This window comes from Triturus cristatus, chromosome 2_2, assembly GCF_964204655.1.
Source record: "Triturus cristatus chromosome 2_2, aTriCri1.1, whole genome shotgun sequence".
Lineage (NCBI taxonomy): Eukaryota > Metazoa > Chordata > Amphibia > Caudata > Salamandridae > Triturus > Triturus cristatus.
The window spans coordinates 1,099,383,671-1,099,455,759 of NC_140582.1; the positions used below are offsets into that span (position 1 = coordinate 1,099,383,671).

General features: G+C 43.9%; 1 pseudogene; it reads right to left on the reverse strand.

The window, feature by feature from the left end:
- Positions 1 to 35,345: 35,345 nt before the first annotated feature.
- On the reverse strand, positions 35,346 to 35,900 carry LOC146863215 (immunoglobulin kappa variable 3-11 pseudogene; annotated as a pseudogene).
- Between the last annotated feature and the right edge of the window lie 36,189 nt (positions 35,901 to 72,089).

Consider the following 72,089-nt stretch of genomic DNA (forward strand, 5'->3'; position numbering starts at 1 on the left):
AATTTACAAATTAGCCTATATTTGGCAGTCTCAATGCCACAGGGTGGCATAATTGTGTTCATCAACAGGGCATTGTCAATGTGTCCTTGCAACATGCAGAACACCATGAGACCAGTCATGAGACTTTTCCTTCATCAGGCATAAGAAGTAACTGTCTCTTGTAAGGTTTGCTGGAACACATCATTTAAGATTTGAATGGGTTAAACCAGCGTCCAAGTGTAATACTGTGTTGGAAGACTGCAGATTAGGCAGGCATCCAAGCAACTGACAATGAAGAATAGTTTAGGGGTAAGGGCACAAAACCATCACCAACTTCTGATTTGTAAATTGGATTTTATGTTTATTGAGATCTGGGCCACCATGTAGCATGATATATCATCCAGTCTTGACTAAAGGTCCAATAAAGCACAAAACTTTCCTTTTTATAAATATTTCCCTATATATCCATCTTTTTCTTTCCATACCAACCATATGTAACTTTCCTACCCATGCATCACCTACCATCTTTTCAGTCAACTGATCACCCAGACATCCATGCATGTACTCATACAGCTATCCATCCATTTAAGCATTCACACAAATAGCTATTATTTCACCAACCCATCTATCCTGACTGCATCTCTGCTTCTTAAATGCTCACATCATCTGGATGGTAGCCACATAATTCCACTACACACCACATACACCGACTCTACTCTATAACACATAAATATTTACATTTACAATGCCAATAGCTCTAACTCTTGTTTTCTAACTGATCACTCCACTGCAAACAAAAACAAGCATTTGCAATGCAAAAGGTCTCGCATTTGCGAGAGAATAAGCTATTGGCATTGTAAATTACAATGCCTTTTATTTATATGTTTTGTAATTAACACATAAATAAAAAACATTGTCATTTACAATGCTAATAGCTGAAACTCTTGTAAATACGAGACCTATTTCCTTGTAGATAAGTAGCCACAATTGTCCCGGGCTGCATGGAAAGTGAAAGCACATATGGCGTGCTGAATGTTGCAGGAAAGGCTGTTCTGCCTGCAGTAGGAGAAACTCATTTGAAAACCAGCATTAGATTGTACTGTGCAGCATGAGGCATAAGCGTGCACCAGGTTCTGTGCGTGAAAACCAGCCATGTGGGAAACCACGATTAAAGTGTGCTGTGCAGCGTGAGACAGAAATGTGCACAAGGGTCCATGTATGAAAACTATAATTAATGTGTGCTTTGCAGCGTGAGGCATGAGAGTGCACCAGAATCCGTGTGCGAAAACCAGCTGTGTGGGAAACCAGCATTAGAGCGTGCTGTGCAGCGTGAGGCATGAGCGTGCACTAGTATCCACGCACGAAAACCAGCTGTGTGGGAAACCAGCATTAGAGTTTGAGGTGCAGCATGAGGCATGAGCGTGCACCAGGACCCGTGCTTTAAAACCAGCACTGTGAAAAACCAGCATTAATGTGTGCTGTGCAACGTGAGACACGGCGTGCACCAGGATCTGTGCGCGAAAGCCAGCCATGTGGGAAACCAGCATTAGAATGTGCTTTGATGCCTGAGACACAATCGTGCACCAGGATCTGTGTATGAAAACCAGCATCAAAATGTGTGCAGTGCTACGTGAGACACGAGCCTGCACCAGGATAAGTGCAAGAAAAATACCCCTGTGGAAAACCACCATTACTGTGTACTGTGCAGCATGAGACACGAGCGTGCACCAGAATCCGAGCATAAAAACCAGACGTGGAAAAGTAGCATTAGAGTGTGCTGTGCAGCATGCAACACAAGCGCACACCAGGATTTGTGCAGGAAAACCTGCTATGTGGAAAACCAGCATTAGAGTGTGCTGTGCAGTGAGTGACATGAGCTTGAACCAGAATTCCTGTACAAAAACCTGCCATGTAGAAAGCTGGCACCAGAATGTTTGCCATGAGCCACCAGCGTGCACCAGGATCCGTGTACGAACAAAGGCAGTAAAGGAACTAGTCCCAGAATGTGTGCTGTGTAGCCTGAGATAAGAGCGTGCACCAGTATCTGCGTATGATAACCAGCAATGTGAGAAACGAACATCAGAATGTGTGCCACCAGTGTGCACCAGGAACCATGTATGACAAGCATTTGCAATGCAATAGGTGTCGCATTTGCCAGAGTTTAAGCTATTGGCATTGTAAATGACAATGACTTTTATTTATCTGTTTTGCTAATTAGCACATAAATAAAAGGCATCGTCATTTACTATGCCAATAGTTCAAACTCTTGTAAATGCGAGACCTATTCAAAGAAGCGGCCGCCATTATCTCTGGCTGCTCGGAAAGTGAAAGCATGCATGGCACACTGAATGTTGCAGGAAAGCATGTTGTGCCTGCAGTAGGAGAAACTCATTAAAGAAAATAGTGCTTACAGACTAAAAAAGGCATACCATGTAACAACTGAAGTAAAAGGGCCAGTCCTCATGGGAGGTTACAAATGAAGACAAGGTGGTACTAAGGAGGGACTTACAAGCCTATTAACGAATCAGAAGCCAGCATTTACGAAGGACAATGACACAAGCCAATGGTAAATATGGGAGGAGAGTGGGCGTTTCTTCTATTCCATGCTCCAATACAAGTCAAGTCAAAGTATGCTTTATTCGAAATTTCATCATAAAAGCAGAATACATATAACAAAAGAAAAAAGCTAAAGTTCATACAACAGTTTAAAATAGAATAACATTTTACGACTATGTGATGTCAGAATACAAGACATACTTTTTGGAATTTCTAACTTGATTAACAGTTCTAATTTAAAACTAACATACTATATCAATTAGACAGTTAAAAATAGTAAAAAGTTTAAAATCGACTTGGTTAAAAATATTTGGTAAAAATAGGAAAATACAGGTTAGAGGTTTGGGCAGAATGTCATAACAGAGAATAGTCAAGAGACTAGCAGTCTCTGTCTGATCGACCATGCCCATCCAAGATATTTTGCAGTAGCTATTGAAATCCATGTCAAAGAGCTAGTGCGTATGATACGCAGGGCAACAATACTACTGGTGGTCCCCAGATTTTTGCACATCGGAGATAACCAAATGCGTCTCGGGACCAAATAGGCTTTACAAGCAAATAGAAAATGACCAATTGTTTCTTTAGTGATGCCACATACAGGGCAGCTATCACAATATCCACCTTCCCATTTAGCTATCAAGTGTCTAAGGGGAAGTGCACCTGCTCTTAGCTGGAAAAAGAGCTTTCTTTCACCTGGTCTAGTTATAATATCCCAGTAGTGTTCCAGGCAAGGGTACAGCTTGGCTTCTAAAAATCCTCGAGCCATAGATCCAACACTAGAACTACTCCAATACCGAGATGCTACAGTCTCCCAGTAAATTTCTTTCAGAGTACTTTTGGATGGGAAAGTTGCTCCCAGAGCTGGCACATACCAAGCTCGGTCAAAGTTGTCTTAAGTGATTTAAGCCACCCAATTTTATGGAACACATCTGTTTTGATAATGTCTAGGAACCCCTCAGCATAATGGAAGAGCACTGGTGTCGTCCATAGCCTTCGCCAATACAAAATCGGACGGAGCTTGACCAAATCTGTGACTGCTCTTCTACCCAAATCATATTTAAGGGGTAACAACGGGGTGCTTTTAACCCCTTCAGTGCCCGCCCCTTTCCCCGCCCAGTGCCGGCCGTTGCATTAGCGGGCGGGGTCTATGACGAGCTGGACTCGTCATGGGCACAGCGCCACCGCGGCCCATGACGAGTCCAGCTCGTCATGGGCACTGAAGGGGTTAAGGACACCAGTTTATTTTCCGAGGATTGGAGTGCAGCCACCTTCTCGAAGCCCCACAGCTTGGCTCCATAAAGTGCTGATCCTAGGGCCTTTGCTTCGTAAACCTGAAGTACAGGTTTTACTGGTTTGGTCAAAGATTTTCTGTGCTCTGAGCTAATGGCACCGGACAATTGCCTATGTCTAAGTGTAGCAATATCTATATGCTGACGCCATCTATTATCACTAGATATGTGTAGTCCTAGATAAGTAAAAGTGTTCACTACCTCTAGCGGACGGCCATTCATGGTAATTTTCGATTTGAAGCTACGATGGGGGTTAAAAGTCATAAGTTTAGTTTTAGCCGTGTTAACCTCTAAGCAATACTCCCCACAAAATTGATCAAAGATGGACAAAGCACGCTGCAGGCCGCTTGGGGTCTTAGATAAAATGAGCGTATCATCTGCAAACATTAAAATAGGCATTTTAGTGCCGGCTAAAGAGGGAGCATCCACCTTTGCAGAAAGCATGCGGGCAACAACATCGTTAATATACAATGTAAAAAGGACGGGAGCCATTGAGCATCCTTGACGAAAACCCCGTTCAACTGGAAAGTTCGCGGTCACCAAACCCTGTCCCCCCCACTGAATCTTGGCGAAATTTGTTTCGTGAAGTCTCATTATCAATGATAATAACTCTCCTGGTAGATCCTGGTTCTTGAGAACCAGCCACAGTTTGGTCCGGGGAACCAGGTCGAAGGCAGCCCGCAGATCGACAAAAGCCGCATACAAGCTGCCCTCGCCCAGCATCACGGTCCGCCATTGCAACAGGGTAGAACGAAAAACCTGATCCACCGTGCTTGTGGACCGACGGAATCCTGCCTGGAAGGGTGACAGGGCATTGGTCTCCTCGGCCCAATCAAGGAGCCTGTTGACAATCACACGCCCCACAACCTTTTGTATAGTGTCAATAAGGCTTATCGGTCTGTAGTTACCCGGCTGCGACCGGTCACCTTTCTTGAACACAGGTATTATTACTGCACCCTGCCAAGATGTCAGTACTACTGCACCCTGGGCAATAGCATTAATAAGGAGATGTATGTACTTACACCAGCGCTCTTTATCATTAATGAATACATCAGCTGGGACACCATCAAGTCCTGGGGCACGTCCACCAGACACTGAGCTGAGGGCCATCATAATTTCTTTGGTACTAAAGAAATTATCTTTAAATTGAATTAAACTTATATCTGACCCAGTAACAACTTTATTTGACTCAGCATACTGATTTTTTAAAAATGTTACCCATTCATCTTCCGGAACATTGTTATTTGGGGGCTCGGGGAAACCCGAACTACCCCACTTAACAATGCACCAGAATAACCGGGGATCTTTCCTATCACTAGCTGACTTTAACTCAGACCAATGGTGCTCGTCCCAGGGATGTATGTCATTACAACGCACACTTTTACAACGCATGCAATTACAACACATTTTTTACAACGCAACATCTACTACAACGCATTCCATTACATAGCATGACACTACAACGCATTTTTAAAAACTACCTTTACAACGCATTCCATTACATCGCATACTACCTTTACAACGCATACCATTACAACGCATAATATTAAATTGCATTTAAGGTAAGTATTAGATAGTATAGGGGTAACAATTACTATTCTAACTCCAGGGGGTGCAACAGTAGGGTAAGTGTTGGATAGTATAGGGGTAAAAATTACTATTCTAACTCCAGGGGGTGCAACAGTAGTGTAAGTGTTGGATAGTATAGGGGTAAAAATTGCTATTCTAACTCCAGGGGGTGCAACAGTAGGGTAAGTGTTGGATAGTATGGGGGTAAAAATTACTATTCTAACTCCAGGGGGTGCAACAGTAGGGAAAGTGTTGGATAGTATAGGGGTAAAAATTACTATTCTAACTCCAGGGGGTGCAACAGTAGGGAAAGTGTTGGATAGTATAGGGGTAAAAATTACTATTCTAACTCCAGGGGGTGCAACAGTAGGGTAAGTGTTGGATAGTATAGGGATAAAAATTACTATTCTAACTCCAGGGGGTGCAACAGTAGGGTAAGTGTTGGATAGTATAGGGGTAAAAATTACTATTCTAACTCCAGGGGGTGCAACAGTAGGGTAAGTGTTGGATAGTATAGGGGTAAAAATTACTATTCTAACTCCAGGGCGTGCAACAGTAGGGTAAGTGTTGGATAGTGTAGTGTAATATTATGCGTTGTAATGGTATGCGTTGTAAAGGTAGTATGCGATGTAATGGAATGCGTTGTAAAGGTAGTTTTTAAAAATGCGTTGTAGTGTCATGCTATGTAATGGAATGCGTTGTAGTGGATGTTGCGTTGTAAAAAATGCATTGTAAGTGTAGTGCGTTGTAAAAGTTGCGTTGTAAAGGTTGTTCCCCCGTCCCAGGCTTTCTTAGCCTTTGATATGCTAACTTTATATTCCTTTCTAGCAGATCGAATGGCAGTAGACTGCCTTCCCTTTATAGCCGTACCCAAAGCTAGTCGTGCATTTCTACATTGGTCATTGTACCACTTTGCGGGCTTTGGGGCTCTAATTCCTTTGTTTTTCACAGGTTTAAGGAAGTGGTTTTTAATTGCACAGAAAAGGGAGTCGTGTATGTCAACTACTCTGCCCAACCCGGAGTTAGATGAATTAATGTGCTCAATAGCTAATATTGCTTTATCTACTTCGTCGCCCAACTTAATCTGTGCATATCGTTGGTGGGGACAATCAAAGGAGGGGCAAGCTCAGTAGGGCCTATGGTCCAGTTGGAGAAAGACCACCATTTATGGACTGCGCACAGTGGGTTGTGGTCACTCTCACTCCTCCAGACAACCTCCATGTCACAGATCCACCGCCATAGTTTAAGACTACATATAACGTAGTCAATTCTGCTTTTATGTCGCCCGTTATCAAAAGTACTGGTCCCATTTTTATCACTTCGTGTCCTCCCATTTAGAGCTCTTAAGCCCTTTTCATAACAAAGGGCGTTCAAACTGATCACATCGTTGGTCCAGCGCACAACTGATTTGAGCTCCAACTTAGGAACTCCCCATTGCCGGTCTTGTGCATCCCCAAAAAAATCATCTTCAATAACTAGGGGTTCAAATGTTCTATTTAAATCACCCGCAATAACAATGTTATTGTTTAGAGAGTGGATATCAAGGAGACAGCCCAAGGCCGCTAAAACCTCGGATCTCCCACCCCTGCTACTCCTAGCATAAACATTGTAAATATCAAGCGTTCCCAATTTATCTAGGTTCAGTCTGATTAGTTGGATATCTCTATGGCTGATGTCAATGACTTTGACAACTAGTTTTAAACTCTGTCGGACCCAGATAGTTAATCCACCCATTGGTCTCCTCTTTTGGCCTTTTGATGCAGGCACAGAGTAATTCAAGTATCCCTGAGCAAAGGATGGTTCACATAACCAGGTCTCTTGAAATATACATAAATCAAAGTCGTTGATAAAACAAAGCCAGTCCTCAGATTCCAGTTTAGAGAGCAACCCAGCAATGTTCCACGAAAGTATCTTCCCTGAGTTACCCCCGGTGTCGTCAGAAAGATTAGTTAATTGCGAACAATCAGGGGAAATAAGAGGATTAATTCATATACCAACACTTGTATCAGGTGGTAGATTACTTGGCTCGTTGGGAGGGGAAGGCAAATCAGAAGATGGCTCTTGGATGTCTGTTATTAAGCCCTTGTAATGATTATGTCTGTCCACATCATCAAGATTTGCTAGGGCCTCGTAACGGTTTCCAAGGGAGATACCAAGATTGGGCTGATTACAAAATAAAACCCCTGGATTGACAGTAGAAACTGTTTGTGGTCTTGAGTAAAAATAAGTCAATTCCCAGGTAGAAATGAGAGACCTCACATTATTCGTATACCAGTTAAGAATGTGACTGACGGCTCTGGGATCTCTGAAGTTAATTATTACAATGTCCCCGTTTATATTCTTAGGTGTATTTCCCAACCAAGAAAGGCACCGTACATGTAAAATTTCACCATTTATGTACAAAGGAAGAGGGCGATTCTGGCCAAGCCAATGTATGACTTTGTTTTTTAACTGCGAATGGCCTTCAGTTGTCCCCTCCTTCAATATTGGGACTCCCGCGAGGACAACTACAAGAGGGACTGCTTCTGGTGGCAATTCTTTTTGAGGGCCCTTGCGTTTCTTTGCAATGGGAGATGGAATTTTGCCTATTTTGTCACGTGTTGGACCTATTTGAACTAAATCAACTTCCCTCAAAGACTCTCTGTCTTTATTTAAAGTTAAGTGTTGCAATGATTTGGGAGAAGTAGTTCTTCCTGAGCTTTTATTATTTAAATTATTGACACTTGACTGGTTTTGGGGGATAGGCTTTAAGGATGATGCAATAGGGGATGGTACAACAGGTGCTATAGTAGTAGGGGACGCCAACGCTGGCTTTGCAAGATTCTTAATTAGTTCCCTGTTATTACCTATTAACAGTTCAACATTTTCAAGTCTTTTATCTATTGATTTTAGCCTCTCAACAATAGGTAAAATAAGAGATCTAAATAGCTGTTCTGCATTACCCAAAACTTCCGCAATAGATGTATCATTTGCAAAGCAAGGGACGGAAGTAACTGGGAGAGATGGTTTGTCAGAACAAGTTGCACAACCCTTGGCAGTTGGAACTGAATCAGAGTGGTGGCTTATTTTTGTATTACTCCTTAACGGCATACTACCTCTCTTTCTCCTTTTTCTGAGTATAGGACCTGACAATTTAGATTGCCTGGTTGAATTGTCCCTTTGGGGTGAGAGCACAACAACCTGGGGTGACGACTCAATTAGGAGCACTGGCTCGGGAACTGGATCAAGAAGCAGAGGTGAAGCAGTAATGGTCTGGACATCGGTTGACTCGGGTAAGAAAGTTGAATTTCGGGATGGAGTTGGAAAATCATCATTACTAGAGTTGTCTAGATCATCATTGTGAGAGTAACAACTCTCAGATGGGGAAGTGGCTAAATGCGAAGAAACCGCGCAGAATGGCGTCTTTTTGATACGCTCAATAGAGCTACGACGCTTTGCCCTTAATTCAGCAAGGGTGACGTCCTTATCTATTCCCGGGTTGACCCTAAATAGGCAACTATCTAGGGTCCCCTTCTTAGCGACTCCAGCCATGTGTGGGATAATACCGCTGTGTTTTAACTTTGAGTCAAGCTAAACAAAAATAAGTAGAATAGCTCGCTATGGGTAATACATGCAAACAATAGAAGCAAAGGGGACAAAAGACGATAATAAATGCCAGCTCACATAATAGTATGTCCAAACAAACCAAAAACAAGTTCAGGGGGGTGAGCCTGGCCCGGTCTCCCTTGGCTCCTGAGGGCTACAGAGGGCCCGCCCTTTGCCCGGGCTTAGCCCGGCGTCGCCCGCGCGCTTCCCGCGACGCGGAGGGAGCCTCTCCTTTTTCTGCGCCTCCGGGCGCGATGGTGGGCGGAAGTCCGGCGTAGCGCTAGGCATGCTGGGAGCTGTAGTCCCCTCCAACTGCGGCCAATGGATTCCGATGGCGGTGGAGGAGAACCACAGCGTAGCTGCCCCAGGTGCTGTCAACGGTGCCCAGGTAAGTGCTCACTGGCTGCGCGCTCTCAAAAGTTTTCAAAATGCCCCCACTCCACCGAGGGAGCCTCTCCTTTTTCTGCGCCTCCGGGCGCGATGGCGGGCGGAAGTCCGGCGTAGCGCTAGGCACGCTGGGAGCTGTAGTCCCCTCCAACTGCGGCCAATGGATTCCGATGGCGGCGGAGGAGAACCACAGCGTAGCCGCCCCAGGTGCTGTCAACGGTGCCCAGGTAAGTGCTCACTGGCTGTGCGCTCTCAAAAGTTTTCAAAATGCTCCAATACATCATGCCACAGAGTAGCGCATGCGCTGACCAAGTAAAAAACAATGTCATTTACAACGCCAATAGCTCTAACTTTCACAAAAGTATGAGATCGATTGCGTTGCCAATGCTTATTTAATTAGCATGGACACAAAAAGATAGGGCAGCTGGTTAAATGCCAAGTATGTTGCATGAGTCAAACTAAACATGCACTGTTATTCAACTCATTGTGCAAGTTATATACCTTGTAACATATTCTTTATATGAAAATCAAAACACTTTCTTTCCCCATTTTAATACTTTGCTTTATTCATTGCCTTTTTTTTTTACCTTTACCCTTTAATAATTCGCTCGTTTTGATATTATTTTTCCCCATATTTGAACCCCTGCTGTTGTTTCTATTCTCTTCCCCTCATGTAATTTCGTTACGATTCGATATGCTTCAGCAATAGTTTCTTTGCTTTCACAATGTTTATTAACTTAATTGCTATTTCCATTACGATTCATTCTCTCTATTTATTTCAGTCTGTCTCTCTTCGTGCAAAAGTTTCAGGTGATTTATTGCCAGAGCCGAGCTTGGCATCCTGTTGAATCGTGTATCCCCTAACTCAGCCCGAGCAGTGATCAGCTGCTTCTGTCTGAACCTGCCCGGGATGAGTTTCGTTTCCGAAAAGTGCCGAAGAGCAGGGGATACACGATACCGTGAGGATACCAGATATTATACAACACCGGCACTGGAGGAAGTGCTGCCCCTGCACTGAGAGATGCCCGCACCAGAATTAGCAGCCTGTCGGTGCCCTAGAAAAGGTGGGACAGTGTAAGAGAGTTGCGGTACTACAATTACCTACCATCTCATGAGGGGGCCCTTGTCCGTTCATGCTGCAAGCCTCTGCGAACTACCAAAGACGGGGACCCCAGTGCCACATGAAGGGAGCACACTGAATAGCACCCCTTTATCTAACTGATTCAAAGGGCCGCCTGGCATTGGGAAGGAACAACAGTGCGGCCACATCTTTGCCCTAAATAGTAGTGGGAAAAGAAAGTGTGCACAACCTGAGCGCCCTACTGCAACAGCACTGGGTACCCCTGCGTCTCCACCTTCAGCCCCCACAATGCCCGAGACAGCAAAGTCAGCTGCTGTGGCATGTGAAGAATGGTGGCTGCAGCACCACCTAGTGGTCGCGTGGATACCCTGAACCTGCACTGCAACGGCATTCCCAGCCCTGCGCTGCATGTCGTCACTCCAGGAAAGAGAGAAGCCTGGAAGTGTGCAGAGAAGACTGTGAGGCACCTGGTGGCCGTCGTCATCATTACAGTAGTGACAAATCAGTGTGCTTTGTGACACACAAGCCATCCTCTGCCCTCAATGAGTGAAGGGCGAGACAACCCTGCAGGACAGCCTCCACCTGAGACTGCCAGATGCCTGAGTGCCAAGTACAGACCGGAACTGAGCCTTGTCCCCCCCACAAACTCAACTAAGCAGCAAATCCCAAAAAGACAACGCCCCAGCAAAAGAAAGAGAGCACAGCAGCAGAGAAGGATGTTAGCCCCCCCCAAAAGGCCCAGCTAATCAGCCACCAAGTACCGTAGCCACCGACTGCAGCACGAGGTGTGCTTCCCCAGAAAAGATTCAAAATCGATGGGCCTGAGAGAAAAGGTCACACGACAAGGAAGAAATGGGTGCTGTATCCCCCCTTGTAATGAATGGCCACCATTGCAAGAGAAAAGAACAGGCACCCAAGGAGCCAACAGAGGGCACCATCTCAAGAGGCACAGAGACAATGCAAGACTGCACCAGAGAGCCTCCCTCAAAGAGTGTAGAAGCAGCACTAGCTGGCCACACCAGCACCAGATGACCACCATTGGCCCATCCAGGAGAACGTCACACAAAGTGACCAAGCCTGCCAAGCATGCTCAAACTTAGGTAGGACCAAGCTCTGCAACGCCAAGGCCTCGAGGTGCAAGCACTGTGCCCTCGAGCAAAGAGGAGGCAGAATGATGGTGACGCTCCCCTCAAAGAGTGGAGTGCAAAGGAGGACCCTGAGGGAGGGGCATGGTCTGTTAGAGGTCCATGAGGAAAGAAGATGCAGACGTACAGGAAATCAGCTGAGGGCATCCCTAAACAGACAGTGCCATTTACTGAAAGAGCCTGGTTGCCTGCCAGGTGCCTACAAGAGAGACACTGCCACTGATGCCATGAGGAGGAAGATTGGCACTGCTCCCCAGATTGAGACAAGTAAGAATGTGCCTGCCAGACCACGTTCATGAGGGAAAGTTGTGAGAGACCAGGCCTAACGCTCAAGAAGACTCGAGTTGCTGAGGAGTGCATCCAGACATACAAGCAGCAAGCTAACTAGGTGACACAACACAAGAACAACCTGGCGAGTATAAGCCACAAGCATACGCAAACAGAATGTCTGCCTCAGCGTGTCTATCCTGACACAGTTATCAACGACTTTGCAACCCAAAAAACATTCAGGCACAAGGATGCAGATGCCTCTCCAAAATGAATGGAAATGACTGGCCACCCTCACTCCTGGTAATCAATGACTCAAGAACGATGGCCTGCAACCATCACGGCAAGTCATTACCAAATGTTGTCCAGGTTCACCACACAGCTGGAAACACCATCTCGCCAGCCCATGTTAACTGCATCAAATACTACCAGTGATGAGAAGAACCAGTGACTACCTGCTAACCTGACGTGCATCCGTATCCCGGTAGTAAGAGCACATCTTGACCAAGACCCATCTAACCCTGAGCTTTGTGCGAGTGACTAGGTAGTGGCTCCTTGGTGGTCTTGCAGCTGCCTCAAGGTAGACATACACAAACCCCCAGTGCAGCCCACAAGCAGTCCCATAGCAAAACAAATAAGGGGCCTCTCCCAGACGTGAGAGTTGGACTTGATGTTGCTCCGCCGACAGACTCCAGGATGCAGCGAGGCCATCTAACAGAAACTACAATACGTCATAGCACATTAAGACTATGTTAAGTTGAACAAGTGTGTTTGTTTTGTTTCTCAATAAAGTTTGGGAGGAATGTAGTGTGCTGCTGGACACATTCTAGTCTCTCAGAAGGCGCCAGTTTTACCAGCCATACACACAGCCCAAACACCCATCTACCACATGCATCACGAGTGACGTTGGCCTGTTAATAACAGGGCCTGAATGCTAGTGCTCGAGGCCAGATCCAGTACCATTTGCTATGTGTATGTGTAGTCATTTATTCTGCATGTGGGGTTAAGGCCCAAGACACTACAATATCAAGCAAGAGAGCATAGCGAAAAAGCTTTATTTCAGTAAAGGGCAGAAGGATATCCCCCCCTCCCCCCCCCCCCCTCAAAGCCAGTTGGAAACATAAGCCAAAGAGGGTTTTGTTCACAACTATTCGTATATAAAGTTGTAAATTCTCAACTTACTGAGCTAATAAATATTGAAGACTGAATTTGTATGCACGACTTTCACTTATAACTTGGGGGTCTCAAAAGGATGTCAACATGACTGTTTAACTTGATGACCTCTCTTTTCAGCATTTCCATGTTAAATTAAACGGTTTACCTGATACATGCCAAGACTGTAATACAGTTTGCTATCAATGGAATTTTCCAGAACATAACCCCTCTAAAGTTTAGTGACAGTAATGGTGTAGTTAAAGTTTCTTCAAAACAAAGAAAGACAAATCATGTTTTTTTTTAAATCAACATCACCAGCATTGTTCCTGTCAGGTGACATGAGAATGGTAATGATCTAAAAAAAATACAGTAATAAAAGCTATATTAAACTGTTGACATGATCCACCAGGAATACGTTTTAAGTAAATGTGGAAATTATGGTAAAATAGAACTAGGCAAAACACCTCTGAGATTTTACTATGGACTGCTGTGGAGAAAAATATTTAGTATTCAGTTTTTCCAAGAAGAATGTTTTAATTCTTGTGTCATGTGTTGCAGCAAACAATATTTAAATCAATTAGGGTGTATAAACAACAGCAACAGAAAAACAATATATCTATGGGATTATGTTAGCCCTTAGAGATATTCACAATTTGCAAAATGAACTGATGTGTTGACACCCATCACACTGCTGATTATTTATGTCTAAATTAGATGGGCGTCATAAACAATACATCATTAAAGATTTATTGTTGAGTCAATAATGAGCTAGTGTGAGTTAAAGGGTTTTAGCTTCAAATTTTGATAGGTTTTCATCTGTTTATTTAATAGACATTAATCTTAAATTAAATAAAGCTTTTGAAAATCAGATTGGAAATGTAATCTCGATCATAATTCAGCCGACATATCAAAATAAGGATAGGTAACCTCTCGTAGAGCAGTCTAGGAGATCAGAGACAAGTCTCTAGTCAGAATGTCGGGAGAAAGGAAAACCCTGAAGGATCTGCCTCATGGGTTCTGGGGTCTAAACTCTGCTCTGCAAGCCAGCAAAACCAAAACTTCTCTAGGAACACGCACTAATATAAAAATTATACATTGCATCATTTTTTTCTTTGGTCTTCTTCATTCACCAAGAAAAAAATATCATCAACTTCCTCTCCTGAGAATAGATTAATTTCTCATGTTCTCACCAGAGCATAATAATCTTTCAGACATTAATTCTGGGACGAAAAAGCGCAAAAAACAAGAAATCAAATATCTAGCAGGTAACAAACTGGGTCTGTTGTACCTCTTAACTCTGGATGCTACAGACTGGGCAGAATGAGGAAGGCAAAGGAAAAACATCTTCTCTGTCCGTGCTGAGCTCATGAGATTTGCACTTAGCAACTCTCCTCACATTTCTCACTTTTCCATCCTGAGTAATAACACTGTTCTTGCAAACCATAACAATTTATTTTTTATTTTTTTATATTAAATGTAGAATACGAAACATTAACTAATACTTCCTGCATAAAGTACACCAATAAATTACAAGAATCAAGATACAAGATATACATAATGAATATAATAAACACAGAAAACTCTTAAAAATTCCACATCTCATCGAGCTAGAAACTTTCCATTATTTCCATTCTTTCCATATTCTATTTACTTTGATCATAGAGCAGACTCTCTGTGCATACATGGTTTCCCGATTAAAATTTGTATTCATTTTATGTATCCATTGGGAGAGAGTTGGGATTTTTGGTGATTTCCAATTTGCCAGAATTAGTGATCTTGCTACCAAATCGATAAAAATAAATTGACGTTGAGATAATGTTAAGAGACTCTGTGCTTCAGCTAGACCTAAGAGAGCTGTGGAAGCCTTAAAGGGGAGCTCTATTGCCCAAAATCTTCTTACTTCTGAAAAACAACATTTTCCCAGAAGCTGGAAATTTGGAACAAGTAAATCACACATGTAGCCAATCTCGTAGAACCTGGCAACCTCTAAAGCAGCAAGGATTAACTGCAGGGTAGATTTTATTAAGTTTGGCCGGAGTAAAATAAATATGTCATTTACTAAAAAAGGCCATCTTCCTTAAATTACCTGCTCTCACTGCTTTACAGCTCATTTTATTAAAAGAACGCCTTTGCTGAAAATTGAGATGATAATTAATTGATTGAGAATTTTTTTCCAAATGGATTATCACTATTTGATCGTTCTGCGTAAAAATTCCCAATACCCAAATTTTCAGTATAAAATGAGCTTTACTTAATAGCAACCCTTTTGAATTAACCAAATTGCTCAGACCCACACAAAACTTATTTATCTGAAAGTGACTAAAAAAAAGAGATGTCTTGATCTTGTTATTGAGGGATCTAATTTCTTGCCAAGTTCTAAATCTATCAATTTAAAAAGGAATCCTGAAGCTTGGAGAAACCAAATTTAGTCCAGAGATCACAAGTCCGAGTGGACACATGTAGACCGAACAGGAGGCATTCCACTAATCGCAACTGTGGATGTAACCAAGGAATATGAAATGTTTCCCAAATCCTCTGGAATTGAACGGCCACTAATTTAGGAAACTTATATCGTAATCACTTTGGAAGATTCGGAAATCGTAAAAAAGGTGCTAAAGCAATCTCCATTTCCCCAGCATTAACTCAAGAAAAAATTTGTGTGAGACATTTCAACCAAGTTGTTATAATTGAGCCAGTTGGTCAATGAAGCTTGGTAGTATAAACATATGTTGGGAAACGCAAGGCCCCCATCTATGACTTCTAATTGCAAAGTTTCTAATTTTAATCTGGGTTTTTTACCCTACCAAATAAACAATCTCAATTATGAATTAATTTGCCCCAAAAAAGACTGAGGTACTCTAACCATCAAATTAGAAAACAAGAATAAGAACAGGGGGAGTATATTCATTTTAATAAGAGCTACTCTGCCCATAATAGTCAGAGGGAAATCCTTCCATTGAGAAAGCAGGTTCCGCATTTTATTAAATATAGGAATATAATTAAGCGACAACAGATCTTCCAAACGTGATTAAACAAATATTCCCAGATACCTTTTAGAGTGGGACCTGAGATGTTGTGCCTGCATTGAAAGGGGTAAGCTAGCTGGTGAACAGTTGAAAAGAAGTGCCTCTGATTTTGCTTAATTGATTTTATAGCCCCCGATAACTGTGAATTCACTTATTTTGGCCAAGGCAAGTCTGATATTATCTTCTTCGGCTGCCAAGTACAAAGCCATATCATCAGCGAACAGCTTCAACTTGGCAGCCCTTGGAATAGGGGGTAGAATAGAGTGATCTTGCCTTATTGCACAGGCTAGCGGCTCCAAAAACAAGGAAAACAATATTGGAGAGAGGGGCAGCCTTGCCGCATCCCCAGGATGATGGTAATCATGCCCACTCTTTTGCCATTTGTCACTAGGGACGCCTAAACATAGGTTACTTATCGCTCGACCGAGCTCAGATGGAAGCGCCAGTTTATTTAAGATTGCAAAAGGAACGTTCCACTGGACTCTGTCAAACACTTTCTCTGTGTCCAGCATCATAATGACTGCCTTTGTCTTATTGGTATTAAAATAATCAATCGCTTGGCACAAATAATGAGAGTTAGTAGCCAAAAGTCTACCTGGGATAAACCCATTCTGGTCATGATGTACAAGAAAAGTAGCGACTAGAGATAGATGTTTTTTGAATCTTTGAAAAAATCTTATAGTCGTTGTTTAGCAGGCTTATTGGACGATAAGAATCAACCTCCTCCTCTACTTTTCCTTTTTTAACGAAGCAAACTATCACGGCTTGCGTAAATGAAGCTGGGATCATTGCGCCTTCCAAAATTACATTGAATAGAAGCTCCAAAATCGGGTTGAGCTGAGGTAAAAAAAAGCTTATAAAACTCTAAAGGGATCCCATCGCATCCACATGCTTTCCCGGAGGGTGAAGACATCACAACGATTTTTATTTCTTCTTCTGTAATTTCTACAATTAAGCTACCTCTATTTGCCTGCGACATTGAGGGGCAATTAATACCATTAAGCCAGGTATCTGCTGCCTCTACTGGGCTATTATAAGGATCAGAGTAGAGCTTCTTATAGTGATCCCAAAAAATAGCCAAAATTTCCTGAGGGTGGTAAGTAGATCTACCAATAACTGGGTCCTTTATTAATTTAATAGTATTCCGATTAACCCAGCGTTTTGCTGACCAGGCTAGAAATTTGCCTATGTGCTCAATCTTTTCTGTAAAATTGCGTCATGTGCCAACATTTCTTTGGAGATGAAAATTTCTTGTAGTTTATACTTGCACTGAGGGAGCTGGATTTTATTTTCCCTAGAGGAAGCTGCTGGATATTGGGCCCTCAATCTGGAAAACTGATTCTCGAGCTGCAGCTTTTCTTCCTTCTCCTTCCTTCTCTTGTATGCAATATAATTAATTACTTCCTCTCCAAAAAAAGCCTTCAAAGCCCCCCAAACTTAAAAAATTAAAGCTGTGTTTCTATTTCGTTTCCAGACATCCTCTAAGAGCGAACGCATATTTGCCACCCATTTCTCGTCCACTAAAAGAGACTTGTCAAATGACCATCTAAACTCGGTTTGGGATTGAGTTTGAATTAAAAATTGATCCAAAATTAATGCATGGTCAGAAATAGGATTTTCAATGATCTCTGATTTGATACCTAAGAGAGCATGAGAGACAAGAAAAAAATTGATTCATGAGGACGAATGATATCTCTTTGAGTGGCAAGTATACTTCTTCTCACTGGGGTTTTCATCGCGCCAGCAGTCAACCAACCTCAAATCACATAGTAGATCTCTGTATAACCTGATAGATTTAGGTTTAGACTAAGATTTCTAGGTCATGACGAGTAAATAGCTGGATTAATTAACAAATTGAAGTCTCCTCCAATGACCAAATATCCTATTTGAGCAGTAGCAAAGTCGTATAATGACTGAGGTGACTCTGTCGAGTCTTCTATTGGACCATTAAAGCTAAAAAAATTAAATATTTGGTTGCAGATCTTCATTTGCAGCCAGAGCTAGTAGCCAGGGTTAGTAAGAGGGTTCCAGTCCTTGATTTGTAATCTTTTTTACTTTTCCTAACAGCTCCTCTTTGCTGCTAACGCGTGTTTGCACACATATTTTGCACATATATTAGTACGGCGGTATCAGGGCACAACACCGCTTGTAAATTACGTTTTTAACCCAATTTTAACTTAGTTTTAATTGGACTAAATGTATGTTACCTGCTTCTTCCTTGCCTGATCGTTTCGCGCCTTTCCTGTTGTTTGCGGCGCTCGACCCTAGCGGAACCCGCAAGTTAGGCGGGTCCGCATTGCACCTTGGGTTGACGCGCTAGCTCTCTGCCAGATGCACATAAAAGGTGCGCTGGGGCATCCGCGCAGCGGGCGCGCAGCTGGCGCGCCAAAGGCAAGCCCGTCTGAGCCCGTGTGCGCCCGTCTGCGTCCGTCTGCACCCGTCTCCGCCCTGAGTGCGTCCAGCGCCAGGACCCCTGCCCCTTTCAAGGTAACTACTTATAGTAGACAACAGTTGGTGGACTTAGATAGGACATCATGTAAAGCTCATGAGCTGGCTTCACCTGGCAGACATACGGAAGGGCTGGTCTGTACTAAGTGCGCCTATCAGATCAGACTGGATAGAAAGGGGGGCTCTGATCTGGGTAGTAATCAGAACACCACAGGGACAGATATTTCTCTAGATAGGGTGGGTGTAACTTGGTCAGAAGACTCCTCTAGATATAACTTCCGGACAGATAGTAAGATGGGCCAGTCTCAAACCTTACGCTGTATTCTTCTGAACGTTCGATCTGTACATAAAAACAAATATCAGATCGCGGATCTGATCGACAATACTTTACCAGATTTAATTTTCCTAACCGAGACTTGGACCGATAGTACTTCCGGTCCAGACTGGAATACAGCTCTACCTAATGGCTATGTGGTTACTGCACAAGAGAGAGTAGGAAAGAGGGGTGGAGGGATAGCGATCATTCATCAAGCCCATCTAAAACTACGGGCTGAAACTCATCTAGTCTTACCGGCAGAAGCACTTTATTTTAGCATCTATCTAGGGAACTTCTTTAAGTTTCAGGGCCTTCTTGTCTATCGCCCACCTGGGCCCAAGACTTCTTTTCCACAAGCGCTAATGAACCATCTAGAGTCCCATATGGATGCCCAGCCTTTTATTCTTCTTGGTGACTTCAACTACTATCTGGAACTCACCAACCATCCAGATTCTACCAAATTGCTCGATAACTTGGCAGCCTTGGGCTTGAGTCAAGTAGTCAGTGGTCAAACCCATCGAGCGGGCCATACCTTAGATGGCATTTTTGCTAACAATATAGAGATGGAGCTGCCCAGTATCACTGCTCTTCCTTGGTCTGATCATAATGCAATTTATTTCAATATTAAATCAGGATTACCAACACCTTTATTCTGTCCAAAGCCGGCAAAGGTAAAGATCAGACAATGGTCTAAGGTTTGTGCATATAGGCTAATTACCGCACTTGGCCATTCCCATCCTCTTCTCAGTATGGACAATTCGGAGGCGGTTCGGGTTTTCAACGAGTGGTTGCCGACAGCAGTCGACGAGGTAGAGCCTGAAAAGCTGCTATCCGTCAGGAGATCTAAGCCGTCCACCCCTTGGTATAGTCGGGAACTCAAGGCCCTAAAGATAGCCTGCAGAAAGGCCGAGCGCCTTTGGAGGGTGGACTACAGCTCGGAGAATAAAACTAGGTATAATTGTGCCCTTTCACAGTACAGAAATGCAATAATTGCCGCAAAGAGCTTATTCTATGCAACGAGGATTAGGGAAGCAGGGAACTCGAATAAAGAGCTTTTAAAAACAATAACTGCACTCTCACAACCACCTCAGGCTAATACATTTCAGCCTGATCATGTGCGAAAAATTAGCCTCCTTTTTTCAGGAAAAGGTTCAGCTAATTTATAAAGAACTCATGAATTCGCACCTTGGCCCAGAGAAGCAAGGGCAACCATTGACAAACAGAGGTATGACTCACCCTGGACTAAGGAGATTTCCACCAATAACGAGAGAAGAAACTTGTAGACTGATCACTCTAACCAAATCAGGCTCCCCTAAAGATCCCTGCCCCCTTCAATCTTGCACCTCGCTGCTGACGCAATTGCAGGCGAATTAGCTCCTCTAATTAACCAAGTACTGGAGTCTGGTAGCTATCCTTCCAGTTGGAAGATAGCTACGATCAGACCACTACTGAAGAAACCCACACTGGATCCCCATGTACCTAAGAACTACCGCCCTATCGCTGCATTACCTATTGCAGCTAAAATTTTAGAGAGAGCAGTTAACAGATCATTGATGGACTACCTAGACTCCCATAATCTGTTAGACTCTACCCAGCATGGTTTTCGTGCACAACACTCGACGTAATCAGCGCTGCTTATGGCAGCAGAGGAGATCCGTAGTATAGTCGATAAAGGAGGCAGGGCGATTCTTGTCTTGTTAGATCTTTCGGCTGCTTTCGACACCGTTAATCATACGGTGCTGATACGAAGACTACAGGAGGTCGGTATTGAGGGTCCAGCGTTGTCCCTTCTCTCATCTTTTTTGGAAGGAAGGGAGCAAAGTCTACACTGGGATGGCCTACAGTCCGACAGCTTTCATTTTCTTTGTGGGGTTCCGCAGGGCTCAGCGCTGTCGCCTACGTTGTTCAACATCTACGTTACTCCTCTGGCCAGTCTCATCAGGAAGCATGGTTTCGCCTTAGTGTCATATGCGGACGATTCCCAGCTCATAATTTCGACTGCCAAGCAATCTAATGACACTGCCCTTAAATTTCACAAGTGCCTATCGGACATTATGACCTGGATGCATGAGAGCTTCCTGAAGATTATTACTGAAAAGACAGAGATCATTGAGTTTGGCCAGGGGAATCCCCTGTGGAACAACTCTTGGTGGCCTTTGAAGGCCGGTGAGTGCCCCCGCCCCGTGCCCAAGGTGAGAAACCTGGGCGTGCTGTTTGACTGTCAGTTAAATTTCCCGGCCCATGTGAACAGCCTTGTATCATCCTGCTTCTTCTTAATAAAGACCTTGCGAAAGATATTCCCCTTCATCACACCAGAGCTACGCAAGACTGTCGTGGTGGCGCTTGTGCTGTCTAAGCTGGACTATTGTAATATCTTATTGTTAGGGATAAACAAGGTACAGCTTAATAGGCTGCAGCCTCCGCAAAATGCCGCGGCGAGACTACTTCTGGATATTCCCAGAGATCAATCTGTCTCTGCGGGAATTAAAACCCAACATTGTCTCCCCGTCCAACAACGGATAGAATTTAAGGCCGTATGCCTGGTCCACAAAGCTGTTTTTGGGGGTGGAGCGAAGGACATCCAGAAAATACTGACCCCCTATACTCCCAGCCGTGTGCTAAGGTCCAGCACTCGGAGCCTCATCCAGGTAAGCAGGACGAGGAAAGCTAGATGGAGAGGTAGAGCCTTTTCCAATCATGCTGCAGGACTCTGGAATAGGCTTCCCTGTTCTTTAAAATCAGTAGATAACCATCAACGCTTTAGGAAAGTTTTAAAAACCTGGCTTTTTCAGGGAGCTTATATTTGAAGACTGTTTTTCCCTCCCCATACTTACCAGCGCCAAGACGCTTCGGCATTCGAGCACTTTAAAAGCTCTATATCCTATCCTATCCTATCCTATCCTAGAGCAATCTTGCAATATTGTCCTTCTGTACCATTATAATATCCCCCTGTATCTTTTTGCTAACTAAAATAGCAAACCCTCTAATTTCCACATTTGCAGATGCAAAGAACTCATATTGAACAAAGGCAGGGGTTTTATCCCTAGGCAAGCCCTCCTTGCAGTGAGTCTCCTGTAAAAAAAATTATATCAGCTTGGAAGGTTTTAAACCAGGCCAACATAGAGTGGCGCTTCAATCTATTATTAAACCCGTTCACATTACAGGAAATAATCTTTAATAGTCTAGAAGTCATTTACGAATAAGAGAGAAAAATATAGTTTCTTGATCCTTTGCATTACCTGTCGAAATTCGCTACATTTTATATTTTTCACCCCCGTGCCCTTTGTGACCCTCACTCCCTTCCCGCCCCCTACCCTTTGTGGACCCCTCCTGCCCACTCCCATGGGTCCCCTCCATCGTGGAGCCTCCCCCACCTGGGGCTCGCTGAGGCGACTCACACCCCCCGTGCGCCTAAAGCCCTCCCATCTCCCCCAAGTGACCCCTCCCACCTCCCAACATTGAGGTGCTGTGACATGGCACCCAGGTGGTAAGCCAACCACTGGTAGTCTGAAAACACAACAAGAAAAAGGGAAGAAGTAAGAACACAAACAAAAATCACTTAGATTAGCTACATTTCACTAGACTATGACAATAAAGTAATTTTGAGGCCGCCTTCCCTGGATGTTGCAGAGAGTAGAGGAGCTCCTGAGTCTCTTGAACTGATTGAAATATAAGGACTTTCCCGTTGTGAAATACTTTCAGCTTTGACTGTTGAACTAGTCCTGCAGGGGCCCCAGCTTGTTGAAAACCATTTATCATGCCATTAAAAACATTTCTCCTCCTTGCCGAATGAGCAGACATGTCTAAACAGATCAGATAAAGAAACTGCAATCTGAGTTAGTAAATCTCCAGTCAAAGGTAGATGATGCCAAAAACCATGCACGAAGATGTAATTTACGCATTACTGGAGTTACGGAAAGTTTCAAAAACGGACAACCAATGGATAAAGTCAGCACGGATTTGATCACCAAATATGTATGCCCAGACCATATTACGCAGAAGACGGACCTCACGATCTTGCGTGCACATCGAGTTCCGGCATTTCAATATCCGAATGCTAAATATCCTAGAACAATCCTTGCAAATTTGGGGGATTTTAGAACAAAGGAGAAAATTCTAACTTGTGCGATCATTGATAAAGGGTATCAGACAAGTGACAATTTTTTGTTTAAAATCTTTTCAGACATGTCTGCTCATTCGGCCAGGAGGAGAAAAGAATTTAAAGGCATGATAAATTGTTTTAAACCTTAACAATTTTGATGAGATGACCAGACTTGGAAATTCCTTTAGCCAAGAAACCAGGTTTTTTAATCCTAACCCACTCACCAACAGTAAAGTCAGGAACTCTTACATTCATATTCGAGTCAAACAACGCTTTCATCTTGTCCTGCTTAACTTCCACACGCTTAGCGACAAGATCCAAATCAACACAGTCGACAGCCTTGTTAACTCTCTTGATCCACCACAGGCAGATATCAGAAATAGGTTCTCTGCCCTTCAAAAGTCTGAAAGGACTTACCCAAGTAACCGAGTGGGGGGTGATGCAGTACATCCACAACCTCTTTCTTACCACATCCCTCCAGGACTCATTGGACTTACAAGCCGAATCAATTTCATCCTTTAGAACCTGGTTGAATCACTCCACTTGGCCAGTCTCTCTTGGTTCATAAAGGGATGTGGTCATATGCTTAATACCACACATGCGGAGGAAACTCTCCATCTCCTGTGATGTGAGTTGTACCCCGTTACCAGTCACAAGGACCTCGGGGACCCCTCACATGCAAAAACCTCTTTGAAGAAGGTAATGATGACTTAAATGGTGGCACTTGCCACAAACTTTACCTCTGGCCATTTAGAATGGTAACCAATCACCACAAGAGCAAAATGTGCATCATAAGGTAAGTGATTGAAAGGGCCTGAAATGTCAAAGGCTGCTTTTTCCCAATGAAACTCAGGCCAAGAGACACGTTTGAGAGGAGCAGAGGAAACCTTGAGCATCTTGTTACTACTGATGCACTCAGGACATTCCCTAACGGTTCTATCGACCATTTTGTTGCGTACAGGCCACCAAAAATTGGCCCTGATAAGGCATTTCATTGAAGACATACCAAGATGTCCCTGGTGGGCAAGTAACAAAATCTTACTCTGCATGGAGACAGGAGGGATGATCTTTCCCCCTTTGAAGAGTAGACCGCCATCCTCTTCAATCTTGTCAGAAACTTGACAAAAAGGGGCAATATCGGCAGTGGCAGACTTTTTTTTAGGCCATCCCTTTTTCAAACATTCAACAACAAGTTGACACACAGCGTCATTATTCATTTCAGTCACCCATTCTGACTCAGACAGACTCAAAAACTCTTCAGAGACAAAATCCTTAACAGTGGCAACTATGTCTACATCTTGTTCATCAGAAAGAACACAATCATCGGAACAAGGCGGTCTGGAGAGGAAATCAGCAGTAACATTGCATTTTCCAGGGACATACACAACCTCAAAATCATACTCTTGTAGTCTGGACGTGAGCCGAGCAATACAAGCAGTAGAGTTTCAACCTCCCCCACCTCCCGAAGATAAGATGCCGATGAGGGGCTTATGATCAGTCCTAAGAAGAAACCTGTTTCCCCACACATAGTTGCGCAAATGTTCTATGGCCCAGATACATGCTAATAACTCCCTCTCGATCACAGCATACCTTCTCTCAGTATCCGAGAGAGTCCTAGATGTGAAAGCTACACACCACTCTTCCTTCGCAGAGCATTGGCTAAGTACCCCCAAGAATGTAAAGGCCAGCATCAACGATGATGATGCATCTTTTATTTAGGCAAAAAGACTTGAGAGTGGGGACATTCACAATCTCACTTTTAATTTGTTTAAAAGCTATTTCCTGTCTATCCGACCACACAAACTCGGTGGACTTCTTGGTCAATTCTCTGAGGGGCTCCATCTTGGTGGCAGAATTCTGTATGATTTTACTATAATATTCACACAGACCCCCAAATGAGAGGAGTTTCTCTCTGTTGTCAGGAGAAGGTGCATTGATGATGGCATCAACCAATGACTTTTTGGGCACCACACCCTCACCCGAGAGAGTGTGACCAAGATACCCCACCGACTTGCGGAAGAATTTGCATCTGCCAGCCTTAAGTGTCAAACCACTCTTTACCAACCTTAGGCAAACCTCCTTGACATGGTGGGAATGATCATCTTTATTCTTGGAAAAAATGAGGATGTCGCCCTGGAAGCATTTCACAAAATTACCGACAACCTTAAAAATGTGGTACATGGCCCTTTGGAAAACTGATGCAGCCGATGCTAGGCCGAAAGGCATCCTCTTGAACTGAAATAATTCATGGGGAGTGATAAAAAAAGTGAAGTGTTTGGAGTCACCAGTGAGCTCAATTTGGTGGTACGCAGAACAAAGGTCAAGAGTGGAAAAAATGCAGGCACCATCCAACATGCACACCATCTTGTTGATATTAGGAAGAGGGTGGCAATCAACAACCAAATTGGCATTCAACGCTCAAATGTCAACACACAGCCTAAGGCTTTTGTCAGGTTTCTAGGCCAAAACAATTGGAGAAACCCATTCAGATGACTCAATCTCTTCAATTACACCACCTTTAACCATGTCATCCAACATTATTTTTAACTCGGCCCTAACACTGATGGGGACCCCTCTAAGCTTTAGCTTAATGGGTACAGATCCCTCTCTAACTTTTATCCTACAGCTGAAGCCTTTAAGCTTTCCAAGTTCTTCGAAAATACGTCTGGAAACAATTTTGTAAAATCATCAGCACAGGAAGAAGTTATAGCAAGAACAGACAGGATCTTTCTCCCTGGGATCTAACACCATACCAAGCTTGGCCTGGTCACGCCACCCTAACACATTTACACCTTTGAGGGTCACATGAACCTTAATAAAAGCACTGCTTTCTTTGAATTCAATAAACACCTCTTTGAAAACTATAAACTCAATATTGGAGCCATCGAAATTCTGTGCCACAAAATCAGGTTTACATAAAGAGCTTAAATGAAGTAAGTTGCCAAAAGATTCCGAACAGTATTGCTTTGTGATAATAGTCCAAGGTGACCCAGAGTCCGCCATAAGCTCAAAGTTCCTTCCAAGAATACAAATAAGACATGTAGGTGCTCCAATCTTGTCAGCTTTGGAATCATCAAATGAGTCTTGAATGGAAACTACAATTCCAGTCTCTAAATCACACTGGACATCATCACCAAAGGACCAGAGGCACTTTTCTTCGTATTCGGAACCTTGCACATTTTAAAGAAATGGCCCAAATATCTGCACTTACTACATTCTTTCCCAATGGCAGGACAACGTGGAAAAGAGGCTATGTGGCCAGGATTACCACACCTGTAGCAGTAAAAACTTTTGAGATTAGAATTTTTCTTGAAGTTGGGATTGTATGGGCATTTAGAAGTGCTAGGAGTGACACTACTCACTTCACTTTAAGTGGAAGGCTTAACTTCTTTGGTGAGGGACTTCATCCACTTTTCCGACTCTTCCAAAGCCTTGGCAGTGCTGATGGCAGCCTCCAAGTTAGGGTTGCCCATTATCCAAAGCTGCTCCTGAACTTTTTTAATTCTCACATGAACAATGATTTGGTCTCTGATCATCTCATCGGTGATCAAACCAAAGTTACAATACAAAGACAATGCAAGGAGGGCAGTAAGGAACTCATCAAAACTTTATCCTTCTTCTTGGGCTCTAGTTTAAAACTTAAACCTATTAAGGGCAACACTAGTAGTCGGTTTAAATCTGTTCTCAATACGCAAAATGGTTTTATAGTACGCATTATAATCACCTCCAGACCTGACAGGAGGGAGAGTCCTGTAAACTACGTGTCCCTCAGAACCTAAACAATGAAGGAAAATGCTCTTCTTTCTCTCAGCTGACATGAGTTTGCCATCAATTGCCTTTGAATAAGTGATAAACTCCTCTTCCCTCCATGGAATGGGTGGTTCCCCTTTGTTTTGCAGAAACTTACTTGGTGGATCAAACTGCATTGTAATAATATAGTAGACACAATATATCCAATGTAACTGCATAGTAATAATATAGTAGACACAATATATACAAAAGGTAACAATTATAAAGCAACAGTGACCAGAATGTAGTCTTTAGAAGTAGATAATACTTAAAACAGCTTTAAAACAATGAGGTTAATAAGTTGACATGTTGCATAACAAGTGTATAAATAGTCAAGGTGTGCCTGTCACCATAAAGAAACAGGCTAAAATGCAAGGTATCCAAGAGTAAGTGTCACCGTAGTGTGAACAGGCGTCCTACCTGTACAAAAGCAAAAGAGAAATCATCATGTGCTTGTATAACACAGAAAAGTGACAGTGCTGCATCTGTGCCGCAGGAAATTTGTAGCAAGCGAAGTATTCTTCCAGTCGTCGCCATTTGCAATGATGCGAGGCTACGGTGAATAAGGGTAAAGTTTATTATGAGCGCGGCACAGTACAACTATGCAATCAAAGCAAAGGCAGTAACTGTAGAATAATGGCTCTGAAACATGGAATCTAAATCGTACAATGCAGGTACACGGTTCCATGTTCCAAGGACAGAGCACGAGGGGAAAGGAGGGAGAGAAGGGGAGGGTAGAAGAAAGAAAGATGTACCACATAGTTCTCCGGCTTTCCTCCTCATTTCACTGAGACCCAATTTCTCAATGGGTAGGCAGTCATGTAGATCATGGTAAGTAAGTAAGGGCATGATTATGATGGTGGTCGGTTGAGCGTCCGCCCGCCATCCTGTCAGGAACAAGACCGATAGACCAGCTGTCGGTGGTCCTGCCATCAGGATTAGGATGCGACCGCCATCAAGAAGGTCGCAATCTGTTTTTTGTTTGTTGTTGTGTGTGCTGCGGGCTGCAGCACAGGTCGCAGTCCAAAGTAAACAAATTGCACATATGCCTGCCCCATGGTGCAGGGATATGTAGAGAGGGTTGAAACGCCGTCGACATTAACAAAGGAGAGAACCTGAATGAATCATTTTCCATTACATACAGCTCGCCCTTTGGATATTTACCAATAACCTGTTCTCCTGTTTTTTTTCACATATTTTCACTTAGCACTCACTAAGATAGGTTATGGTCACTTCACTGGGGCTCACATTTCACTTGTAAAGTGCCACTAATGTAAACGTTCCATTTCGGCCATGTATAAGGAAATACATATGTGGTAAAATTGTGATTGCGGAATATAATTCCACTTACTTCGGCTGAAGTAAGCGTTAACTGTTGTGTTGGGTTTTTTAAGAATCCACGTAAATTATTGTGTACAGATATTCTTAGGTATTTTTACCATAACCCCATTAGGAAGGTTGTAATTGAAAATGTATGATTAAGAATAAATCTAAGCAAGTAAACTTCAGCTTGCATATAGTAGATTGCTTTGATAAATAAGTTCCTTGTGAACATTGTTCTCTGGGATATGTAAGGGGGCACCATAGGTGCCCCGCAGGGTCCATATCGGAGGGCCATGAGAAAATGGGGGCCCGCTACGGGCCCCCAAATCACTTTCCACCTGCCTTTTAATGGTGGGTTAACCTCAATGAAACGGCCGGCAGAGAGGGACATTGTAATCCCTACGACGGTGCCACTATTGTAGGGCTTGCAGTCCCTACGACGCACCGACAGGCTCCTTGAGCTAGTCGGATGTGTGGTTGCTGGTCTCTCCACCTGCCCGCCATCATAATGCGGTGGGTGGCCATGCAGGGTCCGATGGCGGTGGGACCGCCACCGATGGCTTGACAGTGGCGGGCCCTCTGCCTGCGTAATGAGGCCCTAAGTATTTATTTGCATGGTTAAATAAACCTGTTGAAACTAAATACATAGTAAACGTGAGTAAAACAAGATTATGAATTGCAAAATAGACAGTGATTAATACCCAACATTTAGCTCATAGGGCAGCTTATAGTATGCTTGCTGCAAGTGCACAGTTAAAGCAGATAATGAATTCTGAAAATGCATCGGTGGTTGTGAGAAATACAGAGCCCCACTGCAACATTTTAATTGATTGTATCAGATGCCTGTGAGCAGCGTGAGGAGGCTCAAACCAGCCTCAATGCCAGAGATTCCCCTTTATTAAGTTTGCCAGTCCGGTCTTGTTGCTGAAATGAAATAACAGGAAATCTGTCTATTTTTAAGGGGGGCCCACAAAAAGAAATAAAGAAGGGACCTGCCCGTGTGCCCGTCTCGTGGCTACTGCCCTGCCTATAATTTTATATTAACCATATTCTTACCTTCATGTGACTATATAATAAAAAGGTCATCTGTGGGTGTGAAAGTGAGGCCATTTCATTTCCAGGGGTGGAAACCCTGATCAAGCAACAACCACAATCCTTGTTAGGGTGAACAACAAAAGCCACTAAATTAACCTGTGCTTTACCCTCTGGTAGCTTGGCACCATAGCACACAGGCTTAACTTAGTGGCAATGTGTAAAGTGTTTATTCAGCACACAAAAAAGGGAAATTACAGCACAAGAAAAATTCTAAACCAATTTAGAAAATATAATAAATATTATTAAATAAAATTCTACTAGAGCAAGAAAATTCCAACAAGTAGAACCAGAGACATTGAATTTCAATAGCACCTAAAAGCACAAATCTCTACTTCTGGTCATCTGGTAGTGACAGACCAGGGGAAAGTCACAAGTGTAGGCCAACTGCGATGGAATGTAGTTCAGATTTAGGATCATGTTAGAGCCACTGAAAAGTTACTTTCACAAGTACGCTGCAGCAGGCTAGCTGGGTAGTTGCAGGAACAGATTGTTTTTTCTCTGTAGCTCACACAGGATGTCAGCCAACTGACCCTTGTAGTAGCCTGGGATGGAGGCAATCAGGTTAAGTCTTCCTTCTTAGAAAACCAGGCAGTCCTTCAAGCAGCAGGGCTGTCCTCTGGTTGCAGGACATATCTTCTTCTGTAACTTCCAAAGGTCCAGGAGTGTTCAATATGTATACCTGGTGCCTGCCTTTATGTGGGGGAGCAGGGGGGTGACTCCAAGTCCTACCTTCACATCTGGTTCTAGAAAGTTCTTCCCCTTTCCCTGTCAAACACCAAACTGTCTCAAGATGGCAAAGGCAGGAAAGGCCTGATGTCAGGTTCCTTTGTGTATGCAGAAGGCAAATTCCATTGAAGTGTAAGTGAGGCTGGGTACAGACCCTTCCTATTCATCCTGTCCACATCTAGGCCCCCTATATGTTACTCTCTGGAAACAATACCAGCTGCCTCTCATAGTTCCAGATCGGACATATTCTACACCAATACTGAATCCATCCTTCTATTTGATTCCTTCTCCATATAGGGAATATCCTTTAAAAGTTAGGACTGACATTAGCAATTGTTCCTTCTGCGTTGCTCTTCTTGTATGGGTGTAAAAATAGCTTTGTTAGTTTTAATTTTGTAGCATACCCCTAAAGATCAATTCCTATATTGGCTAAGTCTATGTTGGCCTCCGGACAATAGGTTACATTTCTAGTGAGTACCTTGTAATTCAAAGAATTGAAGTTATCTCACATTTTCACCTTCCTTATCTCTATACTCCTCTTCCTCGCCTTTTCTTTCCATCCTAACTTACTTTTCTGGATTTCTTTCCCTCTTTTGCCTCTTCTGTTCAGGCCCCCTTTTCCGCTTTGCCGGATGCCAGTTGGTAAAGTTTCATTTCTCCTAAAAAGATCAAGACTCTAGGGTGATGTACCTTCATTTGCAGAGCTGTCATCAGAGCTCTCTTCAGTATCTTATATGCCTCTCTGCTCTAGGGCTTTAGGGCTTTATCCATATATTTTCTGCTTGTTATGGAGCCCAATATTCTGGTGAACGTGTAGATCCTACTATTGTTAGTGAAGGCTCTTCCTAATAAATTGTCTCACCTTCCTTGCTTGGACATCTGACTCAGGTTTATTAATTTTTTTATCTGTGATGCTTGGAGCACTCTTGATGTCTAACATTAGTTTGTGCTTTTCCAGCTTTTGCTTAAGTTTTTTTATTATCCCAGTTTTTTTTTAAAGCTCTCTCTCTGCATGTTTGATTAGTGTATTCATTAGCTTGAATGAACACTCCATAGTATCCGTTTGTCAATGTTTAAAGAGGTCATAATTCAGAAAATTTTGTGTAGGCATTATTAAGATGTGAAGGCCTCTTGGTATCCTCTTACAGTCAACGTATTTGCACAATGTTGTCATTGCCTGAATCCTATACTATGGCATTCGCTAATTCCTTCACCAATCGCAAAAGGGCTTTAAGTTCTGCTTTTTCATAAAAATGTTTTGTCCAGGTGCCCTTATCACGTATATATACACCATTTTGTACAGCCATCCTCCTCAGAGGCTGGTGGCTGTTTTTTTACATTTGTTTATTCCACTGATGGGTAACAAGCTCTTCTTCATAGTGTGAATGGTGGAAGGCGCAAGATTCCTTCTGAGCAACAACAAATTCGCAAAGAGACGGCATGGTGTTCTTTTCTGGGCAGCCGTATGAAAATGTGTGTAATGGCATGAATGACATCGCTCACATAACGGATGGACCATGCAATGATTCACAAGGACCTCTGAGGTCAATTCAATGACCGAGCTCAAGGGAGAGGCTATGGGTAGATATGACAGCCCCTGCTCATCCCTAACCTTGCCTACCAGATTGATCAATTTTGGTTTGAAGGTGGGAAGGGAGAAGGGAGAGAGCGTGGGAAAGAGCAGCTCAGCAACAAGCACACTCCCACTACCCTTCCAACATAAGAAATGAACTGGATGGTGGGGACTAGAATGGGATGGACTAGGACTTCTGCCTAGTCACTCCCTTTTCAATCCAATCTTACTGAATACATTTCACACACTTTTACCAAGGGCTGCTGATTCAGCCTCTGTTCTCTTGGTGATTGCCACTAGTGCCATCATTTTCCTCCTCACCAATGCCTACAGTATTTTCCAAAGGGTTTCATATGATACCTCCCCTGTGTTGTCATTCAGAATGCTTGGGACATTGCACACCTGTTGGCTCTATCCTGTAATGAGCCGCTGCCCATTCTTTATTTCCGATCTTAAAGGACCACCTCCACTCTCTAAGTGATATGCTTGGCAGGGTTGGATATGGCCAGATATGGTATGTACCCTACTGTCCGCTAAGATGTCAATTCAGCAAATTCCCCTAGATCTAAATATGCCAATATATTAGAAATAGGTATAGTACTTGGTCTTCCAATGTCCAACGTCTTACAACCCACCATATATCAATCAACCCCATGTTCCCCCAGACCTTGCATTGATGTGTGTGACATGTCTGTTTCCCTCTGATTTATAACGCATGCCCATTGTATCCACCCTGCCCTTCATGCATTGACTGAACTACCTCCCAAGATTATCCTCCGCACTGCAAAGCCTTTTACCTTCTGTGGCATTACAGTCAGGAAGTGGTCTTGCACCGGATTTGGTGCACATACTAAACGCATAGTGATAATTTCATGCACCCTCTACCATTTTACTAAAATATATGTCCTGTAGAGGTCTGTCCCTGGCCTCAAGTACAGTTAGCCCCACTGTGTTCCTCAGAGAATCACTACCCTACATGTTTAATTTGTAAGGGTTGCGGCTATCTGAATATTGTAGTGTTTTGGTCTGAATCTCCCTGCATCACCCCTCTTTAGGTGTGCTCCTACAACAGAATTAGCACCACCTTTTTATTTATAGATCAGCATTCACTCTAGCAGTTTTTGAAGAATAGTTTTGGCCCTTGATGTCATACAGAATCTTGAATGTCCCTGTATCCTCTCCGACTGGCTCCTCATCGCCATGAGAAATTAACCACTGTTCTTACTACCTCTCCAGGACCCCCACTGCTCCTCTCATCCCTTAGCAGTCAAGCTTCCTGGTTTCCCTGGACCCTTGCAAATACCTCAACTAAACAGTAATCCATGCAAACTAAACATCAGTTTACTGGGATACACATATTTTCCTCAGGTTCCTCCTACATCCCTCTCACATTGTGAGCCACTGCCTATAAGGTTCTCATTCTGCAACTTCCACCTCTGGAGCCAAATTACCTCTACTGTTGGGCCGGTCACCTCACTGATGTCTCAGCCTAACTGGTCCTAGGGCTCTGCTCATGTCCTAGCATCACTCGATGGAGCACCGGTGGTCATTTCTCTGTATCCCTCTTCGCTTCTTTCTTCTGCTGAAAGATGTGTCGCACCTTGATGATTTATCTCCCTGTTTTTTCCGCTCATTGTGCCCTTCCTTTTATGTGCTCCCCCATGCCTCTTTTTCTTATGGATGAGCAGTGATCACAACTGCTTTCAGACCCTCTTTTACGGACTCCAAGTGATTCTTCGCTTCATCAATTGGAAGTTGTGTGCCACAGGGTACTGCCGAGCATTACCATTTGTTCCTTTTTGATAGTTTTCAGCCACTGGTTTAAATGTGCCCCTTTCTTCTAGCCCTTCTGTAGCATCCCAGCGAGCCCAAGTTCTATGTAACGTCTTACTTAGTACCCATATCTGCTGTTCCAATAAAACATTATATATACCTTTATATACCTTTATAATAATCATCCTAAGTGTATTTCCCCTCCTGTGGCTCTGAGGTGTGGTTGTTTGTGGTTCCTGGGACTCTATAACAAGGCTCTTCTACCGTTCAAACATCTACAACTCAATCAATCAATCAATCAACTGGGATTTGTAGAGCGTGGCTAATCACCCGCGAGGGTATACAGGCTTCAACCAACCTACCCATCAATCGGGCACGAGCTGAGGTCCACTCGCTGTCCTATGTCTCCATCACACCTGTTGATAGAAATGCCCCTTTTATACCTTACTATTGTCCACAATTTGGAAGTAAGAGACTCTGTATTTCTACTTTCAATATATTATCTGAGTGGACATAAAATGCAGAGTTAGCCCTGCACAGCATGCTTGAATGCTTGATATTGGTAGACCTTCCATTTTCTCTATATAAATTCTGTGCCGTTGTCAATTCCCTTCAACAGGTCTCAGCCGGTCGTGCCAGCACTCCACAATAGCTGCTGGTAGCACCGGCCCTTCTATCCAGTTTTTATCATATCTTCCTCTGTTGCCCTTTATCTCACCTGTGAAGCTTCATGGGCACTCTTACACCTTTCTAACTTATGTGAATATAGCATCCATGTGAAGTGACTTGATTTTCCCCATCTAGCGCCTCTATAGTGGCTTTTCCAGCTTCGCCTCCCATTCTACCCCTTTTTAATGCCCATGTTCTCCTACCATCCTGGATTCTGTCTACCCTTCCACCATGTTCTACTTAGATTGAGTTGGTGCTTCTGTGCTCCTGCTTCTCTGAAGTCTATGTGTGGGAATGCCTATGCCCCTCCCCCTTGATAGCTTGCCTTTCAGATTGCAGTGTTATTGCAGGAGAACCTCTAATCTTCTACCCTTCTCTAGAGCCCATACAGTGGTCCATCTGTCTCACATCTCTTGTATAGTGCACTGGCTGGCGGCGTGTGATGATTTGTGATGATTTGTGCAATAGTGAACATTCCACGGTGCTCTTGCCCACATCTCTAATCTGCATGCTGGGTGAGTGTTCTATCCAGTCATCTGTAACCTTTCTTATGGGGTGTCCTTGGCATCCAACCCCTTTATACAGCTACACACCAGCAATAGTGCACTGATGGGAGTGTATCTGTCAAGTGCCACTACAGCAGACCTGAGGAGGTGCCCTTCTCCTGCCTCTCTGTAGAGCACGTAGAGGTGTGGGTTTCCGATCCAAACTTTCTTACATGCACATATGGAGGTGTTTGCCCTCCTGCCACTCTTCAATATGCATACGAGGCTCATTTATTCGCGTAGCCTTGGTGATGTGTGCTGTATCTGTTGAGATGCCCCTGCCCTCTTACCCCTCTGCAGGGCAGCAGCAGACGTGTATCTGGAAGGTGCTCCCTCCTGCTTCAGGAAAGGGCTGACCACAGCTTTTCAAAGCTTCCAGGGCAGATGATTCTAACATTTGGGTCAGGAATTCGTCTAGTTTCAGTGCATTTCAATCGTGTGTCTTTGGCAGGTGCAAAGCACACAGTTTTAATTATTGGGACTGAGTGTGCATGTTTAACAATTGTTGCCAAACCTGATGGGTCTGCCTGGCATTTTCAGTTCCTATAGTAAGCTTTTGGTGTTGGCAATGCTTGTTTAAACAGAGCAAGACTTATTGACTTTGCCTCAGCTTGTTCTATTCATGTGTTGTATTTGTCGATCTTAAAGTGTTTTTAGGCACTAAATAGTGTCACGTTGGCACTTTATGAAGGGGCATACACTAATTAAAAACATGTTTGTTATGTTTCTTTCTGAGCTCAGACCAGAAAGTAATGAGACATGGAAATAGAAAAGTTAAGCTAGATTTCAAATGAAACGACCTCTTTGCAGCTAAATATTACACGCTAAATCCTAACTCGTGAAGTAGCTTCCTTCAATGAGTGAAGAGTCAAGCCCCGTCTGCCCAGGTGTTCACTGAATGTCACGGGTCCTGCACAGCAGCATTGATGGTTGTCAAAGAGCTGAGCTCACAAAGAGGAAGCTGCAGTTTTTGCTCGGCTCTGTGTCACTGTGAGCGGGTAGCTAGCTTCCTGCTGACAGTAATAATCCGCGGCGTCGCCGGCCTCGGCTCTGCTGATGCTGAGAGTAAAGTCAGACCCGGACCCACTGCCGCTGAAGCGGTCCGAGACCCCGGGCTGGCGATTGGTGGCCACATAAATGAGAAGCTTGGGGGCTTCTCCGCGCTTCTGCTGGTACCAGTGTAAGTAATTGCTGATAGATGTACTAGATTTACATCTGAGTGAGATGGTTTCTCCCAGGGTCATAGCGTGGACCTCTGGGGTCTGAGTCAGCACAATCTGCGCCCTGGACTCTGAAGACAGAAAGACAAATAATGTCAACAATAATCAGCCAGGACTATATAGAGAGTGTGAAACCTATAGAGATAAATATACTGCCCATCACAGATATGTTAAAAATAGATCTCTTTCTCTCATCAATAAATCAGCGCGGCAGCCACAGCTCTCACCATGAATCCACAGCAGAAGCATCAGGAAGACCTGGGTTGGCGCCTTCACCTCCATCGCTGCTGCTCAGTCAGGGCTGATTCTGAAGCCGTCAGTGCAGGAAACACACTTATAACAGGCAGGACACCATGGAGGGGCCTGGAGAGAGAGATGCAAAACACCCACCGCTGGGTATGTAAATGTGGCCACGGGTGTAAATCAGGGGCCGCTCTGGTACTTCTTGCTGTTCATTTTTTATTGGTTTCTAAGTTTTCGTATTGAAGATCGAGTTAATGTACATTTTTATGCATTTCTGAGCAAATGGACTGGCTGTTTTCTTTTTCCGAATGCTGATATTTTTATGCAATGTTCACATGTACATTTGTGATAACTATGAATTATCTAGAAGACTAAATTATCTTAACTGTCTGTTGTACCGTCATGAACCACCCGGAGGCAGCTGGGAGCGTTGTTGTGATTCAGTGCTTAGAGAATCACAAAATCGGTTTAGATATTGCCACCAATGTACAAATTAAAAGGGGCAAGATTATGGGCCATATGTAGGAAGACCGTCGGTAACGGCCGATTTTCGGTAAATATCCCGTTACCGACCGGTATTCAGGCTTTTGGTATGTAGGGGGCACATTTCAGGATTCGGTAATTTACCGAATCGGTAAAATTACCAATTTGGTAATTTTACCGATTCAGTAAATACCGAATCCTGAAATGATATGTAGGGGGAGGGGAGTGTGTGGTTGTTGTGGGGATTTGTTATTTACCACCAACTAAAAGTTGGTGGTAAATGACGAATAGCTGTAAAAAAGCATTTTTTTGCACTTTGAAGTGTGTAATGTGGCAGACATACATGCCCTTAGGGCATGTATGTGTGCCACATGTGCACACATGCAGGAATCAGGGGTGCAACAGGGTGTCACTGTGACACCCTGCCACCCTTGATTGTGCTCCCCCCATTACCGAATCGGTATTTACCGATTCGGTAATGGTAACTGGCTTCCCATTGATTCCTATGGGCCTCCTGGCCCATAGGAATCAATGGGAAGCCAGTTACCATTACCGAATCGGTAAATATCGATTCTAAATTACCGACCCGTTCCGATTCGGTAAATATTACCGATGGATTACCTACATATCATTTACCACTTCATGAATACCGAATCGGTAAAATTCGGTATTTATGAAGTGGTAAATGTTAGGCTACCTACATTTTATTATTTATTTATTTATTTTGAGAATTTGTAAAGCGCGACTGACACCTTGCAGGCTTCCTGGCGAGTGTCTTTTCCAAATTGTGAGAAACAAAGCAACATATCTATACTAAGCAATAGGTCTATGTACTACATCCCCACAAACCGCTCACATCACATCACTTCTAGGGATATAAACCTCTCTGATAACTGTCAATGTGAAACAACATCATAGAAAGTTCACACAGTAGAATCAGAAAGAAATAGAGTCCACATTGCATCAACGATATCCAACCCGTCCACCATCATTCAGATTATACGCTTATAAATTGCAATTACAAGCACCTCCTGGAACCAGTTTTCATGGGGTGTTGGAGAGATTTGCTGCCACCCCTGATAAAAGCAAATTTTTTTGCCACTGCATATATCAATTAGTCAATCAATCAATGCCTTGTATGGGGTGACTACTCACGCGCAATCGTCTCAAGGCTCTGGTGGGGGGAGAGCTGCTGGTCTGTCGAGGGCGCTGTGGTTCAGTCGAAGAGCCAGGTCTTGAGGTCCTTCCTGAATAGAGGCAGTGACGGTGATTGCCTGAGGTGGAGGGGCAGGTTGTTTCAGATCTGTTCTGCTAGGTAGGAAAAGGATCTTCTTCTGGCTGTGGTCTTATGGATACATGGAATGGTAGCCAGGGCCAGTTGGGCAGAGCAGAGGTCTCTGGTGGACACGTGGAATGTGAGCCGGTGGTTGAGGTATGCCGGTCCTGCATCGTGTAAGGCTTTGTAGTTGTGTGTGAGGAGCTTGAAGGTGATTCTTTTGTTGACTGGGAGCCAGTGGAGCACTCTTAGTTGGCTGGAGATGTGGCTGTGGCGAGGGAGCTGAGGATGAGTCTGTCTGAGGCATTCTGGATGTTCTGCAGTTTCATGAGGAGTTTCTGGGTGATGGTGGCGTAGAGTGCATTGCCATGGTCGATTCTGCTGCTGACGAGTGCATGGATGACCGTCTTTCTGCACTCGATGGGGATGCCATCCTACATGCGGAGAGTTCCCATCCCATACACCAAATACAGGCCATTCCCTATGGGGAATTCACAAGAGCAAGAAGAAACTGTAGTGAAGACACTGAATTTGAGAACTGTCTAACTGACATGAAAAACAGATTCACCAGAAGGGGTTACAAACCCCACATCATACAAAAAGCTGCTCTGAGAATTGGGAAAACAAAGAGAGACAAAACCCTTCTTGCGAAAGAAAAATCCACACCTAAGGTCCAACCAGTTAGGCTCATCACAGACTACAATGAGATAAGCGTGGTGATAAGAAATAGCTTCAACAAACACTGGGACACTTTACGAGCAGACAGAACATTAAAGGAGTTCATCACAACAAGACCTCAGATCACCTTCAGACGTGGTAGAACTCTGAGAAACAGACTCAGTCCCACAGTCCCACGCACCACCACAACCTCCTCTGGCTTACTCCACACACAAAAGGTTTTTTCAAATGTGGCTGCTGTGGGGTGTGCAAATGGGCTCAGAATGGTACTAAAACTTTCTCAGGTGCCACGAAACGTAAGTATGACATCAATTGCAATATCAATTGCAACACGAAATATGTAGTCTACATTCTAGAGTGCACATGCAAGAGACAATATGTTGGGAGCACTATCAGACCTTTGAAGGAACGAATCATGGAACATGTCTGGGCAATGCAAAACGGATATGCCAGATACCCTATGGCCCTGCATGTAGCATCATGCCCGAAGCAAGGGACACACAAGAGACTCACATTTTTTCGCATGGATATCACCCAACCAAGTGTCAGAGTTGGGAATCGCGAACTCAAACTGAGACGTCTGGAGGCAACTTGGATAATGCGTCTGCATACCGTGAGACACGGCCTGAACATTGACCACGAGTTACAATACTTCCTAGGAACCTAATAGCCTGTCTTGAATAGCGCCACTTCCCCTTTGTCTTTATACATTCTGACTCCGATCTCTTTCGTTTTCTCATGTAACACCATCACACCCGTGACATAGAGCAATCGGCAGCATATGTCTGCACTTCGAACATTGTTCATTTAGTTTTCGCTTTGTTATATATGTTTTGACTTGAGATTATTATGTCGCACCCCAATTGCGCTAAAATGTATTATCGCGTGCACCTGCTAACCAATTGTACTGGCAACAGCATTCTCATTTGATTTTGACTCCTTTTGTTTTCCGGCGCATTGTATATGATGTTAAATATACATTTCCACGTCGTTAACATTTCATTTTAATACTTAATTGTTATGTTTTCTGTAATTTTCTTATTCAATCTAATGTGTCTTCACTGTGCGCAACCTATTGTTATTTTGTTACTTATCAATCCATTCCATCTCACACCGTCTGCCCTTCTCTCTCTCTCTTTTTTCTCTTTTCTCTTTTTTCTTTCCTCTTTTCCTTTTTTCTTTTCTTTTTAGGACATAGTTTCCCTTATTATTCAGGATACCCACTAGAATTACATCCATTGCATTTCCGGTCACTTTTCTTTCTACATTTCAGCCTCACTTCCCTCTTGCCTTTTGGGTGGAGCTCAGCGCTCTAGTCGTTTTCAATTACTCGTGTTATTTAAACACTTCCTGTTTGCCGTCTCCTTCCACTAACCGGAAAACGAGACGGAGCAGTCTCCCATTGACTGTTTACTACGGTAAGCATTCCTCCTGCACCCTGCACCCGTAATCCATTTATGGAAATTCATTTTCACGCTTGGGCCACTTTACTCGTGTTTTCTCTTCCTTTTAGGTCTACCTGTAGGACAGACGTAGACATCCTCCTACCTTTCATGGATTACGTACCTTGGGGTTAGTGACTGACCTGTCCTCCCCTCTTATTTTTCGTGGCATCTCCACGCACCACTCAATACTTACCCATCTCACCGACCGGATTTAAACTTTCACCGGTCCAGCGGTGAGTTGCTCATTCCGTCTACTTATGATTACGATTACCGTACTTACCCTGTCTTCCCGACGATCTTTTCCCCCCCTTATTCCCACCCTTAATCCCCCCCATTTCCCTTTCTTACATTTATTCAACTCTCTCCCTAGATTGTACACACAGCCGCGTTCACATCCTTAACAGGTAGATGATTTTTTTGACCTTACTCCCATTCACTCTTAGCGCGCCCCACGGCAATGTCTTTTAGACGATTATTTAGCGTCTTGTCTCTTTTCAATTACCCTCGTGCGCCTGCACTTACTCTCCCATTCTACTTTCCTTCATATTATCTTTGCTAAACGCTATTTGTGTAATATGTTTGGCTATTGTTTATTTTAATTATCACTCTTGCTGCACCCACCAACATGATATTTTCACCACAATCGCCGCGTGATGGTACACCTCCTCAATCACATCTTATCACTTTTAGATTTGAATGTTACCTAAGTGGTTTTCCTATCGTATAACGATTGGTTCTTTTGTCCATAATTATGGTGTTTTGTCATTACCTGAACATCCATATGTTGTTTTATCCAGATACAATTAGATTCAAGTATCCACTGCCAGATCTATTGTTAACAACAATTTTTTAGGTAACCATGCTGCATCCAACCCAGAGTCCGTTTCCTTATCTTTGGCAGCTTGATTATTTTTAAACGGTTTTGAATTAAATGTTTTGATCGCCTAGATATTTTCACCTTATAACACGCTCTTGATATTTTGCATGTGACCGGTTTTTGGTAAATAGTTATGACTTTGCCTTCCATAATAATTATGCTCATCCAAATCACTTGTCACGAGACACTTCTCTAGTGCCCTTGCAGTTATGCACAATTTGTACTTTCTGCACTACTCTTTTAAGGTCTCCATTTAACTGGGTGCTCTTTCGTCGTCATCACCTTCACTTTTGTTTTATTTTCTGTATATTATACCCTTTTTCCTTGTGTCCTTCCCAGCCCTGAAGAGTCACGGGATGATTCCCGTATGACGAAACACGTGTCGGCTGGTTTTTCTTTCTGTATCTGTTGAAGAAACGTGTCATAAGCTTCTATTTGAAAGACATTTCCTGATGTTGACCTTCATATTTTGTACTAACAATAATTCCAAATGATGGTTTTACACCAAGAACTCACACCCTGAGAAATGTGTGCGCAGGACTTGTTCAGAATTTTCAGTGGGGGTTTCTACCCACACTCTTGTAGGTTTTTTTTAGTTTGGGTTTGTTTCCCCTGACTTTGCAGCACCGTAATCACTTTTGAATTCTTATATTCTTGTGCGAATTTGTTTGAGCGCCATTTCTTCCTGTCCTAACCAAACCCTTCACCAAACCAGTCATTTGTCTGCTACAGATAGGGCAGCCACAGCACACTATTTTCTTACTAACTAACACTTTGTAATGGATAGAGATAAGGCCGCATCAGAGCTTTTTGACTATCTAGCAAAAGGGACTCCAGTAACAAAGACTCCCACAAGTGGGAATCCACAACACAGAGAAGGACTCAAGGAGAAATTTCAGAAATTGGAAAGCGTTCAGAAAACCGAAAACTCCAGATGGTGGGATAGTGCCACCCTAAAACAATATCTTAGGCTCAACAGAGTCCCTAGGGGACTTCGCTCACAGATTTTTCCCACCTTTAACGACCTCGACGACGAATTACCAGGGAAATGGGAAGAAGCCCTCACAGTGAACTCGAATACACTCATTCACATACTCATTGAAAATGCTGAACGGAAGGTGGCCAAGTTACAGCTAGAGATTTCCAATTTAGAAAAAGAAATCCAAGACCTGAACCTTAAAGAAGCTACTGAAAAAAACTATAAAAGCCTTAATGAAATCCTAAACAAACATCAGAATGACATTAAAGACATGAAAACACGACAACTAAAGAGGGACGAGGCAGACTACAGAGAAGGATGAGTCTTTACATTTGCTTGAAAATACGACCAACTAGTTCAAAATACGTCTCAAGGGGAGAAAACAACGAGAGTAGATATAGGTACCATTTCCTCCAGCTCCTCCTCACTTAACTCCATTCCAACCAGCGATAGCGAGCCAGACAACCAGGGACACTCTGCCCAGAAACACACAACATCCAGTTTTTTACGAGAGGTACAGGCCATACAACGGGAAAACAGGCCTCAACAAAGACAAGGTACACAGGACAGAAAACCCGTAGAGGGGAAAGATCTGGGAAAGGAAGAGTACAAAAAGAAATTGAGGTCCGGGGACGGGAGGAAACAATAACATCCAGAAAAGAAGTTCAGGTAGTCAATCTCTCCTCCAAACCACTCTCTGAAGATATGATTTCCCTATTAAGCAAAGGCCTTAACTTTAATCCCCATGAAACAGGGGACCTTTGCAGATCTAAAATAGATCTATTCAAATTCATTAGGGGACTTAAACTTAAAAAACATTTTTCAGTGATTCCCAATGTAGACAACAGTACCAAGAGTAGTTACAGTACCAATCTCTTGCACCTCCAGAGCATCAACGACATCAAGGCCACACACTTATTACTATCACTTACGGACACAGAGGATCCTCCCCGCAGTATAGAACATCTTATGCAGGACCTAGATATAGACACTGACTCCACCATCTCTAGTGGTCTCAAAACCAAGTCCAAATGGACACCGACACTACCAGGGGGGAACTCCATAGATGTCTTTTATAACCTGGTTTTAGAAGACTTAGGGCCTCATGTAGGTAGCCAAATACCGGTCGGTAACGGCCGATTTTCGGTAAATATGCCATTACCGACCGGTAGTCAGACAAGTGAGATGTAGGAGTCCAAAAACCACTTTTCGGTAAATATGAGGCGGTAAATACCGAATCATATTTACCGATTCCTAAAATACCGATTCATATTTACCGAATACATATTTAACGAATCGGTAAACATGAAGTGGTAAATATGAAGTGGTAAAACTGAAAATGACATGTAGGAACACTCGGTAATTAAGAAATCCATGAAAATCGGTAAATAAGAGTCGGTAATTAACACAGATTGAAAGCAGATGGTAACCATCAACAGTGCATATAAGCAATCCCAAAATGCAACAGCGTGGACAACATGGCCGCTCTGTATGTCATTGCAAGGCGCCTACGTCTACAGGCAGCAGGTCTGAGGATTTGGAGACGGGAGGAACGCATCTACAGACAGCGCATCACACTCTTCCAGCTGACTGATGCAGAGATACATGAGAGGTACAGGCTACACCCCGAAACCATCATGGACCTGATAAGGGACCTGCACCCACTCCTGGACCAGCCAATAAGAAGGGCGCACGCCATACCACCACATGTGCAGGTGCTCTGCAGCCTACATCTACTGGCATCCGGCAGTTATCAGGTGGTGATAGCTGCGGTGGGTGGTGTATCCCAGAGTTGCCTGTCCCGTTTCTTCAGGAAGTTCCTGGATGCCATGATGCAGAGAATGCACCACTACATCAGCTTCCCAAACACACAGGCTGCACTGCAGAAAACCAAAACAGACTTTTATCACATGGCACAGTTCCCCCATGTCATTGGCTGTATTGATGGCACACACATCCCAATCTGCCCACCAGCTGACACTGAGCACATCTACAGGAACAGAAAGTCCACCCACTCCATCAATGTGCAGGTGATCTGTGATGCAGGGAACATCATCACTGATATTGTTGCGAAGTTTCCTGGGAGCACCCACGACTCGTACATCTTCCAGAACAGTGGGATCTACACACGACTGAGTGCCGGAGAATTTGGAGAGGGATACCTGCTAGGTAAGTAACAGTGACGCCCCTTGACACCTGCAAATCATAGTGTATAGAGGCATGTGACTGATGTTTCCCTTCCTCTCACCTAGGCGACAGTGCATATGCCTGCCGGTCATTCATCCTCACTCCCTTCCCACACCCATCAACCCAGAGTGAGAGACGATACAACGTGGCACATAAAACAACACGCAATGTGGTGGAGCGCACGTTTGGACTACTGAAGAGCAGGTTCCGCTGCCTCCACAAGAGCGGAGGCGCACGCCAGTACACACCCATCCACTGCTGCAAGATCATTGCCACTTGTGCAATGCTGCACAACCTTGCCACGAAAAAAGGTACAGATGTGGAACTAACATATTTTGAGGACAACGAGGATGAGTCAGGCCAGCCAGAGTGCAACGCAGCCAGAGTGGCAACTGCAATCGATGGGAGAGAGAGACGGGCAGAGATCACATGCAACTATTTCTGAGTAAGTAAGGGGACACAGCCAGTTGTGATAAGTCATGACGTAGTTTTAATGCGGCACCACGCCATGAACACAAGAACAAGCCAATCCGGCAATATACCATATATACAAGGAGGAAGTCCAGGGTTACGTCACCCATTGGGAAGTGGCTAAGCAGGGCTGCATCAATGTTTGCGCATACGCGCTGCAGTGGTGGATGGCACGGCTTGTGCATCCTCACTAGAGCCAACCCCAAGCCGCCTGCTGCTCCTGCGTCCTTCTGGAACAGGGGGTGTGATGCTGCTCCTGCTGCTGGTGTCGATGCTCTCCGCAGCATCCCCTGCAGCAGTTGTCGACGGCTGACTAGTTAATAGCACCCCTAGTGCACTTGTCACCTGCACCATCCCCCGAGACAGGTCGCTGCAGCAGTGTGTCAGGCCCTCCTGCATCGACACAGAGCTCCGGCAGAGTAGAGAAGTGGCAGTTGCCAGACGGTTGAGTGCCCTGGTGGTAGTGTCCCTCCTCTGCCGTTCCCGGTGCCGTGCTTCTATGTCAGCATCTAATTTGCTGCACAATTGCTGGATTGACTGGGACATGTCCCGAATGCCCGCTGCCATAGCGCTGATGTTATTGTCCATGTTGACTAATGTAGTTTTCATGACCCGCATGTGCCTCTGGACTGACATGACTGCCTTTGTTTGCAGGCGCTGTTGTTTCAACATTTGGCCCTCGAGCCCCGAGAAGACACCATGGCTGTCAATGGGTGCTGGTGGACTCTGGACACGCGACCTGCGGCGCCCTCTTGCTCCCGTCTGGGCTGCCTGTGAGGTGTAGGGCACAGTGGCATGGCTCCCTTCCTGGGGCCTGGTGAGTTCTTCAGGGCCCATGCTGTCGTCAGACGAGGTGTCTAATGCTCGTAGCCTGGCTGCTGGACGCCTCCTCATTCTCACACCTGCAAGCGGAGATGTGGCCGGTGACTCAAACATGAGTGGCGATGCTGGCTCTGGGTGAGGTGATGCTGGCTCTGGGTGAGGTGATGCTGGCTCTGGGTGAGGCGAGGCTGCCTGTGTTGGTGGTGTGGCTGCCAGTGGCCCTGCTCCCTGGGCTGAACTTGTGCTGGCCAGAGGTGATATTTGTGGCCGGTGTGCCCTCTCTCCTGCAGCATGCCCTGTCCTGCATGATGTCACATCTGTGGACAGAAATACAACATTGGCTCAGTGTCCCCGAAGGGCTGCATTGCAAGCGTCACAATAAATCATTTCACATTCCAATTTGTCCTCTGCCTCCTTGTGCCTCATGTGTGTGACATGCCTTGTTGCCCTGTGCCATTTACTTCATGGTTGGTGTTTCCCTGACTACATCTCCCAGAATGCATTGCCTGTCTGCACTGACACATGTGGACTGGAGTGGGATTCTCGTTTCACAATGGGGGATGTGGGATAGGGTTAGGGGGGGCTACATTGCTGTGCTTTCGTCTTACCTTGTTGTGTGGCGGCTCTGGCAGAGTTGTCAGCATCCCCAAGACCCACGATGCTCTCATGCTCGATTGTGGACCCCACCAGCTCCTCAAGTTCGGTGAGGGCAGGTGCCCTGTTGGTTCCACCTCCAGTCTGGCTGGCCTCCTTCTGGATGTCGCCCATCTTCCTCTTGGTTACAATCCTCAGGTCATACCAGCGCTTTTTAAGGACCTCTATGTCCCTGTGGGTCACTCCCACAGCATTCACCTGCGCCTGGATGGCCAGCCAAATGTTGCGCTTTTCAGCCTCAGGCACTTGCAGGGATTGCCTTCCAAACAGCTTCTGGTGCTGCTTCACCACCTCCTCCACCAGCACCTGGAGTTCCTTGGGGCTGAATTTCAGCTTCCTCCTCCTTTCCCCTCCATCTCTCTGTGTCCTCTGGCTGGACATGATGTTCTTTTTCCGCTCGCACAGGCACTGGCTCCCTGCCTCTCCTCTGCACTCCAAGCCTCTCCAGGGTCGGCTGATTATGTACACCTGCCTGGGTGTGGCCACTTCCTGGTTGGGTGGGGTGTGGTTGCACAGGATTAGCTATTTCATCAAGTCATGTGATTTTATTTACCGATTCCGTATACACCGAATCGGTATTTACCGAATCGGTAAATACCACCTCGGTATTTACCGATTCGGTAAATACCACCTCGGTATTTACCGATTCGGTGATTTCCGATTCATGATTACCGAATGTTACCGATTCGGTAACTGTTACCGAATTTTTACCTACATGTAACTTACCGATTCTTAAATACCGATTCGGTACGGCTCGGTATTTAAGAAACGGTAATATTTATTTACCTACATGAGGCCCTTAGACAAATATGAAAACAAAACTCTGACTAACAAATGGAGGTCGAAAGACAACTTGACTAGAAGTGAACGCCTAGCCCTTAAGACACTGAGCACAGACCTCGATATCATCATCAGTGAGGCGGATAAAGGGGGGAACGTGATAGTCATGAACAGTACTGACTATCATAATGAGATAATGACGCAATTGCAAGACAACACCTGTTACGAACTCCTCCACAACAACCCCACAGGCCCGTTGACTCTTATAATTAACAAAAACCTTTCAGATTGGCACATTCAAGGTCTCATTGATGAAGATGAGGCACTTTACATGAAGGTAGTGAGGCCCACTTTCCCTTGGCTATACACCCTCCCAAAGTTACACAAACAAGCTACTTTTCCACCGGGAAGACCCATTGTGTCTGGCATAGGGGGGCCCATGGAGAGATTAGCACAGTATGTGGATCTTTTTCTTAGCCCTATGGTCAGAAACTTACCCTCCTACATTCAGGACACTAAATATATCTTAGGTGTCCTTGCCGATGTCCAATGGCAACCAGACATGATCATGGCCACACTAGATGTGGTATCACTATACACTTCCATTAAACCGGACTTAGGTCTTGAGGCGGTAACACATTTTCTACACAACAGACCAGCAACACTCTGGCAACATACAAGCATGCTCACAGCAATGATGGAAATCATACTCAACAACAACTACTTCATGTATGACAGACAGTGGTACAAACAGATTAAGGGCGTAGCCATGGGCTCTAGATTTTCACCCTCCTTCGCCAACCTTTCCATGGGCTCACTTGAAGCAGAGTGGATATGGGGTCAGAAAGGGGCCCCATGGACAGACAGTATCATTTACTGGGGACGTTACATTGACGATTGCCTCCTTCTTTGGTCTGGTTCGCAAGAAAAATGAGTGGCTTTCTGTGACCATCTCAACTCTAACGACATGGATATGCGCTTCACATGCACCTCCAGTACTAACAAAGTTACCTTCCTGGACGTAGAACTGTATGTAAAAGAAAACACACTCCACAGTAGACTCTACCGCAAAGAAACCTCTTGTAATGCCATCCTACATGTGGAGAGTTCCCATCCCATACACCAAATACAGGCCATTCCCTATGGGGAATTCACAAGAGCAAGAAGAAACTGTAGTGAAGACACTGAATTTGAGAACTGTCTAACTGACATGAAAAACAGATTCACCAGAAGGGGTTACAAACCCCACATCATACAAAAAGCTGCTCTGAGAATTGGGAAAACAAAGAGAGACAAAACCCTTCTTGAGAAAGAAAAATCCACACCTAAGGCCCAACCAGTTAGGCTCATCACAGACTACAATGAGATAAGCGTAGTGATAAAAAATAGCTTCAACAAACACTGGGACACTTTACGAGCAGACAGAACATTAAAGGAGTTCATCACAACAAGACCTCAGATTACCTTCAGATGTGGTAGTACTCTGAGAAACAGACTCAGTCTCACAGTCCCACGCACCACCACAACCTCTTCCTGGCTTACTCCACACACAAAAGGTTTTTTCAAATGTGGCTGCTGTGGGGTGTGCAAATGGGCTCAGAATGGTACTAAAACTTTCTCAGGTGCCACGAAACGTAAGTATGACATCAATTGCAATATCAATTGCAACACGAAATATGTAGTCTACATTCTAGAGTGCACATGCAAGAGACAATATGTTGGGAGCACCATCAGACCTTTGAAGGAACGAATCATGGAACATGTCTGGGCAATGCAAAACGGAGATGCCAGATATCCTATGGCCCTGCATGTAGCATCATGCCGACGCAAGGGACACACAAGAGACTCACATTTTTTCGCATGGCTATCACCCAACCAAGTGCCAGAGTTGGGAATCGCGAACTCAGACTGAGACGTCTGGAGGCAACTTGGATAATGCGTCTGCATACCGTGCGAGACGGCCTGAACATTGACCTCGAGTTACAATACTTCCTAGGAACCTAATAGCCTGTCCTGAACAGGGCCACTCCCCCTTTGTCTTTATACATTCTGACTCCGATCTCTGTCGTTTTCTCATGTAACACCATCACACCCGTGACATAGAGCAATCGGCGGCATATGTCTGCACTTCGAACATTGTTCATTTAGCTTTCGCTTTGTTATATCTGTTTTGACTTGAGATTATTATGTCGCACCCCAATTTTGCTAAAATGTATCATCGCGTGCACCTGGTAACCAATTGTACTGGCAACAGCATTCTCATTTGATTTTGACTCCTTTTGTTTTCCGGCGCATTGTATATGATTTTAAATATACATTTCCACGTCGTTAATATTTCATTTTAATACTTATTTGTTATGTTTTCTGTAATTTTCTTATTCAATCTAATGTGTCTTCACTGTGCGCAACCTATCGTAATTTTGTTACTTATCAATCCATTCCATCTCACACCGTCTGCCCTTCTTTCTCTCTCTTTTTTCTCTTTTCTCTTTTTTCTTTCCTCTTTTCCTTTTTTCTTTTCTTTTTAGGACATAGTTTCCCTTATTATTCAGGATGCCCACTAGAATTACATCCATTGCATTTCCGGTCACTTTTCTTTCTACATTTCATCCTCACTTCCCTCCTGCCTTTTGGGTGGAGCTCAGCGCTCTAGTCATTTTCAATTACTCGTGTTATTTAAACACTTCCTGTTTGCCGTCTCCTTCCAGTAACCGGAAGACGAGACGGAGCAGTCTCCCATCGACTGTTTACTACAGTAAGCATTCCTCCCGCACCCTGCGCCCGTAACCCATTTATGGAAATTCATTTTCACCCTTGGGCCACTTTACTCATGTTTGCTCTTTCTTTTAGGTCCACCTGTAGGACAGACGTACACGTCCTCCTACCTTTCATGGATTACGTACCTTGGGGTTAGTGACTGACCTGTCCTCCCCTATAATTTTTCATGGCATCTCCACGCACCACTCAATACTTACCCATCTCACCGACTGTATTTAAACTTTCACCGGTCCAGCGGTGAGTTGCTCATTCCGTCTACTTATGATTACGATTACCGTACTTACCCTGTCTTCCCGCCGATCTTTTTCCCCTTATTCCTCCCTTTCCCTTTCTTATATTTATTCAACTCTCTCCCTAGATTGTACACACAGCCGCGTTCACATCCTTAACAGGTAGATGATTTTTTTGACCTTAGTCCCATTTACTCTTAGCGCGCCCCACGGCAATGTCTTTTAGACGATTATTCAGCGTCTTGTCTCTTTTTAATTACCCCCGTGCGCCTGCACTTACCTTCATACTATCTTTGCTAAACGCTATTTGTGTTATATGTTTGGCTATTGTTTATTTTAATCATCACTCTTGCTGCACCCACCAACATGATATTTTCACCACAATCGCGCGTGATGGTACACCTCCTCAATGAAAAATCATAGAAGAACTGGTGGTCAAAAGAGGGAGACAAAAGCGAAAGGACAAGAGCCAATGCCTAACTACACACAGATAATTAACTGATTCTAAAACCTACAAACAAGTGTGAGAGTGTAGATGAACAGAAACAGAACAAGTTGGATAGGATTTCCATCAACTGCCAAGAGAGGCCAGTGTCATCACGTGGTCATCCTTGTATCTTGCTACTACTCCTCTAAGCCTAGAGGCAAATTGAGTAGCAAAGATCAAAACTGGGCAGTAAAGATAAAGCCAGAAAGAGAAATCGACCAAGGTTGGCCATTCATGTCTTGTGTGATGAAAATAGTATCGCAGTGCAAGTGTGTGAAGATTAAAAAGGGAGTTGGGAGGGAGAAACAAGAGCTTTAATATACATCTCTCTGCCAATCCAATTAAAAAGGTGTAGCGGCAACTTTTAACAAATAGGTTGCGTCTCAAGTTGGTCAACTAGTTTCAGCCTGAAGGGATTACGTTCCCGGCTTTCTTCAGGACCAGAGGTTGTAATGGCTACTGCAAAAATGTGATGAAAAGAAAATACGTGAAACAAGTTGTCAAACAATACAACCTGATGTGGTAAGATCTCTGGACAAGTAGGGTGCACTTCACTCCTGTCAGAAAAAAAGAGATATAAACATATATAATCTAAATGTGTAGGCTAAGCCTTAATTCAAGTCTTCCTCATAAGTTAAATATCTTAGATTGTCAGTGTTGGAAGTACCACATTGCATACCCTAGACATGAAAGGCAGACAACTCACCTGACTTGTGTGAGATTCTGACCTCACCTCACCCGGTAACCAACTCAGGTATAGGAGACCCCGCCCTGAAAAAGAGTTAATCGTAAAGGACGTGCCAGTGAGAGATGTACGAATCACTTAATGTATCGTAAATCGAAATTGAGTGGTTTAAAAGGTTCAAGCCGTGAAATCAAAACAAAAGGCAACAAACAGCAAATTAACAGCTAGACACCGGCAAAAGTGAGGACAAAGGGTTCGAAAATCCGAACAGATGGTCACTGACCAATAATGCAAAGTTTGCCACATGACGAAACAGAACTTCAGCCTCGTCTTAGACATGTAGCCAGGTGATGATGCTGGACGTGTAGATGATGAGAGTAGTGACTATGTCTACCCGAAGGTGACTAAGTTAAACACGCTCAATCTATAACGTGTGGTGTGTACGCCATAGTGAAAAGTTGGTAAGAGTGCAGTGAACATACACTATCAAGGTGGAGGAACTCAAGCTCAAAATGCAAGATATAGCGCATAATCCCTAGCAGTTTAAGAAAAACACGCACACAACACAACTTGAGCCCGTAGGTCAAGAAACCACTCAATGGCCGAGGTGGCGAGCAAAAGTCGAGCTGATTGTGCTCGCCGCTGTCTGAGTGGAATTCTGAACAGGGTGTGCTTGAGTATCGCAAAACTTGCTAAGAAAGTTGTACGAAGACCACAGGGGTCGACAGCCTGAGCCTCTTACCTCTCCGTCGGTGTCTCGGTCTCTCCTAAGTTTGTGGGAGGTACCGAGATTCTGACTCGTGTGTTTTTAAAAAACACGCCGACGTGTAGCGGAACTCAGCGTGCTGCGTGCCTCGCTGGTGCTGAGCACTGACGTATGAAAACTACAAAGTGACGTCACCCAAGTAGGAAATGGTAGTTCCAAAAGGTCAGTCTTGGTCTCTTATGGGTTCAACAAGATGTATCAGCTATCTCCGAAGTCATGAAATCCTGCGTGTGCTCTGTGGCCGAAGTTACCACGAGGGCATACAAGGATATGTGATTAAATGAATATAGGTCGTACTGTCAACCAATATACTCGTATGTACTGAGCGTGTATACTATTCCCCATACAGGAAGAAAGGGGATGAAGGTACAAAGGTAAGAAGGTAAAAAGTGTGAAACGCCTGGATGCCAGACGTACACAGTTGGACAAATCATTACCATTAACCCTCTTACAGTTAGATACATACTTATCAGAGCATGTTGGTGGGAGGGTACTTTGAATGAGCATTGGCGCTCATACTAAGTGGATCTCCTTAACATCATAGTAGCAAGACACCTAAGTGATCTAGATGAACCTATTGTAAAGATGTCCAAGGGATCGAGTCATTCAGGCCCTTCTTATCACTCTGCAGTTTGAAAACCCAACGTTGTTCTTTGTTGAATAGAAACTTCACTTTGTCACTATTATAAGAAGGTATGAAGGGCTTCTCCAACACAGTCCAAGTGAAATCATCTGCTTGGTGGTTTTGCTCAACAAAATGTCTTGTGAGTCTAGTGTTTGTCTTTTTACATCTAAAGGTGCTCTTGTGTTCGAGCATCCTTAGTTTAACCTTGCGAGTTGTCATGCCAACGTAGTACAAGTGACAGGGGCATTGCAGCAAATAGATTAAATTGTCGCTATTGCAGTTTGAAAATGCCTTTTGGATCCATGGTCTAGTCATGCCCACGTCAATGGTTTTGGATTGTTTAGTTTGTGGACATGTGGCACAACTACCACATGGGAAATGCCCTTGAACCGACGGTAAATCCCATAGGGTGCCTACTTTCTTAGGTTCTTGCTCTCTAGTACGTGTGTGTACCAACTTATCTCTCAGATTAGGTCCTCGTTTGAAAGCAAAGAGAGGCATTGGGATCTTTTGCTTGCATGTTTTCAAAAAACGCCAGTTCTTTCGAATGCATTTCTGGATACCATTCGTGAGAGTGCCGAAAGTATTCACGAAGGTCAAGCGGCCCGATGGTGGTTTATCTATGCTCTTTTCTAACAAAGCATCTCTGTGATTGTTGGTAGCACGCTTACATGCATTCTTGATGAGCTTTTTGGGATACAGCCTGGTCGAAAGTTGGTCAGCTCCTCAATCACATCTTATCACTTTTAGATTTGAATGTTACCTAAGTGGTTTTCCTATCGTATAACGATTGGTTCTTTTGTCCATAATTATGGTGTTTTGTCATTACCTGAACATCCATATGTTGTTTTATCCAGATACAATTAGATTCAAGTATCCACTGCCAGATCTACTGTTAACAACAATTTTTTAGGTAACCATGCTGCATCCAACCCAGACTTCGTTTCCTTATCTTTGGCAGGTTGATTATTTTGAAACAGTTTTGAATTAAATGTTTTGATCGCCTAGATATTTCCACCTTATATTTCGCATGTGACCGGTTTTTGGTAAATAGTTATGACTTTGCCTTCCATAATAATTATGCTCATCCAAATCACTTGTCACGAGACACTTCTCTAGTGCCCTTGCAGTTATGCACAATTTGTACTTTCTGCACTACTCTTTTAAGGTCTCCATTTAACTGGGTGCTCTTTCGTCGTCATCACCTTCACTTTTATTTTATTTTCTGTATATTATACCCTTGTTCCTTGTGTCCTTCCCAGCCCTGAAGAGTCACAGGATGATTCCCGTATGACGAAACACGTGTCGGCTGGTTTTTCTTTCTGTATATATTGAAGAAACGTGTCATAAACTTCTATTTGAAAGACATTTCCTGATGTTGACCTTCATATTTTGCACTAACAATAATTCCAAATGATGGTTTTACACCAAGAACTCACACCCTGAGAAACGTGTGCACATGACTTGTTCAGAATTTTCAGTGGGGGTTTCTACCCACACTCTCGCAGGGTTTTTTTTAGTTGGGGTTTGTTTCCCCTGACCTTGCAGCACAATAATCACTTTTCAATTCTTATATTCTTGTGTGAATTTGTTTGAGCACCATTTCTTTCTGTCCTAACTAAACCCTTCACCGAACCAGTTAGTTTTGGAGAAAAGTCTAGATAAACCCCATCATTAGTTTTTATTGTCGCTGTTACTTTCTGAGTAATGCTGTGAATGGAGAGGCCTTACCACGGCACATGCAGTATGTCTCCCTCAGAGCTCCCACATTGCCAGCAATGCAAATATGTGGACATATTTGCTAAACTGAGTTCTTGCAATAACTAGAGCTAACCATGCAGTGCTATATAAAAGCTGACACATCTTTTCAGAATATTGTGCGTCCTCCAATAAGTAAGGTTGCGCTATTCCAGATTGATACTTGCCTATGTATGAAACCACTCATGTGCAGAAATGTAAGTCCTTTCACTCCAACATGCTCTGGTATTGATTCCCTTTCTAAGACCCACTTTGGTTATTCCTTAGTTTGGCATTTTACTGATTTCAGGCCGGCTGACTCTGCTTTGCGTAGGCAGACGATTGTTTTCATGACATTGTTTTGGAAACACACGGAACATGTTGTTCATTATTCAGAGGATCTTCTGCCTGTACATCTACAAAGTTGCTCAGAGTGCACGACAATATGAGAACTTTTTTCTATGCTTGGTTAGCAACAATTCCCAACATTTTAGACATAATACGGTGGCACAGCTGCAGCTTTCCAACGAAGTAGTTTTCCAACACAGTAGTTTTTATTATATAAACTAGCCCTTACTATTTTTAGGAGATAGAGGAGATTCTGACAGAGGAAGAGGGATCTTGGAACAAACACCTACAGAGCATGACATACAGCTTTGTGTAAACTGAGTTTACACTCATGAGGAGGACAACCTAACCACACAGGTAGGAGGTCTGTCAACAATTCAGAGATCACTAATCTATACCGCTTTCCTTACACAGTGAGGGTAGGCCTAGACAGATAGATAATTTACCATGGTTGGAATGTTTATTTTATACAGCCTGATAGTAATGCTAATCACTCTGTTTAGTTGCATCTCCTTTTTTTAAAAGTTTATTAATACTTATGCATGTTACAAACACAGCATCAAAAATCGCATCAATTTGTATAACATAAACAACTCGTGGCAATATGTGACTTAGGAACATACATTCTCAGATATCTCAGACATACAGTGCAGTGCATAGATACATAAAGGCCAATCTTGTACAATATTATTATACATCAGGGCCAGGTGGTGTATCCCGCTCATTGGATCGTAAATGCTGCAACAACGGTTCCCAAATATCTTTGGGCCTAGAGGTGGTGGGAAGCTCTTTTGCATATAGTGCCAAGGCGTCGCGACAATTTACCATGGAGCATATTAACAAGGGCCGGCGATAACTATCGCAAAGCGCGCTTGCATATTTATCACCAGCTATCTCTGGAATTTATCGCCCGGTTAGCGCGTTATTAACAACTCTCATCGCCTCGGCGATAAAAATTCCAGAGATAGTGTGGATATCACCATTTTCCATGGTGGAAAACTGCGATATCCTAGACGATAGGGCCTGTGGTGTTAGCCACAGAATGCATCCCCCATGTTAAGTATGCCTTAGTCAGGAATTTTACAGACGTTAAATTCCTGCGTTAAGGCATACTTAACGCGATATAAAAAATCGCTACCCTTCCTTGTTAATATCACGAAGCTGCCTTCACAATATTTTCCCTGGTTTGTTCACAGCCACGCCTACTTCACATCTCATTAACGATGCAAAGTTAAGCGTGCTGGAAACGAGCGCTAAGTCAGCAAAACACGCAATAGCGTGTCTTTGCTGATAAGGCGATGAAGTTATCGCCACTTTTCACCCGAAAACAGACGCAAATGTGGCGATAATTTCATATCACCACCTTGTTAATATGTCCCTAAATCTTTTATCCACGGGTCAGAGGAGGGGCTAGCTTTACTTTCCCAAGTCATTGCCACCCACATCTTAGCTAATAATAATGCCACTCTCACCAGTTTATCCAAGCTTCCCTTCAGGAACGGTACCACGTTTACCAAACACACCTGAGGAGAACAGTCAAGCGCAAGATGAGTAATTTCTTGTAGGGTATCGATGACAGCCACCCAGAACGCTGCTACCTATCCGCACTCCCAAGCCAGATGCCAGAAGTCCGCACGTGTGTTACCACACCTTTTACATTTATCATTATCTCTGAGACAATAGTTAAGTAGCTTGTATGGTGTATGATAAACTTAGTGTAAATATTTAAAATTAATTATACACAGGTTTCTATTGGGTGTGAGTGCACTAGTGAGCTGGCAACAATGCTCCCGATCCTTTTGTGTGATCTGTGGGTCTAATTGTGCATTCCACTGTTCCATGCTCTTATTATGAGGTGATGGTGCTTCCTCTCTAGAAGCTCTATACACCCTGGTTACCATTTTATGTCTTCTGGGGCTGATAAGTAGGGTGTGTAAAGATTGTTGTGTCTGGGGTTCGGATGGAAATGTGGGATAGTGTGCCTGCAGCGCTTTCTTCAATCTATGCAGAGTGAAAATGAATAATGCCATTTGGTTTTGCACATAGCTTAGATCTTCAGTCGTTAAAAATGAGCCATTAGGGAAGACATCTTGCATTTTATCAGGCCCGGCTAGTGTCAAAATATGCATGGTGCCTGTTTCGTGTTTGACCGATGCTCCTGCATGATATGCTAGGGTTAGTAGTGGGGAATATAAAGGCAATTTTGCCGCCCTGCGGCCAAGCGCCTACCAAGCTGCGACAATAGGTTCGATGGAGTTAATTTCGGATTTGGGCATGCCTCTGTTTGTATGTGTCAGTATAGAGCCCAGTGGGATGAGGTGTGCATCACCATCCTCCACTGCAATGTGTGGGATGAAGCCATGAGTATTATACCAGTAATGAGCATATTGAGCTTGAGCGCAAAGGTAACACAAATATACATCATGTACACTAAAGCCCCCTTTATTGTAATCTGGTGTGAGGGTTGCCAGGCTCACTTGAACCACCCTACCGCCTCATATCAGCCTGACTAGTAGCGATTGTACTGTTTTAAAAAATACTGTGGGCAGTTGTATAGGGGTGTTACTAAAAAAGTAGAGGAACTTGGGCAGCACGACCATTTTGATGTTTGCAATGCGGTCCGCCAGCGGTAGCGGCAGTTGTATCCACCTGTCTACCTGCTGTTCCAAGTGCGTGCAAGCCTTGCCTTAGTTTTCACGAATGACTATCTCGGGATCACGGTGGACCCACACCCCAAGGTATTTTACAGGCTCCACTGACCATTGCAAGGGAAATTCAAGCTTGTTAGGAGAAGGGGTCTCGGTTAGTGGTACCACCACTGATTTGGACCAGCTTATTGTGAGACCCGAAAATCATCCAAATCGTATATATTCCCTTAGAACTGGTGCCATAAAGGTGTGCAGTTCTCTAATAAATAACAGCACGTCATCTGCGTAAAGTGATATGCTCGTGGGGCGGTGAGCAAAGCGCAATGCTGCCTGTCCGTGTAGCTGCCAAATGAAGCAAGCCAATGGCTCCAACATTACCACAAACAGGAGCGGAGACAGGGCAGCCCTGTCTAGTCCACCTGCCTATCCGTATGGGGTCCGAGGTGGTGCCCTCAACACGTATCCGTGCTGTGGGGTTGGTATACAGCAACCGTATCCAGGTGATGAAAGTTGAAGGAAATCCCATTCGTTGGAGAATATGAAAGAGGTATCTCCATTCGATGGAGTCGAAGGCCTCGGCCCCGTAAAGCATCACGGCCGCCACCTTTAGGTCTGGGTCAAAAATGTGATACATGTCGAAGAGCGTTCGCAAATTGTACGAGGTGGATCTATCAGGGATAAATCCGGATTGATCTGGTAAGACTAAGTTAGGCATTAGGGGCTTAAGTCTAGTGGCTAAAATCACTGTTTATCAGCGACAGCGTTCGATACAAGTCACAGTGGGAAGGCGATTAATCTTTTTTGAGCAGGGTGGTGATCAGGGCCTCCCTAAGCATCGGCGGAAGCATGCCCGCCTCATAGGCCTCTGCATACATTTCAAATAAATGAGGCGTCAGTTCCTCTGCGAATTCCTTATGGAACTCGCAGTTGAGTCCATCAGGGCCTGGAGCTTTTTTGTTGTGGAGAGTTTTAATTGCTGCTCGAATATTGTCTTCAGTTATTGGCTGACACAGGTATTTCCGCTGCCCATCTGATAGCCAGGCGAGGGCAATGTCCAACAGATAGTCATCTAGTTCTGCGGTAGATTTCCTAATCTGTGATGTGTACATTTCTGCATAGGTCTTTTTGAACTGCGAGACAATGTCTCATGTAGCATAGTGGTCCACACCAAAGGTATCAGTTATTTTAGTAATGGTATGTTTACCTTCCCAAGACTTTATTTTGACCGTTGGGTTGTGCCCTGGTCTGCCTCCCTCCACGTATGCACGGCCAACATGTCTTCTTGACCGATACTGAATTTCATCATCCGCTAGATCATTATATTTCAGTAATGAGTCCTTAATTTGTGCTAGGAGTGAGGTGCTAAGGGGAACTCACATATTCCCTTTCTAGTCAGAGCAGGCTGTTTTCAGCTATGGTCAGTTGGCCCTGGATATCTTTCAGTATCCCTACTGTCGTGCTAATACATGTACCACGAATCATGATTTTGAAGGCCTCCCATAGGATTGCTGCACTGTCTACAGACCCCTTGTTCTGTGTGAAATACTGGGCAATGGCTTCACAGATGGTGTGCGTAAAGGGGGACCAGTAGCGCCTCGGACCGAAACTGCCAGGTAAACTGCCGGCCAATAGGTTGTGGGATGCGCAATGTAACCTTGACTGGGTTGTGGTCGGATAGCGTTCTTGGTAGCCCCTCTATATCTGAGACCCAGGTTGTCGCGTTCTCACTCATTATCCAATAATCTAGTTGCGACCAGCTACCATGTGCAGTTGAAACATGCGTCCCCTCTAATTTGTCCGTGTGTCGCAGGCGCCATACATCTGTCCGCTGCTCCCATCCCACTTGTCCTTGCTGGGATCTAGGTGAGTGTTGAGATCACCCCCCATATTATCGTAACATCTGTCCAGTCCCGCAATATGGATATTATCCGTTCATAAAACCCGGGATCTTCTACATTGGGGCCCTAAACATTCACCAGGGTGATTAGTTCCCCTGCCAGTTTGCCGTGTGTATTGGCATAACGGCCCGCGTCGTCCGTGTAGCTTTTGATCATAGTGAATGGAAGAGTTTTCTTGATGAGCGTGAGCACCCCGCTAGCGTATGATGAGTACGACGAAGCCAGTCAATAACTAGCCCATTGTGACCCAATTTGCACCTCACTGTGGCGTATCAGATGCGTTTCTTGGATTAGGGCAATTTTTACCTTGTGTCGGTCTGAATATGCCAGCACCTGTCGTATTTTTTGGGGTGAATTAAGCCTACCCCCATTCCATGTCAAGTAAACAATTTTTTCACTGTCTATATGTGACATTAGAGCAGATCGCGCAGTATACATATTGATATTGCTTTTGTGTATTCCTGACCTGTTTGTAATTGGATATCTGAGTAACTTGTAGCCACATGAACAAACCCCGCAATACCCCCTCCCATCCTCACCCCCCACCCACTTCAGCAACCCCAACATGCCAACCACCCAAAACAATACCCAAAAGTGAAACAGAGCTGAAAACAGCTGTGGGGAGCACCTAGTGGGGAACGCTGGAGCACAGGTATCCTCCCAGGTTGAAAGGGAGGTGGACGGAGCACAGTAGTGACAATAAAATTACCCCCCGCATAGCAGCATACATTCACGAAAGTAGTATCAAATATCTTATCTGCATAGCCAGAGTTCAGGACATCAGGTCAGAAAGCAGTTGATGGGGTAGGGTAGGTTATGTTTGTGCACAGTTCGTGTAGTAGAAATACCAAGCTTCACTACTAAAGTCTTATACCTATACTGACACAAACAGTCTGTCACTCAGGAACTTCTTGCAAAGAGCCATCGCTGTTGTCGTCCGCAAGGCTGGAGGTTTCAGAGCTTTAGATCAAGATCTTCGATTTTCCGTTCAAGTTCATGCGGAGCCGCGCCGGGTACAGCATTGCATAAAAGACATTTTCCACCATGAGGATTTGTTTCATACGTTGATATTCTTTTCTCACCGCTTGCACCACTGCGATAAAATCCGGGTAGAAAAGTCAGGGAGTTCCCTTCATGGACGATGTTCCCCTTCTCCCTGGCCAGTCGGAGGATGGTATCCCGGTCTCTGTAATTCAGCAGACGCGCGATTATGGGGCACGGAGGAGCACCCAGAGTACGACATTCAGCTAACGGTGGTGCTCTCGCTCTACTATTAGCATTGGTGACAAATGTTCAGCTCCAAAGATCATCTGCAGCAAGGTTTCAATATAAGTTTCAAGGCAGACAGTAGTGGTGGACTCTAGTAGGCCCGTGATCCGTAGATTGTTTCGCCTTGATCTGGCTTCTAATTCCTCATTTTTGGCCTGCATTACAGCCAGCACTTTTTCCATGGCTAGTGTTTTTCTGGACATTTGTTGCAAGCTGTCCTCAACATCAGATATGCATGTTTCCACTTCGCCCAGGCCCAGGCGCAGAGCGTGTTTGTCCAGCTTAGTGGACATGTGATCCATTCTTAAATTTAAGCTGTATATCTTGCCATCGATGGACTGTAAGCTGGTCTGTACATCTAGTGTTTTTCGATTGCCGATAAACTTTCGGAAGGGGCGTCCATTTCCGAATCAGAGGTAGCCCGCTGCTGCGATTTGCCGGATTTGCTGGGCTCAAATGTGAGGCGAGATCAGCTGCGTTCATTTTTCCCATTTTTAGTCCTGCTCCTTTACTGAATGCGTGTATTCAAAAAGAGTGCTCAACCCAGTAACGTTGTGAATCTGCGCGCTCTGGGACCCTACGTGCACCGCGATATCAGACAGTGTCACCGGCAAAGTAAGCGATAGTGAAGCTGCCTCAAATACGATGCAATGTCGGCTCCCAGTGGTTAGGCTCACCTCGTGGTAGATCTGTGCAGGAGAGAAAGCGCCACACTTCCAGAGCAGCGAGTCCTCAATAAATTACAGGTTTAACAGGTTTTGCGACCAAGTGTAGTCTCCAGTGCAATGCGGTGGGATCCAAATGAGGTATTGGGTCAGTGCGCCCTCTCACCTGCCCTGTTTCCTTCTCACCGGTCTAGGACCCTGGCAGTGGTCCACCAACAGATGCGTCGCAGGCCGCTGTCACCCCAAGGGGCTGCGTGACCACCACACAGCTAGCAATACTTCTTGTTGCAGTGAATGAGTGGATTGAGCCGGTGTAGTGATGCAAATTCTGTCTACTTTATCTACGAGACCTGATTTGTGTAGGTCGCCTATTGATATTTAGAGGGAAAGGCCCCGTCCAGCGGTGCTGCACTACAGCGCAGCCATTTTGCTGTGCGCCCTGTAGCACCCCCTTAGTTGCATCTGCTTAGCGATCACAGCATACCTGCTTCATAGTAGACTACAATAGTTTCAATAAATATATTGTAGACTTTCTTCATGTCTGATGTTTACTATGAACATGCATGACAGAGAGTGAGTGCCGAAAGGTGATGATCTGTTTCCATGGTTCCATAGGTAAGTGTCTATTCTAGGTAGCAAAAATGACCTGCTCTCTGGGATGTTTAGGAGCTCAGGTAAGGCACTGTGAGCTAGCCAGGAACTTGGGCTGAAAGGCACTGATGTGGCAGGGAAACACAGTCCCTGCATACTGTTGTGTTGTCCCAAGGCACAGTTCTGCGCAAGGAGAATCCCAGCGACACTCTGTTTCTTTGAATATGGGATCCTTAGGATCCAAGTAAGAAGAAGTTGTCACCTTTCAAATGACTCTCTATATAAAACCAATCCTGGGTCTCTAATTCTGTAGGACAAAAGTATGCTAAATGTGGCAGATGATCCACTGTGTAGGACAAGTTCATGTGGGGGGGGCCAGAGCCCACCAGAGGTTGGTGCCTCTTCCTATTTTGAAATGTTTAGGCATGGCCATTATCTTGTTTTCCACACATTGCCCTTTATCAGCTTATGTATGCATTGGAACGATGAATTTAAGAACTGCAATTGAAGCATACCGAAGACATAGTTGAACGAAGCTGTGACTCTCAATTATAAAGATTGTGACCTTCTCCATAGGGAGAGGGGACTACCACCCTTGTGACAAAAGCAAATATACCCTACCAAATACAAGAACATGGGGATGAATTAGTTGTAGAGAATAACCAGTCCTCTTGGGGATTTATGGTGGGTAATGCCAGGGGAGAAGAGGCATGGGAGTCTCACTGTATTACCATTTAGGTAAGTCTCACCAGGCAGATTGAGAGATGAGACTAAACTAATGGCTTTGGAGCATATCAGTAACATAACAATTTTCCTAGTTAGTGGATGACACATGATAAGGGGGTACAACTCGTGAGTAATTCCTCCATCATAATTGTATATATTCCAACATTTAAGAACCTGGCTAGACCCAACCTGTGACAAAATAAAATCCAAGAGATGGATTCCAGTCCCCCTACCCACAAGAATATGTTTTTTTAAATTCATTAACCTGTTGAATTCTCCCCTCATTAGACCAGAGTTTGAAACCAGTGATACTTCAGACGCTGTGTTTGAGAGCTCAGTGTTCCTAAGTCTTTACTCCCAGAAAGGAACCTAGCGAAGGTGAAGTCCCAAAGCAGGAAAGTAAAGAGGCACCACAAGATCTCAATTAAATTAAAACTATTAAAGAACAGCATTATAGAAGTGTAAAAGACTAACAAAGTGCAAGAACTTAAAAAACATAACTCCTTGGGGAAATAAAGGTGCAATTGGTAGGCCCGGATGATAAGTTGGAACAATTCTTTAATAGAGTTGCCCAGGTGGAATAGAGACTCAAAAATGTTGAAACTAATTGAATGACTAGAAAACACTAAAAAACTGCCCCACAAAAGGGAGTGCATAGAAATGGTTCACCGTTTTGATAATCAGAACCTTCTAATATCCCAAAAGTCACATTTATGTCTTGTAGGGTATAAAAGACAAAACCTTCAGTGGAAAAGTTGATTGCTGAATTGTTAAAGGGGATCATATTAGAAAATTGAAATATTTACTGACCTATCACTTGTTAGAGCTTATATGGTACCTCTTCTCACACAGGAGTCCTTTCCCTGATCTAATGTTACATATTTTCAGGATTAAAGAGTGAGTCTTGGAAAAAAGAAGAAAAACAAAACCAATATGTTCTCCTGGAGGATCATCTTTTGGGGTGTTTCCAAACTGTTCTTTTGAGACAGCCCTAATGAAAGTGACATCTGTGACTATTTGTGCACTAAGATTGTGAACAAACAAAACAGAAACTATATAGACACATTCACAAAGCCACTTTCAGTTTTGTCTCAGAATTAGAGAACAATTCAGGAGAATATGAATAAATGACATTCTACATGTTAAACTGTCAACATTTCGATCCCTATCAGATATTTGGGAGGCGTCTTCATTAGGACTGACTGTAACCACAGAGAAACTAATGAGGCCTAATGTATATGTTTCACTTACCAAAAGAATTCTTGGGGACTCAGGAGTATAAATCACATAAAAAGTACATTTTTCAATGGAAAAATAAATAATTTATTGATTAGCCAATGGTAAGTCAATTTATCTAGGACAAATGACCTAAGAGCATGCATAGGTAACCCAAACCCGACAGAGTGTAGCCTGATCATATTATAGAATGGAAGGGCCTAAAAGTGCTTTGTGCCTATGTATGAAAAAATGGAGTAAAATTAAAATAAATCCCTCACTTATAATGTATTGTTGAGTGGCAAGCGGTGGCGGCCAGCAAATGTAAGAGTGGTGCGGCAGTGATGAGTGGGTAGGGGTAAGTCAACAGATGATGGGATAGGTAAAATTAAATAAACAAATCAACAAAACCACTTACCTTGCTCTCACTGCATCGCTGATGAGGCGAGGTCAAGGTCAACTGGTTTTATTAATTTCTTTTATTTAATTTTACCTATCCCGTTGTTCGTCGACTCCCCCCACACACACCCCACCCCCACCTCACCCCACTGCCTCACCGCCCTTACCTGTGCTGGCCGCCACTGGTGGCTAGGCAGGAATACCAATATTGTCTGTCCTTGACTGTGTCAAAAATGATACGTGACCCTTCTAACAATAGTGTAACAAAAATACTACAACCCAGCTGATTAAAGAACAAGATGAAGCTAATACATATCTAGTAAGTGCCCAGCATATTGGGGAGGACTCAGAGAACCAAAAGACCATACTGCCACTGAAAACCCAAGAAAAGGAATGGAAATGCTACGCATCCTCACATAAGAATAAAGGGGTGAATGTCCAATGAATGATATGATCCACGAACATTGTCAGCCATCCAGTGTCAAACTATTCGGTCTGAAACCAGAAAAAAGGGGAACAACCATCAGTGTCTCTGGTGGGTGAAAAATGAAACTATCCTGTCGTCAAGTGGAAGCAGGTAGAACTTACATGGAACCAGAACCCACTGACTGAATCAAAGTGTGCTTACAGCGCGCAGTCATGAGCTAGCCAAATAGCCATTGGGAGCATCATGTAACGTGTACGCTCGGGCAAAACTGTTCAGGCCAAAACTGAATCTAAGTAACCATGCAAAAAAGCCTGTTTAGAAAATTAAAAAGAAATGTACATAGAGGTGGTTGTTCTAGTGGTTAGAAGTGCACTTTGGGCACCAAACAATAACACTGGAAACCAGTCGGTTGAAATAGAATCACTCAATCATTTTAGCCATAAGTTCTAAAAAATATGTCATATCCTGAACCATATGGCATAAACATTTGATTATATAAATAAATACAGGAGCTCCAGTCAACATAAAGAGACCACAACTTTACCCAAATCAACCGGTACTACCCTTGATTCACAGATTTGGACACTGTCTTGTTTGTAATTACTGCATTAACACAAACATTTTAGGCACTTTAATGTGGAAACCACTTTAAGGTGCTTCACTAATGGTAGCTCACGTAACTTAATCTATGTGATTTAGTGCGCTTGTGATTTAGTGTATATTGGTGAGGCCACACAGAAGTTGAAAAGTCGTATCCTTCAGTATAGAAGCCGTTTCAGGTGCAATGTCTCCAGAGCTCCTTTGCTGCAGCATTTCCAACTAGTGGGCCACACCTCTGAGGACAGGTGGCAAGCAAATATGCCAGGAGCAGAGAGGAGGCTACATCTCCAGCCTGATCACAAGAAAATAACTAAAATGGATTAAACAATTGGACTCAATATCCGGTGGACTCAATATGGTGGAGGAATGGCATCAGGCATCATTCTGATGAAACCTTTCTTGTGTCTGTTTATTTAAATGTAACCATATTGTTTGTTTGTGAAATTGTATCCTCATTATTGCTTCGACACACTATTGATTTTTCCAGAACTGGGTTTTTGTAGCCAAGGTTGATATGACCTGGCCTGTTGTCATTGTTTCATTTTGTTGATTCAGATAGTGGACTGTTGCTAGATGCATTCAATTGATTTCTGAGACCTCTTTCTGTTGAGTGAAGCTCCTATTTTTATTAATATAATCATATGTCTATTCCATGTTATTAAAGATATGATATGTTTTTGGGAATTTTGCTTGAAATTATTGAGTGTTATGATTTCAACCGAGTGGTTTCAAGGTTTATCGTTTGATTCCCAAAGTACTCTCAAGCAAGTTATCTTGCAGGCAACAGGGTCATTATTTGAATGGTGCAGCAGGTGCAGTGGGACCATGCCCAAATGTTGTCAGAACTCTTCCAAACACCTAATATTGCTATATTTTACAACTAAACAGGCAGTCACAATGGCAGTTATCCAGCATGTGCTACGCTCATGATGTCAATAATGCAGCAGGTGCAGAGGCACCGGGACCAAAATCTCCACGTACCCCACTAAACTGCAATTATTTCTATATTTTACAACTAAACAGGCAGTCACAACTACAGTTATCTTTCAAGCACTAAGGTCATGATTTGAATGGTGCAGCAGGTGCAGTTGCACCAGGCCCAAAAGTTGTCAGAACTGCAGTTACCTTGCAGTTAAAACGGGCTTGATTTAAACAGTGCAGCAGGTGCAGTGGCTCTAGGGCCAAAAGTTGTAATAACTCCACTGAACATCAAATATTACTATATTTGATTACTAAACAGGCAGTCACAAGTGCAGTTACTTTACAAATGAAAGGGGCTTGATTTAAACGGCGCAGCAGGTGCAGTGGCACTGGGGTCAAAAGTTGTCATAACTCTACTAAACACCAAATATTGCTATATTTCACTCATAAACAGGCATTCACAAGTGTAGTTATCTTGCAGGCAACAGGGTCATTATTTGAATGGTGCAGCAGGTACAGTGGCACAGGTTCCAAAAGTTGTCAGAACTCATCTAAACACCAAATATTGCTATGTATTATACTACTGTACAGGCAGACACAATTGAAGTTACCTTGCAGGCCCTAGGGTCATGGTTTAAATTGTGCAGCAGGTGCAGTGACACCGGGGTCCAAAGCTCTAGGAATCCCTCAAAACACCAAATATTGCAATATTTGAATACTAAACAGGCATTCACAAGTTCGGTTACCTTACAGGCAATAGGGTAATGATTTGAATGGTGCACCAGGTGCAGTGGCACCAGGGGCAAAATGTGTCATAACTCAACTAAACACCAAATATTGCTATATTTTACTATCAAAAAGGCAGTCACGAATGTAGTTATCTTGGAGGCACTAGGGGCATTATTTGAATGGTGCAGCAGGTGCAGTGGCACCGGGCCCAAATGTTGGCAGAACTCCTCTAAACACATAATATTGATATTATATCAATTAATTATGTTATTTCCCTCTTTCCTTTAATTTTTCAAAATGTTGCTGTTACTTACCCGCACTATACCACTGGTAACAGCGCAATAAATTGCCTTTTTATACATAAACAAGTCACAACACTTTAGCAGACTTTCTGTAACTTATATTGTACAACTACTCAACAAGCTACAACTTCCAACCAAAAGCAGCTTATTATTAATCATGTAGGTGAAACCTAATGCATTTACCAATGCTTATTATGATTAGTGATTCTGACTATGTCCTGAGAGTTCTGCAAAAGAGCGAGTTCAATGAAGGACTTTTAGGTAGATCACTTGTTCTGTGAAGGCAGTGCAATGGAGTGCCATTATGAGTGTAATCGTGGACAGAGCCAGAAGTAGTGTATTATGTTTCTTTAGATTGTACACAATGTCAGCATTCCTGCTTATGGCTGAGTTTTTCCCTGCATATATTAAAAGAAATCCAACGCCAGTCGGGGTGGATCTGGGAAAAGCTGTTCATCACCTCTGTTTCTTATAAAGTCTTATTATGTTTCTAGATCAGTTCTCTCCAGTTCTCCTCATACTGTTTGTTTGTGATGCAGTTGACGCTTGTTGTGGAGATGATTCTGTTGTGAGTGTAGTTGTGAATCAATGTGTCCTATGTCCTAGCGATCCAACACCAGTTTCTTATGAGCTCCCTATTTCATTAGGTGTAATGGATGGTGGATATGTTTATTGGCAATTTTTGGCCAGCTAATTTGTCAGTGAGGTATCGTTTGAGCTGCAGGTCAGGCAAAAATTGGATCACTCTTCTGAGAAAGTCATCTCTCAATCAATCAATCAATCAATCAATTAGGGGTTTATAGGGTGCCACTTCTCACCCGTGAGGGTCTCAAGGCCCTGATCCATCTGCTGATGTGTCTGAGTGCTGTAGTTCTGTTGAAGAGCCAGGTCTTGGGATCTTTCCTGAATTGGGTCAGCGACAGGGATTGCCAGAGATGCAGAGGCAGGCTGTTCCAGGTCTTGGCGGCGAGGTAAGAGAAGGATCTTCCTCCGGATCTGGTCTTGTGGATCCATGGCCAGATGGGCTCTGCGAAGGTGTCTGGCGGGTAAGTGGAATGGGAGGCAGTGGTTCATAGTGGAGTTCTCAAATATGTTTGGTGATGTGGCTGTGGCGGGGAATGTTGAGGACCAGTCTGGCTGCAGTGTTTTGAATGTTCTATAGTTTCCTGAGGAGTTTCGGGGTGACGCCTGAGAGAATTCGATTTTCGATCGTGATCGAATCGACCCGCCATTTTGTGCTCCGCCGCCATTTTCTGTGGCCTTCACTCAGGCAGCACGGCGAACAAAGTCTATTCTGCAGCTTTGTGTCAAAATAAGCCTTCTGCCTCTATTTGCAAAGCTGGTGTTAGGACTGGCCGAGAACACTAATCCCTGTCTGGTTTTTCTAATCCCCGTCTCAACTATCTGTTGGTTCACACTATTCTTTTCTAACTTTATCTTATCGTCTGGCCTTCGCTGTCCTCTGCTAGCATTCTCTCGTTTCACAACTGTCCTCCAACACACACAAATGTATCTCGCCACCTGCAAGTTAGTTGCGGATCTGTTAATGAATTAGTTTGAGGGAGGGGTGACAAACACAGTTGGAGGAGAGGTTTCCTCGAGTCATCTGACACTTTGTTTTCAAACCTTCTCTATTGGTTCTGTCCTGTTTTCCAACTTTTCTTATTGGCTCTTTCTTATATGTTCTGGGTGTGTATTTAGTTAATGTATATTTCACATATGTGGTATATAAGATTGTGCGTCACGGAGTGAAGAGGCAGTCTCCTGAGAACCTACCTTGTGTACTTCTGGGATAACTGTACTAGCTGAGCTAATAAAACCAATCTTCTAACGCCTAACAGAGTGTCCCGTATCTCTGTGTAGCTGAGCAGGAGAACCCCGGAGATTAAGGCGTACCCTGCGCCGCCAGGCCCAAAAGGTTCTGGTTCTTCAACTGGCGCCCAATGTGGGGCGGCTTCAGTGGTACCGGTTCTGCCTGAAGGTCGTGAGGAACCCCGCAAGAAAATTCCGGAGGATTCGCGAGCCACGTCAAGCGACCCCTGTATGTCGAAAGTGGTCCGAAGGTCTTTTGCAGCGTGGTTACTCCTTCCTGACGGCTACTGACGACTGCTGCCCTGACAGCCGCCCTGCCTTGGCCCTTCATTTGGTGATGTATGGTAAGGCGAGACGATAGACGGGCTTCTGTTGGCGTGGGAAGACGTCCTTAGATAAGTATTTGGTGGGTCGCTCCCACAATTTTGTTTCTTAGTTGCTTTGATCCTTTGGTTCTTAGATTCGACTATTGCAATAGCCGAAGCCGAGGGGTAAGTGCATTTGTGCTGCGTAAACTGAGTTTTACCCCCTTGAAGTTTGTGATTAGTCCGGTGAAATCACAAGATGGCTGGTCTGACTAAGTTTGGAAAACTTTGTTGCTTTGGTTGTAATAGGGATTCCCGGCTTGAGGACTCTTGTCCGATTCCTTCGGTTGGAACTCCCACATATGATCTCTATTCAAAACATGGTATTGGCCCCATTGCCTTTAACGAGGCATGGACCCGATACACGAAGAAAGATGGTGTTCTAAAATGGCCATAAAATGGTAGTTTTGAGCCTGATGTGCTAGATAATTTAGAAGCAGTCTTATTCAAAAGAAAAGCCCGGCCGGCAATGTTTGACTCTTTCCGCCTTTGGCGTAAGGAAGCCAAACAGAAAGAAATTAAGCAAGCAAAACGAGATAGGAAAGCACAGGGTATGACAATTATACAGGCTGCCCAACGATTTAAAGATGATGAAATTGATAATGCGACTGAAATTTCAGAGAGACAGCATCGTATGGCGATAAATAAATGCTATCCGGTGTTGCCTGTTTCCCCTTCTGATAACAAGAAAGATTTAGAAGAAGATCCCCTAATGTCTCATTTATTGAGATTGCCTCCGCCCTATGCACAAAGTGCCAATGCACCCCAGTTGTTACAGCCTGTTCGGCTGCCAGCGGTACCTCCGCCTGTTCCGGCTCTTCCGCATTTGCCTCCTCCAGTATTACCGCCTCTGCCAGTTTTACCATTAACTTCGACTTCCTTGCCCTCATCTCCTGATCTTCGATCTCCTTTGCCTTCTGCACCTCCTGCAATTATCGGTTCTCCTTCTGTTAGTTCGCCTAATACCTTGTCTCCTATTCTCATGTCCAATTCTCCGTCTATGCGTAAGCGACTCACGGACACTGTCACTGGTATTCTATCTCCTTTCTTTGAAGCTTTAAATGTGTCTCCGGCCTTTGCTCGAAGACAGTCTCGTAGTCAGTTCCCAGATTCTGAAGAACGAAAAAGGCTGGACTCTCTCGCACATAAATGGATCAAAAAGGGTCCCCAATACAGTGTGCCCGATATTATGCCTACCTTCTCACAATGGAATGCACCCACGTAAACATATGTTTTCGATGTAATGTGTGATACTCTCATTAAAGAATGGGAGGATGTGAATTTGAATTCGGTTCCACAGGGTCTGTTAGATGTTCAGGCTGACTTTGATAAAGGACTTATTGTGGGTTCCAAAGTCGAAAATGCTGTAAGGACACTTATTTCCTTTAGAAACTTATTGTCCTCTCAGACTTTCCTTGATTCCGATCCGTCGGTTAGACTGACACTGAAAAATTATCCCATGAGAGAGGTTACTCCAGTGTGGAAGGAAGAGGTTGCAGCAGTAGATAATAATTCTAGTTATTCCCGCTCATTTTCAACGTATATGGGTACATGTCCCCTGGAAGAGATCTGAAGTTTTGGCCCTTAAACAGACTCTACCGGATCCTCGTAAAAACCCTGCGGGTTATGATAAAGAACTATCACAGACAGTTGACGCTTGCATCATGAATTTAGCTGATATCGACATGTTGATGGGAAATGTAGTCCCACAGACAATATGGGCTAGGATTCGTAAGGAGAATCACGCACAAGAATTAGGTGCTAATTGGGATGTTATAACTGCCACAGATAGAAACCAAGTGGGTTGTGCGAAGCCTGATGCTTTGATTTCAGAACTCCCTGGTAGGATTATTACATTAATGAAAACGATGATGCCTGCATTGAGAGTTAATTGGGATAAATTAGCGGCATGCAAACAAAACAAAGATGAAAGTGTCTCTGATTTCTTTACTCGTCTCGAGGAGACATTTATTGATCACAGTGGTCAAGATATGGCTACAGAGGGGGGACAGCGATTATTTGTGGACAAATTCGTATTTAATTTGCTTCCCGAGCTGTCACACAAATTGAAAGATTCTGAAAGTTCATGGGCTGTTTCTTCTTCTGCCCAGATATTGGCTACTCCACAATATTATGAAAACAGAGATAAAGAAGAAAAAGAAAAGCAAGAGAAAAAGACGAAAGAATTAGAAACGAAGGTTCTCTTGCAACAAGCTTATCCTCCTCTTCATGCTCAGCCTCAGTTTCAACAGCCTCCGCAGTTTCAGAGGTTGCATCAAAAACCTGAGCCATACATTCCGCGACCTTTACTAGGACCTAATCAATGTGCCTATTGTAGAGAAGAAGGTCATTTTAAGAATAGATGTCCGGTCGTATTACAGCGCAATGGAGCATTATCTGCTCCACGAGGTCGTGCTGGCCTCCAGTCAGCAAACAGAGGTAGAGGTCGAGGTGTGTTGACTCAAGAACAGCGTGCCCTTCCTTCTACCAATTCCATGAATTACTTTGATCAGCAAAATGTTAGGTCTACACAGTACTACAATGAAGACCATTATATTGAAAGCAAGAATGAAAGTCTTCATGCTAACTAGGACAGCCATGGACAAAGTGAGGGAGTTGTATCGGTTCCAGTAGATCAGAATGGACCTTATGTTAATGGATGTTTTAGAGCCATTTCTTCTAGATACTGGGGCGATGAGAAGTTCTATCATTCATTCTAAACTCCCTGGGGCACCTTTGTCTGGCTTAACGAATGTATCTGTAGGATTTTCTAGCGCCCCTGTTCGTAATCCGGTTTCTTGCTCTTTGCCTATTTCAATTGGCCCCTATGATTTGGAAGCTCCACTTCTTTTGACGAATGGTTGCGGTGAGAATCTGTTGGGTCTGGACTTATTGAAAAGAATGCATGCTACGATATATTGTTCTCCTTCTGGTGTATATCTTACTTTAGGACAGAAATTGATTTCTCCAATGTATTTGTCCAAAGATCAGTTTCCACCTGAATTGCGGTTTTCAGGAAGCGCTCCATCAATGTCCTTAATTGTTCTTGGGAGGCAGCCATCCTTTGTAGTACGGCCTCCATGTCTCCAGCTGATCCCACTTCTGACACCACCTGTCGGCGTGTGGGTATGGCGGGCCGGAAAGTCAGACGAGGAGGCCAGATATAGTGCGCTATAGTGTAGTTTTATTGAACAGAAGTTCCGTTTACACGGGGTGAGGGTTTAGAGGTAGCTGGGAAAGAGTCCCTCGTCGCGGTCGTCGGGGTCGGTACTTCCGGGACGTCTCCGTTCTTGGTTGCAACCGGCGACAGTAGACAGGGTGGGTGCTCCTCGGAGGACCGGAAGAGAAAGAAA